This window comes from Mytilus galloprovincialis, chromosome 10 (genome assembly GCF_965363235.1).
Source record: "Mytilus galloprovincialis chromosome 10, xbMytGall1.hap1.1, whole genome shotgun sequence".
NCBI lineage: Eukaryota > Metazoa > Mollusca > Bivalvia > Mytilida > Mytilidae > Mytilus > Mytilus galloprovincialis.
The window spans coordinates 75,278,815-75,350,903 of NC_134847.1; the positions used below are offsets into that span (position 1 = coordinate 75,278,815).

Genomic DNA, 72,089 nt, shown 5'->3' on the forward strand with positions numbered 1-72,089 from the left:
TATGGTCTCTTGTATAGAGCTGTCACATTGACAATCACACCACATCTCCTTTATTATAATTCTACTTCAATTTTGCACATTGTATACATGTATCTTTCGATATGATTGATTTTGAAACATAAAATGTCACATATGTGGCCTGAATCAATATAACTTGTGTAAGATTGTGTTTGCTCTCAGCGGACCATAAAATACCTTTAGAGCATCATTCTGTACTGTCTATAGAATAACGGACTCAGGACTTTTGTGCGTTGTTACCTGAACACGAAAAGACATTAGCGCATTAAAAAACGCTATGGACATTTGCGCTTAAAATTTTGATAAACACTTGTATCAGTTTGACCGCTCCTAAGCCATGATAAAATAGGATAGGAGTCATTAGAAGCAAGCATTGTAAAGCGCAAATGACATTTGTTTTCAAAAGCGCAAATGTCAATAAAAAAAAGAGGAAATGTCTAATGGTAAAGCCCAAACACCCCGCGCCAAGATTAACATACCTTTTGTATGGAACGCCATTGCTGTCTTCCGTTGTTCATATTTAGTATATGCTGTGATCATTAAATTATTTTCAGCGTTTTTTTCTCGATTATGAGTGCCCTTTTCATTATGTTCAGTAGTATAACAATTATGTTGAGCAGTAACATCATAATGATCAGAATAATAATCATTATATTGTGCAGATCTGGTATTATATTCAGCACTTTAATCAATATACTTAGCAGTTTTGTCTTTATGTTCAGTAGGTTCTCATTATGTTGACTACAGAAACCGAAATATTCAGTGGTCAAACACACTTTATAATCAGTACTGTTATCACTATGTTGAGTGAAATAAATATTATGTTCTGTAGACTGATCATTATGTTCTGTAAAATGAATATTATGCTCAGTACAAACAACTTTATGATCAGTGGTCAAAATGTTTTATGTTTGGTTCAAAAAATATTATACTAGGTGGTTAATCAATTATATTCAGTGCTTTTTTCATTATGTGGTGTGGTAGACTTCCGAAAATAACCGAAAACATACGAAGCCGGACAATTTTTTCGGGTTTATTTTCATACTGTCAACATGTCGTCTGCTATACTTAGAACTTAATCTGCAAATCTTTCAAAAGTTTAAAGATGAGAGGATAGAGGATGACACTTTTCAGCACCTTACTGATCAAGACTTGATCAGACTAGTTGTTGAAACTATTGGTGATAGAATAAGATTGAGGGAAGCGACGAGGAAGACTCTGTGACTAAATGACGCAGAAATTAACAACTATAGGTCATCATAATGCCCCCAATAATTAGAAAAGCCCCGCATAGTCAGCCATAAAAGAGGGAGGAAAGATACAAGAGGGAGAGTCCCCGAAATGATGTGTGGCAGACAGTGTTATTAATTAATTATTAGCTCCCTTGGTAAAATTCCAAATTTCATATTTAATGTATTTCATTGTTAAATAATTTACATGAAGCTTAATAAGTATATAGCTTTTGCTATTTGAATTCATTGGTTAAAGATTTTTTTTTTATATTGTAAAGCATAATATTTGCATCGTCGCAAAATCTTTGGTTACCCTCTTTGGATACATTTAGTGAGAAACTTATATATTTTATAGATCCCATCTAAGATTAAAAAATTACCGGCCATGGAAGAGCTGATCAGCATAAGATACAAAAAAAAAGCTGATCAGCCAGAGAATAAAGATAAAGAAAATTAAAAACCAATTGTTCAGAGAACAATTGAAGGTCTTTCCACCAAAACAATGTATTTCAATATGAAAGGTGTAAAAATAGGTTTAAAATGTCATTTCAATCGTCAAATGATAGCTTATTGTACGCTGATTCCAAAAATACATGGTTTCTAAACAATATTTTTTTAGATAAGGGAGATAATATCTTACTTCCGGTTTGAAAAACGCTATTTCCAATAATATTTGACTATTTACTTGACACTGATTCCAAAAATATCTTGTTCTATATACTTTTATATTAATAATGTACAATAAATAGCTACTTCTGGTTTACACAAGGTCACTTCCGGTTGTTTTTTCAAGGTTAAATGGTTTGATACCGTTTGCCAAAAGTCTCATGGCTTTATCATGTATACACATTAGGTAAAAGCAAAGGTTAAAATCTAGAACGTCAAATTAAGCTATGACCTTGAGATCAATTTCAAGGTCAATAACCAAGAACCTCAAATCAAAAGACCATAGGTCTTAATTATGTTTAGTTAATGAGTTATATCACCATACGCGTATTTTTAAATATCAAAGGGGAGAAAAACCCCTTTTTACATTCAACGTACCCTTGCAATCAAAATTTACGTGTTACGACATGTCGCAACAAACAATTTAGAAAAATTAATTTGTCGATATCTTATACGGTTTCTGGAAATGAGTGGAAATGAGCCAAATTCAAAAATTAGAATATGACCTTGACCTTTGACCTTGACCTAATTTTCATTTTTTTTTAACCAAGGACCACAAATCAAAAGATCCTAGGTCTCTATCAATTATGGTTTACCATTTAGAAATGCAATTCACTTATATCAAATGCATAAGGGGAAATAACTCTCATATGGAGCGTTCATATCACTTCGGTCAAAATAGGACAAATCATGCGAAGGATATAACGAGCAATTTTGTAAAATAAATTTGTCATAATATTTTACGGTTGCGAAGGAGTTGCGCTCACAAGGAAAACAGTGTTTCGGGAGATAACTCCTACAAAGAAAAGTATTCGTTTACGCAGGGTAAATTTCAAAAGCGCATAAACTGTTCGATATCATATACCAAATATCTAAGCGACTAATTGCGAAACAAATGTTTATCGCAAGAACAAAATTAGGCAGAAGAAAAAAAAATAATCAGAAGAAAAACAATAGGTCTTTCAACAGAAAAGTGGAAAGACCTAATAAAGCTGTACAGCCGGACAAGGTCGATATAACATTTCTATTTGTTGGAAGAATAATACGTGGAATTATCGGGTGGGCACGATGTTCCTACAACCCCTAGGATTTAAAACAGAATCTTCGAAATTTCATCTGCAAAACAAAATAAAATTGTTAGAAAACACGAACCAATATTAAAACAAATTCAATATATGTTTTAAATTATGTTTTTACAGCTCTTGATCATAAACTAAGTAATATATCTGGTATATTTGAGGATTAAAATAAGAAAGCTATGTGAAAAAAAAACGGATGTCCAAACGTTACATTTATGAAAAACTGTTTTAACTCTTATGTATAGTGATCCTATTTCTTATGCTCTGATCTTCTTGATTCTTGGCAGGAACAACGACATGTGTTGGTTCTTTGTGGCGTTAAAGCCGTTATTTTGCCAAATTTCATTTGACTCGGTGGCTGCATATTAAGCTGGAATAAGAAAAATGTCCAACGACGTTTTTCGTTAACTCAACGACTGAAAGTGAGTTTTATAAGTAGATATAGCAGAAAATGAATAAAAAGAGTAAGACAATAATAATATCTAACAAAATTACAAATATTTGCCTCATGTGAGTTCAAATATTGCTGATTCAATAAAATCTACAGTCGTTTTTCAAAGGCAGTGTCTGCGCGTACCCGCATGCGGGTACGAATAGTCAAATTGCCGTTCTAGGCTGCGCGTACCCACATCCGGTTTTCTAATAAAATGCCATCGGATCGGGTATAAAACGTGAAATATCTACGGAAATTATCGATAATATGGGGATATCGTGTAGAACGAGTGAAGAGTACACAGTGGAAGAGTATGTAAAAAAAATTTTCAAGATGTATTTATTAAATAATGATACATAATAAACATTGCAAAATTAATGCACAATGATAGAAAATGAAACTGTACAGTCCCTGTAAAAGAAAAACATGATAGAAATTAATACTATTATAAAATTTTAATGCAAATTTAAAGAATAAAATTTTTATAAATTAAAAATATACCCATATGATGATATTTTAAAATAATCTTTTAGTAAAATGTAAAACAGAAACTAAAATTTTAAAATATATAAAACTACTAAAATTGAAGCTTGAGTTTATAAAAATATAAATTTAAAGTAGCAAGTAATAATGAACAATGAAACGTGAACGTAGGCTGGCAACATTTGAAATGTGCAGCCCGCCGGGTTGAAATCTGTGCAAATCTTAATAAGTTACATGAATCTTTTGTTATTGGTTTACATTGATATTATTACTTGCTTTTTTTAATTTTCAGAAACTCAAGCTTTAATTTTAGTAGTTTTCTTTTACTTTTTTTCTTTTCAGGGACTGTACAGTTTCATTTTCTATCATTGTGATTTAATTTTGCAAGGTTTATTATGTATCTTTATTTTTAAATTAATAAATACAATTTGAAAATATTATTTTTCATATTCTTCACTCGTTCTACCCGAAATCCCCATATTTAATTTTGCAAGGTTTATTATGTATCTTTATTTTTAAATTAATAAATACAATTTGAAAATATTATTTTTCATATTCTTCACTCGTTCTACCCGAAATCCCCATATTATCGATAATTTTCGTACATATTTCACGTTTCATTCCCAATTCGACGGTATTTTATTAGAAAACCGGATGTGGGTACGCGCAGCCTAGAACGGTAATTTGACTATTCGTACCCGCATGCGGGTACGCGCAGACACTGCCTTTTTCAAACGGTAGCCATTTTGTCCAAGTTGATATTTCATTTTTCAAAGCAGTTAAACGCGTATTTTTTTTATAATTGATCAAAACATAAGTTAAATACACGAAAAGTAAAAAATGCCAAGATGAGTTGTAATCAGAACAAAATGGCAGACCTTTAAAATTTCTCCAGCTGAAAAATGGGATAGTATGTGACGAAATGTATTCAAAACTTACATTTTCCATTGAAATGTAGATTTAATTATACAATTATTATGCTGAAGATTGAATTTTGGATTTTGTCAGCGCAAAAGTGAGTAACAGGTCAACTGGTCAAATATCGGAAGATCTCTTTGTTCTCGACAATCCTGTTGAAATAGTTGTAAATAGACTCTCACTGGAAAATATGATCACACAATCCCGATAATTTAATATTATTATTGAACAGTTAAAATATTCTTTGATCATCGTATCTACATCTAACATTCTCTATGGGACGTACTAGAGGAAGGGGGAGCTATCAACGGGGGTTTCAAAGTTCTCAGGGTCAAGATCAGGCTCAGGGTCGTGGTGGCTACCATTCCGCAAAACGATTTCGGACTGGTTATAGTGACATTGAAAACGATGACCCTGAAGTTCTGTTGGATGTATTCGTAGGCATCCTCAATGACCAAAAGATCATGGACAAGTTTGTTGCCTCATTGTGTGACATTCCCCATTTGAAATCAAAGCTCGTTGAACATCTACTACCATCCCTTGATGCTCAAATAGCAAACATCTTAACTCCTTTACGTAAAAATGTAGAAATAATGAGTGATAAATTAACAAAATCCGAAGCAAAATGTGAAGAATTGGAGTGGAAAAACGATGACCTCGAACAATACACTCGCAGACAGTCAATTCGTATAGCAGGTATCCCCGAATTTTTTTTCGAAAGTACTGATGATGAAGTACTAGTTCTCAAATTTTCTAATGATGTGCTTAATTCTCAGTTAGAACCTAGTGAAATAGACAGATCGCATAGAGTGGGTCCTCCGCGATCTAAGATAGTAACCAAAAGCCACGAGAAATTATTGTTAGGTTTGTGTCGTACAAAAGCAGACAAAAACTCTTAAAATGCAAAAAAACAATGCACGAATTTAACAAGAGTATTGGTACTAACTACCTAATGTATGAAGACCTTACATGCAAGCGATCTGAACTAGCCTATAATGCACGTTGGCTCAAAAATAACAACTTCATAAAAGAAACCTGGACTTTTGATGGGAAAGTTTTCATTAAAATGCCTGACGACCGCATTTTTTTATGCACTAGACCATCAGATTTTCCGACTGCATTTCACCAACATCTTCCTATCAACAACAAACCCTCAAAACCAGATGATAACAAAACAAGCAAACGACCACCCAGCTATGCTAAAGCGGTTAAAACGAATAAACAGTCATCAGAGTCAACTTCAGTACCAATACCATCACAAACGTCCCAGTCGACTATCCTAGAGGAAACATCTGTCAAATCATCATCTGCCTCTAAAGAACCAACCGAATCAGGGGATACTTAACAATTCGTAATTTAAAAATTAATAAACATGTGCTGGTTGATATCTTATTTGTAAACATTAACACGTGTTTAAAAGCACATGAATCTATTTATAGTCGAACTAAATATTGACAAGGTCACACTGGTCTATCTGATTTCCATATCTAGCAATATAGCTATAATTATAAGTTACTACTATTGCCTACAGCTGTGTCTTACTAAAACAGTAACACACCTTTTTATATTTATTTATCTTGTGTATTAATACTTGTATACATGTTACAGTTGACAAGAATGATATTATTTTGTATAATTTTGGTGCATTTCAACCTATGTTTTGGTACTTTAGTTGTTGGGTCTTATGCTTATATATTTGTTTACCTCCTGAAAATGAGGACACTACCAAATATTCTTTTGATTTTTGACACATACGATTAAATAATGATCACTATTAAGTGTATGAACGGTATTGGTAAGTGTCACTCATCATTTAACTGTATCAATCACTTTAAGTGTTATACAATGTATAAACTTATTTTCCTGTTTTTTGTCACCAGTGAATTCGAAGTTATTATCAACTTGCATTTTTCACATCTTTTGTTAATGCTCCTTGTACGGTATGGTATTGAGCGGAACCCAGGTCCACATCGCTCAACAGAGTTACGTAATATTAAAATAGTTCACAATAATGTATGTAGCTTACCACCTAAGGTAGATTTGATTGAATGTGAACTAGGCACATATGATATTATTGCTCTTTCCGAGTCCCATCTTGATGATAGCATATCTAATGAATCAATAGCCCTAGCTGGTTTTCAAAAGCCTATTAGATTAGATAGAACACGAGCAGGCGGGGGAGTCATAATTTACGTTAAAAATTATTTATACTATGAAGTACTACCTGAATTGGCAAAGCCAGGTTTGGAATTATTGTGGTTGAAAATCTCAACCCAACATTGTCATTTTTTACTTGGTGTTTTTTACAGACCCCCAAATTCTCGTGTGAAACTATGGGATTATTTTTATGATTCTGTGTCGAAAGCTTTAGAAAAAAATTTGCCTGTTTTTCTGACTGGTGATTTCAATGTAGATATGCTATCAGACAATAATATGCCATGTAGAAGTACCGTTAGTAACAATTTGAGAAACATTTTGCAACGCTTGAATATGTACAATCTTGTCTTTGAAAAGACAAACTTTACTACTGATGCAGGCACATGTATTGATTTATTCTTGACAAACAACAAAAGTTGTGTAAAGTCAGTTGATATATTGTCACCTTTTTGTAGTACTCATGCACCTGTGTGTGCTGAGGTTAATTTTAAAGTGAATAAAGAATATACATATAAACGTACAATTAGAAAATATGAAAATGCTAACTATAAAGATTTTGTGAGTGACTTAAACAATATTGATTGGAATGAACATTTTCATCCATGTGATAATATAAATGACATGTATTCTCAATTTTTAAATATTTATTCAACAAATGTGAATAAATATATACCAACTAAAGTTGTTACTATACGTCCAGCTGACAAACCGTTCATGAATTCCACTATCCGTAGGAAAATGAGACAAAGAAATAGAATTCATTACAAAGCTAAAAATACTAACAATTGTATTCATTGGCAAAAATTTAGAAAATTACGTAACGAGGTGATTGATTTGCTTAGACAATCAAAAGAGCAATATAAACAAAAACTTACAAAAGAAATTACTGACAAAAATATACCACCAGGAAAGTGGTGGAGGATTGTAAAATCTATTTCTAAATTATCAAAGTCTCGTGATCCTACACCTTTTTTGAAATCTGAAGGTCAAATATTTTTACATCCAGTAAATAAAGCTGAACTCTTAAACTCTCATTTTTCAAATATTTCTAAAATTGATGTTGAACCTGAACTTCCAAATAATGTACCAGACCCACCATTTAAAATGGAGGAAATAATTATTACAGAAGAAGAAGTTCTTGATCAATTAAAAAACTTAAATTGTAATAAACCTTCTGGTCCTGATGGTGTTTCACCTAGAATTTTGAAAGAAATTAAATCTGGTATTGTAAAACCACTTACTTTGTTATTCAATTTTTCACTAAAACTCAAAAGGGTTCCATGTGCATGGAAACTTTCCCATGTCACTCCTATTTTTAAGGGAAAGGGAAGTTGTCATGATCCAGTTAATTACAGACCTATTTCGCTTACAAGTATCATATCCAAAATTATGGAGAAAATTTTATTCAAGCATATGTTTAATTACATGAAAGATCACAATTTATTATGTAAATTTCAATCTGGTTTTCAGCCAGGTGATAGTACAGTTAATCAACTAGCAGAAATATATAATACTATTATTTCCAATCTTGATCAAGGAAAAGATATTCGCTTTATTTTTTGCGATATTTCCAAAGCTTTTGACAAAGTTTGGCATGATGGTTTGCTATATAAATTGAAAGTTTTTGGTATCCATAGTAATTTAATTGATTGGATTGGAGATTACCTAGGTGACAGATGCCAAAAAGTTGTTTTGGATGGGTTTTATTCATCTCAAAAAGGTACCAGTGCTGGGGTACCCCAAGGCTCGGTACTGGGTCCATTCCTTTTTTTAACTTATATTAATGATATTGTGGAAAATATGAGTAATCATATTAGATTATTTGCAGATGACACCTCTTTATATGCCATTATTGATGATGACTATGATACTGTTTCTATGTCTTTGACTGATGATCTTGGGAGAATTAAAACATGGGCTGAAAACTGGGCTGTAACCTTTAATCCCTCTAAAACAGAAACCCTATTATTTTCTAGAAAAGATATCAATCCTCCCCCTTTATACTTTGGCATTGGAGGGGACCAAATAAAAGAAGTTAAAAGTCACTGTCACCTAGGTCTCAACTTTGAGAGTAAGGCTAATTGGAAATTACATATAAATGCAATTTATAAAAAAGCATGTTCTAGATTACATTTATTAAGACAAGTAAAATATAGTTTGGATCGAAATGTACTTATTACAATTTATACAGCATTTATTCGACCTATTCTAGAATATGCAAACATTATATGGGATAATTGTACTTAACAAGAAGCTTACTTATTAGAAAGTGTTCAAATTGAAGCTGCTCGTATTATTACTGGTCTCCGACGTACAACTTCTCTTAAAAAATTATACACTGAAATAGGTCTTGAAAAATTATCAGACAGAAGGAAGAAGCATAAACTTACTACATTTTATAAAATAAAAAATGGATTTTCCCCAAGTTATATGATAGATTTATTAGAACCTTGTTTCCTCACACCGAATGATTATAATCTTAGGAGAGACTCTCTGAATTATACCATACCAAGGTGCAGAACAGTTTCATATTATAAAAGTTTCATACCTTCTGTTGTTAAACTCTGGAATGAATTAGACACTAATGCTAAAAATGCTTTGTCGATTAACCAGTTTAAATCTGTACTTGATAAAATATATAAACCAGAGATTCCTCCTAAATATTTTTGTTCAGGTATAAGAAAATTTAATATTATTCATTGTCAATTACGAAACGATGCAAGTAATTTAAATTCTCACTTGTTTCATGATTTTTTGACAGAAGAACCTTCCTGTCCTAAATGTTTATTTAAATGTGAAGACAACCAACATTATTTTTTTGATTGTCCATCATACACTATTAATAGGATCACACTCCTTGATAAACTGTCTGCTTATGGAGTTGATATTGATTTAAACTTGATACTATTTGGTGATCAATCTTTGAGTATTGAAGACAATGTGCAGATAGTTAAGGCTGTTCATGAATATATAAAAAATTCAGAGAGATTTGTATAATGAAATGTATTTTATAGTCCAAAACCAAATTAACTTTTACTTTGTATGTCTGTATTTTGTATTATATTAAGCTCTTAGACCCGAATCAGCTGAAAAATAATTAATATTGAAACAAAAGTTATAATGAAATAACAGTACATTGAAATTAATATTATTAAAGCTAAAAAGCTACTAAATGCACCTTTATTTCTATATCATTCATATATTCAATTTGTATATCTTTAATTTCTTAAATCTAAATTTTTTTTTCTTTCTTTTATTATTAACATTCTAAATTCTTTTTATATTATTATAATTCTTTAATGTATCAATATGGTTATTACTTGCTGTCGTTTTTCTTCAGGTGCAATAATTTAGTAAAAATAAGTACATGATATCAAACATGTTGTTTTAAAAATGAGTTATTAAATTTATTATTTCAGATAGCTGACTGGAGACCATTTAGTTTAATATGAGACCACTAAATCAATGTTGGAGTTTATAAAACTTAAACTTTTCTTCATAGTATATTTTTTATTAAATTTTCTGAGTTTACATTTGAAGTATTTTGAAAATAGTCATACTTTTGATCTGAGTTAACTATTTGAAACATCATTCCAGTCAGCTAAGAGGTATTTTTGAAAAAATAATTCTGTTTTGTCTTTATGTTTGTGCATGTGTTGCTTTGTTTGAATATAATATATTGTACCTTGTTTTGTGGAGAGGGCTTACATAGGCTATGCCTGTTGCCCAATCCAATTCAATTTATTTGAATAAAATATTGTTTAAACTAATTCTTTTCTTATTAACTTCATATTTGGGTCTTAAAGGAATAAAATGCTTCCACACATTACAAAACGGTAGCCAATTTGTCCAAACGTATGAAAACGTCTAAAATCCTAAAGACGCTAATTCCCGACGTTACATGTGCTAAAGTTTCAATCAAATGTTCATAATAATTAAAACAAATCGTGTTATTAAATTTGGAAAAAGAGGTTGATGATTGTTGCCGAATAAAAAAAATAGTAGAAGTTGCTATAGACTCCAAACGGGGACATAGGTTCGACACAGGTTAAATTTTGCAATTTTTATTAATCGTTTATAGCTTTTAACGATTTATTTGAAAGAATTGGGAAATGGGGAAAAAATCCCATTACATGAAGTCGTCCAACTTTTGCAAAGGCAAATTAGAGACACCAAGACAGTCCTCTAAATGTCAAATGCGAATTGAAATTTATGTAACAGAAGTACTCCGAAATAGATCATTTAAAGTCGTCACTTCAGTAAGGTGCAATCGCCAATATTAAAAGACTTAATACCAGTTCACGGAATCTTTTACTTCGCGATTTGTCCTGCTATTCATGTTATAACTATCGTGAGGAAAGTAATTCTTGTACTAGCGAAGCCGGAACTTTTCGTCAATATAAACTTGTGCATGAAATGGAGGTAATTGAAAGACGAATCCCAAACAGCGACGAAAACCATTTTATCGAATTAATAAAAACTCTGGATTATATTTGCCGTTTTCGCGGACGATCCAGGAGTAGATTACTATATTTCAAAATGTATATCAGAAGTTAAACACTATAGATGACTTGGGAAATATTTCTCAAGCCAAGGTTAGGGGTGTATTTCGACAACTTATGTGCCAGGGAAAATACAATTCTATTCAAATTTAACCAAGGGTAAAAATGTTCGATTTACTTGCAGAGTGTCAGATATATTTGTATTGGGGTTGAATTAAGATATAGAAATTTTACAATGACAGATGATATGCACCTTTAAAAGTAAACATCCTATGATAAAAAAAAAAGGAAAACCGTATACATGTACTTCCGTCCCATCTTTCCTTCCTACATTACTTGCGACAGTACTGCATTTTTAGTTGAAATAACTTAAAGGGTAAACATTATTAAATCGATTTCCACAACTGGACGAAATTTATGATAAATTGACATCACAAAACGAACAGAACCAGAATCAACCAACAATATAAAAAACCGAATAAAACTTGCAAAAAATAATCGAAGTCAAACACCCTCTTCGACGCCGCATTTTAAGTGTAACGTCGTGTTGTAGGAACATCATGGCCAATGTTTGAAAGTAGAAATAGAGCAATCAATACAATTTACCCTTATTACAAGAAGCCATGTAGTTTGCGCTTATTTAATGGGAGAGTGGGTAAGGTTGGAAAGGTTGGTTTGCCTGAATGTCAGTCCTCTGATAATTCCACGTATTATTCTTTCAACAAATAGAAATTTTTATCGACCTTGTCCGGCTGTACAGCTTTATTTTCTGTATCTTTATTCTCCGGCTGCTGAGCTCTTCCACGGCCTGTAACATATTAAATTTAGGTGGGATCTATAAAATATATAAGTTTCTCACTGAATGTATCCAAAGAGGGTAACCAAAGATTTTTGCGACGATGCAAATATTAAACTTTACAATATAAAGAAAAATCTTTAACCAATGAATTCAAATAGCAAAAGCAATGCAATTAACAAATATATACTTATTAAGCTTCATGTAAATTATTTAACAATGAAATACATTAAATATGAAATTTGGAGTTTTACCAAGGGAGCTAATAATTAATTAATAACACTGTCTGCCACACAGCATTTCGGGGACTCTCCCTCTGGTATCTTTCCTCCCTCTTTTATGGCTGACTATGCGGGGGTTTTTCTAATTATTGGGGCATTATGATGACCTATGGTTGTTAATTTCTGTGTCATTTAGTCACAGAGTCTTCCTCATCGCTTCCCTCAATCTTATTCGATCATCAATAGTTTCAACACCTAGTCTGATCAAGTATTGATCAGTAAGGTGCTGAAAAGTGTCATCCTCTATCCTCTCATCTTTAAACTTTTGAAAGATTTGTAGATTAAGTTCTGCAAGAGCACGTTGTATCGCAGACGACATGTTGACAGTATGAAAATAAACCCGAAAAAATTGTCCGGCTTCGTATGTTTTCGGTTATTTTAGGAAGTCTACCACCACCACATAATGAAAAAAGCACTGAATATAATTGATTAACCACCTAGTATAATATTTTTTGAACCAAACATAAAACATTTTGACCACTGATCATAAAGTTGTTTCTACTGAACACAATATTTATTTTACAGAACATAATGATCAGTCTACAGAACATAATATTTATTTCACTCAACATAATGATAACAGTACTGATTATAAAGTGTGTTTGACCACGGAATATTTCGGTTTCTGTAGTCAACATAATGAGAAATCTACATAATATAAAAATATGTTGACAGAAGATATTTTCAAAAGTACTGAATATAAAGACAAATCTACTCAATAGAATAATTTACCTACTGAACATAAAGCCAAAAACTGCTAATTATATTGATTAAAGTGCTGAATATAATACCAGATCTGGACAATATAATGATTATTCTACTGATCATTATGATGTTACTGCTCAACATAATTGTTATACTACTGAACATAATGAAAAGGGCACTCATAATCAAGAAAAAACCGCTGAAAATAATTAAATGATCACATCATATACTAAATATGAACAACGGAAGACAGCTATGGCGTTCCATACTTTTCAGCAATATTATGTACGGTCTATAGAATAACACATCCTTATAACAACAGTAAGTATGTACGGTCTATAGAATAACATATCCTGATAGTAACAGTATGTACGGTCTATAGAATAACATATCCTGATAGTAACAGTATGTACGGTTTATAGAATAACATATCCTTATAGCAACAGTATGTACGGTCTATAGAATAACATATCCTTATAGCAACAGTATGTACGGTCTATAGAATAACATATTCTAATAGCAACAGTATATACGGTCTATAGAATAACATATCCGTATTTGGCACAATTTTTTGGAATTTTGGGTCCTCAATGCTCTTCAACTTTGTATTTGTTTGGCTTTTTAATTGTTTTGATCTGAGCGTCACTGATGAGTCTTATGTAGACGAAACGCGCGTCTGGTGTATTAAATTATAATCCTGGTACCTTTGATAACTAATAGCAACAGTATGTTCGGTCTAAAGAATAACATAATTATCTTTAACAAATTATTCCATAATTGTCCTTAGAATAATAAGGAACTTTTTATATTAATATAGAAAGTCCCTGGAATAACATACATTTAGAGTAACATTCTATACGGTCTGCAAAACACACATTAAGGCTTTAAAGCAACATCTGTACGGTACATACATATAACAAACCTTTAGAGCAATATTATGTACTGTATTATGTACTGTCTGAAATAACACACCTTTGAAGCAACATTCTGTTCTTTCTATAAAATAACACACCTGAAAAGTATCATTCTATACTGTCTGTAAAATAACATACCTTTGCGACAACATTCTTTACTGTCTGTGGAAACTTGTCAATATTTATAATCATTCCACATAACGCTGATAAGTCACATGTTTCATCAAAAGCGGTGTACTGGGCCATACAAGTTTTCAAGAATAATTTCGAGAACTCTACATGATTGATTACTTTGTAGTCGTATTTACCAATATGGCCATGGGCACGTGATATTAAATGGTTGTTATTGATAGCTTCATAATTAAGCACCCTTGTTGAGTTTGGTTGTCGTTTTAGTTGGGAAGGATATGTTTGTGTTTGAATTCCGTGAGATTGCTGTATTGAGTTATACAAGTTGTATACAAATGAATCTGTATATTTTCGAAGCGTTGGAGATAAAACCAATTGAATACTAATACCAATAATCAGCCATCTTTTCTGATTGTCTTCGAGGTCAGCATTTATAATCACTACAAAATTAAAATTACATGGTTAACAAAAAAATGAATTTCATTATCAATCTATCCTTTTTTATTTATGAATTTTATAAAGGTACACTGTACTGCGAAGAAAAGAAAATATAACTCACCACCTGCTGATTAGAATAATCTTCTATTAGCAGTAGCTTTTTTGTGTAAGTATCAAATGTGTATGATAAATATCCATTTTTAAATTTACTTTTGATGACAGTGTCTTCTTGTATCTGAGAATAGGATTATATTTTATTTTATAAGATACGGAACATTAAAATTGACCAATGGACCATAAAGTTTTTAAAAATAAATTAAAATAAAATTGAGAATGGAAATTGGGAATGTGTCAAATGTGAACATACGTGTTTCTCGTTTCTCTATTTATCTAGATTAGACCGTTGGTTTTCCCGTTTAAATGGTTTAAAATAGTATGTTTTAGGGCCCTTTATAAGCTGCTGTTCGGTGTGAGCAAAGCGGCTTCGTGTCTCAACTAAAAAAATGGCTTACTTCAGTACAAATTGTTACTTGTATGGAGAGTTTTTTTCATATCTGACACATGTGGCATGGCAAATCTTATAAATTATAAACATTGTGATATTTCAAGACTGGTCACGAAATCAAATATGAATTTTGTTTTTTAGGCAAACATTCTGGGAACAAGGATTTGGTGTTTATAAAAACTTTAAAGCCCATAAACATTTATGAAGTACTAAAACAATTTCAATAGATTAAATTTGTTTATGCCTTTTTGGCGAACAATAGATTAAATTTGTTTATGCCTTTTTGGCGAACTATATCGCAAATCCAAGCGATAAAGAGTTAATTTATAAGCTTGCATGGTCATGATTGTGAATATTTAATGATACTATAATATTGTATATTTATAACCTTTACTAACCTGTTGAATTTGATCCAGATGTGAATATTTCTACTATCTCCGTTTTTAACTCCTCTTCTATGTCCCCAACATATCGAAAAATCTCCATATTCTTCTATCATATCTCAGAATATTAGCATTGCACTGAAATCTAAAACAGTTTTTTTTACACTTTCATGTAAGCATTCGATTACAAGATACTCAATGTTTACGCCTGGTTGTATACACATGTAGTATGACTAGTTTGCACAATTCAGCCTTGAAGTTGAAAAATAGATATTATGAAATTTGCCAGAATCCCCAACCTTCAGAATTGAAATTTTGATGGTCGTCGACCTACATGGATGTTTTGAATCTAGATATAACACAAGTAAAAAAAACTCTACATTTCAGTTTAAGGGAAAATTTAGAGAGCACTTAAATCAATACAAATCGCAAAGTTTATACAATTTCCAAACCTACAACTAGTACAATCAAACATGCATAAGGATCTATTCCACATCTTCCTATATTAGTACATGACATGAGAAATGCAGTCACGAAGTGTTCACTTTAACTTTAAATTTAATATATTAAAATAAGCAATTGTAATAATAATTGTGAATGTGACAACTCTCCACAATAGACCAAATGACACCGAAATTAACAACTAAACCGTATGGCCTTCAACAATGAACAAATATCATACCGTAAATGAAACTATATAAGGCCTTAAAATGACAGATATAAATCAAACGAGAAAACTAACGGCATAATTCATATACAAAGTAATGAACTAAAACACAGCAACCAACGGTCATCACTCAATTACATACTTCTTACTAGGGACAGGCACATACAGAATCCGGTCAGGTTGAATTCGTTTAAAGGCGACAAACCTCCCTGATCCTTGAACAGTGATGTAACAGTAAACCATGAGAACAAACTTTAAAAATCAGTTGAAAAAAGATAAACCAATCAGATGGATCCAAATGGAAATATCTGTTAAAATATTAGAATGAACGTGGCAGAGTATTTATACATCCAAACAAAAATAACAACAATTACAAATCCAAGAGAAGTCGCAATTACTGACAGCTAGTTCAAATCCAATAACCACTTATAAAAAATCATGCAAAATTAGTGTTTGTCAAACTGCTATATAACCAGTGTATTTTTTCTGATAAATTGGTTAGTTCAAATACTTTGAATTTTTTATATTCTTGTCAAAGGGTCAAAGTAAATACTTTGTCAAAATTTTATGAAATTAAACGAGGCAAATTTACTTTAGTGAAAGTGTTGGGTACCACCTTAAGATTTTAAAAAATCAGCACACATCCAGGATCTCACATTTACTGTTTTAGTGTAAGAACTCCAAAAACAGTCAGAGATAAAAAAAAACATGACCTAGTGCATTACCCATATACAGGTATCGATATACACATATCCTCAGTGATTGATATAATCTTGCATCCAGTTCATGTTAAGTTATGGGCATAGAAAACTCTAGAGGAAAGAACCGAATACAAGATAATATCTTAACGTTTCAGAAACCAAAATGTGGACTACCATGCACAATGCAATGCAGAAGAGCTCACTAGTGCACAGTTGTTTTTCAGTTATAAAACTACTCTGGAGCTCATAAAATGAAGCATTATAATCAACATTATTGACATCCGAGATATATAATATTATTTTTACCGTTGTAATGAAAAAGCAAACACAAACATGCCAATACACTTGCCCTAATTGACCTTTCCCTTGAAAATCGATAAAGCGAAGGTTTGTTTTGTCAACATGATCCCATGGTAATGCTCATGTTTTTCTAATGTTGTCTCGTGCTCATCAACCCAAAATGCATACATGTAAAACCAATATTGAAATATAAATATAAAAACATATCCACATTTTGGTACTTATGGGTGGGAGAGGGGGGAACTTATCAAGAACCTCATCAACCCAAACAGATGTATTGCCTGACCAAACATAGCCCTTAAACCAACCACCACTTGGATATTGAAAGAATGAGGATGTATCACATGTACTTCCGCCAAAGATATCAACCAATGAGGTTATACACATATCCTCAGTGATTGATATAATCTTGCATCCAGTTCATGTTAAGTTATGGGCATAGAACACTCTATAGTCCATACAGCATATTTGCAGGCCAATCTCAAAATATACCACTAGCAAGGCTTTCCCTTAAGGAATAGTATTCCCAATACTCAAAACAAATTCAACACTTTTATTAAATATTATTCCTTTTAAAATTACTTTAAAACACTTCTAAACATTTAAAGATGCATGTAAACAGTTCTTTATAAATCGTTCATTATTCAATAAATTCTCATGAATTTGACCACATACGGACTTTTAAAAGTTGAGTTAAGGCAATGAACTAATATCAAAATGAACATTGTCATTATTCTAATAACATCTTCAGCATGTGGAAAGCTTGTAAGCAAAGGGACTTAACCTCCAAGTGTAAACTATGTTGGCTTGTCTCTTTCTTTACTGTTGTTGAATCAAACACACTCTTTACTTCATAATCAGGAACATTGACAATTGTATTTCCACTCGATTCTTCACATGTCTACTGAAAATATATTAACCAATAACAAATTGTGTATTTGTACTAAAGACAGCATTAGTCACACTTTGAAAAGGAAAAATCCCTTTGCCTACAATCCACGTGGAAAACCACTAGGGAATCAGTGTCCCTCGAACTGTAGACAAAGAAATTTAAATTAAAAAATTTAACCATACATAAAATTTAAGTATACATTTGTACTAGTATACAAAATCATTCAACATTATATTTATTTATCAATTTAGATAAAACAAAACAAAACAAAAATATTGCAACCATTATTTAATCTCCCATGACAAAAAGATTTATGTGACATATTTCAACACATCAATGAAATTAATTACACATCCAATAGAAAACATCATGAAATTACGGAAAAATTATTAGCATTACTTTTAAATAGGTTCATTTGAACATAAAGCTGCTTCCATCATAGATTTTTTTTTTTTTTTTTTTTTTAGTACCGTGCCATATTGGCATCTTCTGCTTTTCTCAACACAGACATACATAATTTAGTGTAGTATCAATATTTTCCCCATGCATTATTTTCCTATTTTCAGAAATCAAAACATTACTTCAATTGCAATTTGTTCTCACCATATTCTGATTAGAAAGTATCCTTTCCTTTTAAAAAGGTTGTTCAAACTCATTGACATGAATCATCGTGCAATATCATATTACTTCTTCATTCGTCACCCTGTCAAAGCTGTAGGTAACACCATCTGAAAACAAAAACATTCTATTCAATTCTATGTACAATCAAACAGACCGCTGAACGCGGACCTCGACGAAGACACCTTATAATTCAATACACATCACTCCGATAAAAAACATGAATATCAAGTGACATGTCACACTAAATTATTCCACTTTCTCAGTAATTCTATTCTTTTCTAACGAAGTCCTTAAACAGCATTTCTATCAGTATGTACGATGTAAAAATAAATGAAAAGTCCACAACACAGTCAAAAGTAACAAAAGAAACTATTTACCCTATAAACAATTTATTATTCTCCTTTCAACTACAATTTTCCAAAATGGCCAGAGCCCCCACTTCCACATATATTTTATATAGCGATAGCACTTTGCCCTGCGTTTAACCGGCGCACGGCATAACAAATATCTGACCACCTGGGTTGATAATAACTACCTAAGGTCTAAATCCCATAACATTTTGCCACCAAGGTCAAACATTACCATCTAGTTCTATCAAGAAGCCGCCAAGGCGAATATAAATGACCACCAAGGTCTTGACGCCCCCAAGGCTAGTATTTTTAATTCATTGTTGCCATCAAGGCAAATGTAAAAAATCATAAAAATGACCACCTAGGTCTATTGTCACCAAGGCATATAAAAATGACCACCTAGGTCTATTGCCACCAAGGCATATATAAATGACCACCTAGGTCTTTTGCCACCAAGGCATATATAAATGACCACCAAGGTCTTAAAGCCACCAAGGCTATATTGCCACCAAGGCAAATGTAAGTAAAAGTTAAAGAATATAGTTACTTTTCCGACAACACGTGGAGCACGACCTTCCCACAGCTTGGATATTGAAAGAATGAGGATGTATCACATGTACTTCCGCCAAAGATATCAACCAATGAGGTTAGATTGAATGTTCATATTCATATTAAACTGATATTTGATATTTGATCTCTGATTTTCTGTCTCATTTTGATAAAAATCATTAGACGGTATGAAAATGGAATTCGTTATATGTCATAAACAACATAACCAAATTCTGAATAAACGATTCTTAGGTTCGAAAACTAAAAAAAATATTTGGTTAACGATAAAGAGAGCATTTTACAACACAATACTGTTTACTTTCTCTCAGTGTTGACGGAATGTTTCATACCTGGATACTATACATGACTTTGCAAAATAAAACTAAATATAAAAATAAATAAACAAACAAAAAGCCAGAACAAATACAAGAATATTTACCTGATGCTTTTATTCACAGAACCATATATATATACATTTATATATGTCCTCTTACTTTGCCATTTTTTTCACACAGGTATATTATATACAAACTTTCAATGTATGATGCATTCATGCATACGGTATCTATGCATAAGTAAACAAACACATTGATCTCCGATTCATTTGTAAAAATTAAAACGAAAATTGTATTGAAATGATGACAGGATATTTTTTACATATAATGTGCTATCGAAATTTTATCGGATTTGTTTCTTAACGATTCACGAACTGTTTATGATATCTTGGAGAAATGAAAATCAATGACACTAGTTTTATGTAATGACGTAAGTATATAGTAAACACACTCTTTTGTATAAAAGGGTAATATATTTTAATTTGAGTGTCACTATACTAAATAACAGGGACATTGGATCGATAAAAAGGAGCACGCTAAATGTTCAAGGAGACTTTTTCTTACACATATGCAACAATAACTTGGTACGTTATGTGTTACTGCTTTTCCGACAAAAAATATGGATAGGTAGGTCGACTTTCCATTTATCTAAAAACTGGGATTTTTTTCTCCTGTAAAATTTATCGACGATTTAGGTATTACCTATAGAGAGAAACAGTAGTAAAAATACGCTCGTGATATATTTACATGAAACTTTGATATTTTGATTTTTTTTTTATGTTACACGTGTTTAATACAGCAAATGATATGGTTGACAGAAAATCAAATGGAGTTAATACAACACTCGAATCCGACTCATGTAAAAGTGTTGATAAATGTCCGCAGATTCGAGCAATTAAAGAAGATCTTTTGGTTTCACCTTGGTTCAATTATATGGAAATGGAAAAAAATGAAATAGTTAAACGAGCTAGAGATTCTGTAAGGATGTTTAAACAAAAAGATATAAAGTGTTCAGAAAGTATGCTGCTACAATACCCGAACTCGCCAACAGCGATAAAGTTTTTGGAGAGCTATGTCTAATTTCACTTTAGCTTCGCAAATTTTAGGAGATTACACCAAGGATAAAGTTGAAAGTATGGAAGACTGTGAAACTCTTTCTCCAGCTTTTCAGAGTATCGTACATGGATATATCAATGAAAACAGTATATTCGACTCATTTAGACGACCTGAAAATACATCTCTTCTCATTGACCAGTATCTAAGATTAAGACCCAAGGATATTTGTGCCGAGTACGCCAAAATTATCATTTACCTAAGAGCGCCATTGAATCCGGAAAAAAGAGAAAATAATCTATTGTCTGATTTTGAATGTGCGAAACTACGTATAAAAACGTCAGAAATGTTTGCGCTAAAACTCAGGCGAAATTTAGGTACTAACGAATTCCAAAGAAAAGTTCTTGCCAACGTATATTATCTTCTTGGTGCAATCTACGTATCTACAAATCAGTATGAGAGAGCGCGAAATATTTACGAGAAATGCTACGATTTAGATAATACTCAATTTAGTGCTCTTTACGGAATCGCATATACTTATTTAAATAGTAATCAAGAAAAGGCGAAGGGCCTGTTTCAGAAATATCTTACTATGGCTTCGAAATGTGATAAGCAGTATCCGAATGCTTATTATATGATTGCGTCTGTTTATCAAACTCAAAATAATTTTGAAGAAGCATTTCGGTACTGTAGTATGGCAGAAGATGCAGAGAAATTGCGTTTGCCTTTCCTTCCTCCTGTTTCCATTCCAATGAAAAGCATAATGCTCAACTTTAAACGTATGTTTGAACAGACGAAATTATTGGAGAACAAAACATCGGTCTAATTAGAAAGAATCTGAAACACGTAATGAACATGTATCTATATATTCATGTATGTCTATTAAAAAAAGAATAAAATTGATAATATGGAGTGAAATGAGGGAAACAATTTTTTTTTATGTATTTCCATTTGTATCCATCTAATGAGTTAGTATAAAAAAGAAGATGTGATATGATTGCCAATGAGACAACTCTTCACAAGACACAGAAATTAACAACTATAGGTCACCGTACGGCCTTCAACAATGAACAAAGCCTATACCGCATATTCAGCTATAAATGGCTCCAAAATGACAAATGTAAAATAATTCAATCGAGAAAACTAACGGCCTTATTTATGCACAATAAATGAACGAATAACAAAATATGTGACACGTCATCAAACGGCAACCACTGAATTACAGGCTCCTTACTTGGAACAGGCACATACATACTGAATGTGGCGGTATTAAACATTATAAACATAAGAATGAACTATAAAAATCCGTTGAAAGAGGCTTACATTTATTGTAGCCGTGTCGTGTAATGTTATCATTTTAATGTTATAATTAACTTTGCCATTAAAGCGGGAGGTTTGGCATGCCACAAAACCAGGTTCAACCCACCATTTTTCATAAAATGCCCTGTACCATGTCAGGAAAATGGCCATTGTTACATTATAGTTCGTTTCTGTGTGTGTTATATTTTAGTGTTGTGTTTCTGCTGTGTCGTAGTTTTCTCTTATATTTGATACGTTTCCCTCAGTTTTAGTTTGTAACCCGGATTTTTTTTTCTCTCTATCGTTTTTTGAATTTCAATCAGCGGTATACTAATGTTGCCTTTATTTACATCCCGCTAACATAAGGTCAGTTATGGAGAGTTGTCTCATTGGCAATCATACCACATATTTGTTTTATTAATATGGAATCTCATGACCTTTTACCTGTATATGTTTAATTTTTCCACAACTTAAAATTTTGCTTTTAGAAAAAAAGTCTTGAGATACTAATGTAGTAATCACGCACCCCTGGTTTTGAACAGGTTCTATTTTTACATTATTTGCTTTTCTATGTTGTGTTTTGAATACCGTTGTTTGTCTTTTTTTTTGGCCATGGTGATTAAAAAAAATAAACTTTGTTATCTATCGCCAGTTTATACGTCTTGTTTATCACTACAGATATTTGACCTGGCTGTAATATCTTCAAGAGGTAAATTCAGCAGCATAAACACATAAGTTGTAACATAAGCCTTCAAGATAGATTCTTTATTATTTATCAAAGTATAACCATGGAAGTATTATATGACTTTTATTTTATACTTTTATGGTATAACCTATTACATTGTAACTCAAGATAACAATAGCGCATGCATTATTTAAAAGGACGATAAAAGAATCTGGTACGGTTAGTTTTAGGTGTATGTATGTATGTATGTACTGGTAGATGCCTCCGATATCCGAAGAACCCCTCGAAAGCTGCGAGGGTACAGTAGCATTCATGTACACTCCCTATCGGGATTAATGGAGATGTGTCACTAACGTATATTTATACGATAATTATTTTTAAAGGACAATTCAATCCCCACCCAACACAAAGGAGGTGCTAGGACACCGGGAAGTCTGTTATTATGGTGGAGGAAGCCGAAGTACTCGGAGAGAACCACCGGGTCACTCGGTGGAAACAGACAAACCAGAGAGATATCAGACGATTGATCTCCAGGTCAAAGTGGGGGATAACTTTGACCAACTGAGTCCTCCAAAGTACCCAGGCTAGTTTGAACTCCGGTCTGGGTACCAGATGTAATACCATCAAATAATAGTACGTAACATCCAGGTGCATACGAAAATAGGTCGAAAAAAATTATTCTCTTGGATTTGACAGTTGTAGGTAATTAATCCTACATTTCATTGCAGTAAAACTTTCTTGGTCATAAACATAAATCTTGGGTATTTCAAAGCACCATTATTTTTTTATTTGGGGTTTCTATAGAATATTTTGGAAACTTGAGGTTACATGGTTACTAAACTTGTACACAGGTTAGAAAAAGGGGAAAATGTAATTGGTTTACTTGCAGTGATGGTTATTTTTCATGGATTGAAATGCAATTTGATTTTTTTTTCTATATTACTGGACAGGATAAAACTTTACTCATGCCAATTATTTCTTTATTTGAAACAAAATTAAGCTCTCCGCATTTAAAAAAAAAGTACACTAATAAGAACAATCAATGGTGGTATAATTTTTTTTATATCTTGAAAGAACGATTAAATTCATTTTACATTAATGAAGATCAGTAGTATACAATATACGTTTAAAAAGCTTATCAAAATGCATATTTCAGATTGAATATTAAATGAAAGTCATAAACATTTAATATTCACAAAGCATAGAAATTATAATTTTAAAACTAGATAAAGAAGTTCAAATAACAATGGTTTGATTTTTATATTTTTTTTTAGAAATTAAATGATATAAAAGAAAATCACGAAATTATATTTTGAACATTGAATAAAGAAGTTTAAACCTCAATGATTTACTTTGAATGAATTAAAAATAAATGGGGAATAAGTCTGTGGGACACAGATGATGGTGCCGCTTCCTTGTCATTTAATGTTGTAAAGGGACACAACTTCAGAAAGGTTTAAGCATTTTTGTTAAGTGATGGCCACAGACCACAATTAATTCCTCTATTAGTTCTTTATAACTTTTTGTCTCATTAAACAAATTGCACCGATTCATTTTGTCCAATTTTTTGTGTGTGTAATGTATAGTACTAGTCCAAAAATATATCCAAAATTCAGAAAGATTGCTTTCACCCAACTTACAAATTTAGCCAATACACATCCATACCCCTATAGGCAAGTCAAGAGATGTTCCGAAAAGTGTAAATATAACCTTTTTGCACCTGGCCTAATCACTCTTTCCTTGATCAAATCAGTTAAAATAAAACATCCAAAAGTTTATTTCAGCTCTCTTCTTTCATTTCCACCCCAGAAAAGCTAAGAAATGAATGAGAAAGGGAAAGAAAAAAATAAAGAAAAAATACACTATAATTAAGGGGAAAAGCGGGATCATTAATTGTGGTCTTGGTCCTGATACCACCCAAATTCAATTTTCATCTGCTATTTGTGACTTTTTGTGGTAATAAGCATTGTTTATAAGTTCCATAAGTTATAATTTGTTTGAGGCAAACCAAAGTTAGAGGATCGTAAAAATAAATTCATCTATTTTTTCATTTATAAAGAGACATTTTGTTGATCGGTTAAAGAGACACAACCAAAATAAAACTGATTTGTGTTTTGTTGTATTAAGCATTGTGTATAAGTTTCATAATATTTGGTTGAGGCTAACTAAAGTAAGAAAATGGAAACCAACTTTTGGACATACATACGAACAGACGGACAAGGGAAAAACTTAATGCCCACTCCGCTACGGTGGGGTCGTAAAAAGAACTATACTATAGAAAATCGTTAATTACGTTTGCTTTTTTATACATCTACATCGCACAAGTGTTGATTTCGCTACATTTAATTGATATGACCTTGATTGGTTCAAACTGATAAACTAGCGTGTTTGTTGCATGACAATTTAGATCTTTTCGTCACGGAAGATAACCCGAATTTAGGCTTCACGCGTGTGGTGGAACATAAGATTTTACTGAAACCGGACGCGCTTGACAAACACCAAAAAGCCATATCGCCTACCCCCTTATAAGAGGGAAATTTTGAGAGAACATCTTGACAATTTATTAAAGCAAGGTATTATTGCTCCTGTGAGTGAAAACAGAAGATTTGTTAATTACTAGCACAATTGTACTTGTCACTAAGAGATCAAAGAACTCTGGTAAACCTTGCGCCCAAGACTTTCGATTTTGTTGCGATTTCCGTTTTTTAAATTCACAAACTAGGGAATTCAAATATTCAATACCAGACTTACAAGAATTGACCGAATCGTTCAGCGAAGTAATACCGAATTTTATATCGTCAATTGATCTTTCTTCAGGATTTTTCCAAATGGGACTTTCAAACGACTCTAGCCAGTATACAGCTTTCAGCACATGCTTTGGTACTTTTAAATTCAGTCGATTACCGATGGGTTTAAAAACTGCTCCAAATACATTTCAAATGCTTATGGATAAAGTCTTACACGGATGGTAAATCTTATGGTAAATCAATTGATAATATTTACATTTTAACGATTTCTTTTGAAGCCGAACTTTGCTTAACAAATAAACAAATAAACTGTACGATAAAAAAATGTAATTGATGGCAAACAGTGTTTTTATCTTTAAAAGAGAGGTTGACATCATTAGTTTGAAGTTCTGTTTTAAAAATTGTCGTTTTATGTAAATTTTGTCACAAAACTTGAATTTCGCCAAATGACGTCATAAAAGCAATATATTTTCTTTTTTTCAACGAATTTATATTTCCATGGTCATTAAATATTACTACCTTCAATATTGGTCCTATAAACGGAAAACTTCATCTTTAATTGAAAGAAAAGTCGTGTATCGTTTCTTTTGTTGACTAAAACGTATATAATCACAACAAATAATACATTTCTCGTTTTTATATAGATTAGACCGTTGGTTTTCCCGTTTGAATAGTTTTACACTAGTAATTTTTTGGGACCCTTTATTGCTTGCTGTTCGATGTGAGCCGTACTTTGACCTATTAAAGTTTACTTTTATAAATTGTAACTTTTACGGAGAGTTGTCTCATTGACACCCATACCACATCTTCCTATATCTATTAAAACACTAACGTTGCGCACGATGTTTCTACAACACGACGTTGTACACCACTACGACGTCCAAATGAGTTTTCTGAAACTTTTGACGTACATTTATTCAATTTGCATGTTCGTTTCATTTGCTTTTTTTATGTAGTTGGTTGATTCTAAAACTGTCTCTATTAATTTTGTGATGTCTATTTACCATGTATTTATTTACCTCAAGTTGTGGAAACTGATTAAATAATTTTTACCCTTAATTCACCTTAAAATGTTGTATTGTCGTAAGTAATGAACTTGAACGCAGGAAAAATGCGACAGAAGTATACGGTTTTCAAAAAATGAATTATAACAAAACTTTAATCGCAGACTGCTAAAATTGCCTGGTACATCATCTGTCATTGTAAATTTTTCATATCTTGATTCACTCCTAATACAAATATATCCGACACTCAGCAAGTAAATAAAAACATATTTACCCTTGATTAATTTGAATTGAGTTGCATTAGTAATTTGCTTGACACATAACTTGTCGAAATACAACCATTAAATAAAATTATCATAACCCGATCTTGAAAATTATTTTACCAGTAATTTGAAGTTGCTTGCTTTTAACAGCATTTTTTTTTTAAATTTCACCACGCGATTCGTTTTAAGTATCAGATATATACATTGGATCAAATTGTGCACATGTAACGTTGGAAAAAGAGCGTTAGTTTGGATTTTTCGACGTTTTTACAAAATGGCTACCGTTTTGTAATGTTTCGTAGCATTTTATTCCTGTAAGACCCAAACATGCAGTTAATAAAAAAAGAATCTAGACTTTATGTTCTTTTCGTGTATCTAACTTTTGTTTTGGTAAATTATAAATTACTTATTGAAATATCAGGGGAAAAAAAACCGCATTTATTGCTTTGACAAATGAAATATCAACTTGGACAAAATGGCTACCGTTTGAAAAACGACTAATGCGAATATAAGCTAAACTTTTGTTTTACTTAAAAACAAATAAAACAAGAATGTGTCCAAAGTACACGGATGCCCCACTCGCATAATCATTTTCCATGTTCAATGGACCGTGAAATTGGGTAAAAATCTAATTTGGTATTAAAAATAGAAAGATCATACAATAGGAAATATGTGTACTAAGTTTCAAGTTGATTGAACTTTAACTTCATCAAGTGGAATTGGGGTTAAGAGTCCAATTTAGCTTGAAATTTAGAAAGATCATATTATAAGAAACATGTGTACTACGTTTCAAGTTGATTGGACTTCAGTTTCATCAAAAACTACCTTGACCAAAAACTTTAACCTGAAACTTGTACTTTCATTTTCTATGTTCTGTGGACCGTGAAATTTGGGTCAAAAGTCTAATTTGGCTTTAAAATTAGAAAGATCATATCATGAGGAACATGTTTACCAAGTTTCTATTTGATTGGACTGCAGCTTCATCAAAAACTACAAAAACTTTAACCTGAAGCCGGACGAACAGAAAGACGAACGGACAGACGGACAAACAGACGTACGGACACACATACCAGAAAACATAATGCACCTCTACTGTCGTAAGTGGGACATAAACATGATATTATGGAGTAAAATGAAGGAAACAAAAAACCTTAAGTTATTTCTATTTGTATCCATCTAATTAGTTAATATGAAAAAAAACAAGATGTGATATGATTGCAAATGAGACAACCCTCCACAAGAGACAAAATGACACAGAAATTAACTACTGTTGGTCACCGTACGGCCTTCAACAGTGAACAAAGCTCATATCGCATAGTCAGCTATAAATGACTCCGAAATGACAAGTGTAAAATAATTTAAATGAGACAACTAACGGCCTTATTTATGTACAATAAATGAACGAAAAACAAAATATATAACACATCAACAAACGACAACCACTGAATTACAGGCTTCTGACTTTGGTCAGGCACATACATACAGAATGTGGCGGGATTAAACATGTTAAACATAAGAATGTACAATAAAAATCAGTTAAAAGAGGATTACATCCCGCTAAAACTCACTTAAAGGTCACTTGTGGAGAGTTGTCTCATTGGCAATCATACCACATCTTTTTTATTGTTATTAATATGGAATCTCATGACAATCTCTTTTACCTGTATATGTTTCTTTTATCCACAACTTAAAATATTTCTTTTAGAAAAGAGTAGAGATGCTCTTGAAGTACTCACGCACCCTTGGTTTTGTTCGGGTTCTGTTTTTACATTATTTGGTTTTCTATGTTGTGTTTTGAATACTGTTGTTTGTCTTTGTTTTGGCCATGGTGATTAAAATAAACATACTTTGTTATCTATCGCCAGTTTATACGTCTTGTTTATTACTACAGATATTTGACCTGGCTGTAATATCTTCAAGAGGTAAATTCAGCAACCTTTTCTGGAGATATTCTACGGAAGATCAATAAAATAAAAATAAAAATTGCCGTCGAATACAGCAGGTTCTTGTTATGTTGGATGAATTGAATTAAGTTTATGAATTTAAAAAAAAATAATAAGATACGTCCAGTATACATGAGCGTACAATTGTGCTCTGTTCGTTACAATTTTCTTTATGCTTTTCTTCAATTCAATGTTTCTAAACAAATCAGGCTTTACCCCCTCCCACTATTTAATTTTTAAGAATAATCTTATCCTGCACAAGAATTCGTTAATATTTGTCTGGAATATGACTCGGATCAATTTACAAAAAGGACATCTTAGTCTATCTATTTATTTTTGTAAAGTAACCGAACTGGATTGTTTTTGTATAAAGCAAAGCTATCAGAAAGTTCTCAAAATCATTTTTTCTAGCGGTCCTTCAAGAAAATCTTCTCAAGTCCTAACTATTATTTCTAATGCAAAATTTCTATGGTCAAAACCTTCGGACTATCACTTTTCAAATGCTTTCAATATATATCGATCCATATGTTAGTATGCAACGTAAACCAGACGTTTCCTATACTTTTCTTTTTAATAAATTTCATTAGTTGGTTGTGTACTGATTGATACTTCAGTCTGGGAGAACAAGATTTATTTCAAAACTAGTTGAAACTAGCTTTGAACAAACTTCCAGTAATTGCAAATACTCTTAGTTCGATGTTTTGAGTCTATGGTCTTAATGTTAGTTGGCCGGTTTCTTTTGAGTATCTCGTACCGACCTTTTCAGTAAATCAAAATTGCAACTGATTTGCACAGGTTGTTCTTATATTGTACTGAGCTATGCTACTGTTTCAGCTTCGAGGAGGATCGAGCGCTCACAAACTAGTTGTTGTTCTGTTAAATCACTGTCCCTGGTTAAGAAATGGTTGGGATCCCGCTTCTATGTTTAATCCCGCCACATTCTGTATGTATGTCCCAAGTCAGTAACCCTGTAAGTCAGTTGCCGTTTGTTGCTGTGTTACTTCTTTGTTTTTCGTTCACTTCATTTTATACATTAATTAAGCCGTTAGTTTTCTCCTTTGAACTGTTTTACATAAATGATTTCGGGGGCTTTTAAAGCTCACTATGTGGTATTGGCTTTGCTTATTGTTAAAAGCCGTATGGTCAGGTGACTTATGGTTGTTAATTTTTGTATCATTTGGTCTCTTGTGAAGAGTTGTCTCATTGGCAATCATACCACATCTTCGTTGTTATATGATCAACTTCTTCCATGTTCTTTATGAACCTGTCCCAAGTAAGGAGCATGTTGTTTAGCGTTTTCGTAGGTTCATGTCTCAACTCATATTTGGTATTTTTCAAATTGTTTTGTTTTGTATAATTAGGCCGTGTTAGTTTTCTCGTTTGAATTGTTTCACACTTTCATGGCGTTTTTAAACGGCTTTATAGTATCGTTTTTGTTTTTGAAGGCCTTACGGTTTCCTATTATTCCTTCAATCCACTACTTCATATTATGATAGTTGCGTTATCAGCAATCATATCACATCTCTCCGTTTTAAAATTATAAACCAAACTTTTTCTCTCGTGTTTTCCTGAACATGCATGACATACTTGTCACTGGGCGTTAAAAATTAGCATCAATTTAAACTTGTGTAAGATAAGAAAAAAACATCTGATATTTATTATATTTGTTGAGTTGGGGGACAGGAAATTTTCGTTTATGAATATGGTTGCCTGGTAAGAGCAAAACAAAAATAGGCATGATTAGCGACAAATTAAAATGAATAGTGATGTCCTCTTTCCTTCTTCATTCCTCATCTATTGATTAAAACTGACTACTATCCCAATCATGAGTATTGAAATTAGCGTTAATTAAGAATTGAATGCTTTTTTTTTGTAAATTTATTGGGGTGTAAAAACGTTGACCGAAGTACATTTTGTATGAAGCGCGGAATAAAGTTTCAAAAAGAAGCATTCAATACTTATAATTATATTTTTGAACTAGGATCACGATTTTTATCCAGTTTTATTTAATTCACCTGTGCACTTTATTGTGAGACCTCGTGTCATCGTGTATGATAAATTTTATTGTCTAATGCAATTGTTTACGGAATAACATGTGATGTGCAGGTAGCCAATCAGAATAACGTATTATAATGAAACCTACATCTAATGTTATTATTCACTAATCAAAATATAATAAAAAAAAATGTAAAAAATTAAAAGTTCAATAAAATTGTAAAGTTTTATAAATAAAAGAAAGATTGAAATGAACTAGCAACCTCAATCAGGCATGCGCCGGAAAGTAATCTTCAAAATGTTGATGGTTTTCTGTACCTAAAGAAGAATCAAAACCCCGTCTCTAGAATTTCAAACAGTTGTCCCTTAACTGTTACTGTCCGTGTAGTTTCATATTCATCCAGCTTATCGTCCTACAGATATGTCCTACTAAGGCTGTCATACCATAAAAACGTTTATAACAAAGCTCACATTCTAGTATATCTTCATTAATTAATTTATGAATGTCATTTAGACTAAACGACGTCATGTTTGTTTTGTGCCTCTGCTGTCTAAACCACCTGTTTAAAAAGAAGGGGCGGAAGAGAGCCAGAAGATCTTCCCAATGCAAAAAAATAGAAATGGACCTCTTCTGGCTCACAGCCGAAGAACAAAAAACACGCCCAGGTTAACGATGTTTTGGAAATTGTAATATGTATGCATAGTCATAAAAATAAATACAAATTTCCATGTTTGTCCATCGTGTCACTTCGCAGAAAGAATAGAGAATGGAATCGGGAATTATGTGTAAGAGACAACAACCTGAGCAATGGGCAGTATTGTTAACCAAAGTGAATTTCAGAAATGCACACACAAAAAAAGTATGAATAAACTCATCATAGATACCAGGACTAAATTTAGTATATATATACGCCAGACGCGCGTTTCGTCTACAAATGAGTCATCAGTGACGCTCGAATTCAAAAAAGTTAAAAAGGCCAAATAAAATACGAAGTTGAAGAGCATTGAGGTCCTCAAAATTTTGCAAAATACAGCTAAGGGAATATATGCCTGAGGTAGAAAAGCCTTAGTATTTAAAAATAAATCAAAAACTTGTAAACAAAAACATTATATATATAACCATATCAATGACAATTCATGTCAGCACTAAAGGTGAACATATCTCTATACAACGTGAATATCCTACAAAATTTCCAAATTTCGTCGACAATATTTACATTGGAATTTTTTGGATTCGAGCGTCAATGATGAGTCTTTTGATGAGGAAACGCGCGTCTGGCGAAATTACAAAATTTTATCCTGGTATCTATGGTGAGTTCATTTACAACCACTGGGTTGATGTCACTGCTGATTGAGTTTTTATTCCCCGAGGGTATCACTAGCCCAGTAGTTCTGTGCTGACATGAATTATCATTGATATGGTCATATCTATGAATTAACTATTTTCAAAACATTTGAATTTTTGAAATACTACGGGTTTTCTACCTCAGGAATAGATTACCTAAGCTGCTTTTGGCAAAACTTTGAGGACTTTTGGTCCTCAATGCTCTTCAACTTCGTATTCTATTTGGCCTGTTTAACTTTTTTAAATTCAAGCAACACTGATGAGTTTTTTGTAAACGAAACGCGCGTCTTTCGTAATTATAGAATTCAATCCTGGTATCTTTGATGAGTTTATTGTAATTTATGTTACCTCTAAAATGGCGCAAATCGTATTCATATTTGAATTGGCTCATAAAATATAACCTTGTGGGTGAAATAAGATATCTGCACGTTACAGTGCATATACAATTGAAACTTGTGCCACAAATACAATACTGCCTTTGATGATTTTGAACAGTTTAGTTTTATTAAAATTATAATTTATTTTACCAAGAATGCATTACAATTGCACTCATGTAGAAATTCGTAGTAAATCAATTTTTAATTTTCAATTTGATATTCCTCTTAATTTACGTTTGAATTAAAGGAAAGATGTATGGTCATTTTTGGTTTACCTCCGACTGGTATCGTCACCATAACACGAGTTTGTGCGTCGTTTTACTACGTAGAATGTCTAAAATTCAAACTCAACTTAAAATTAATTTTTTTTTTATTAACTTTCAACCTTAAAGCTCATCAGTGTAATGAAATACATGAACAGTTTATACATATGGCATACTACAAACAATATTAACAATATGCATAATTAACAATAGGTGACGTCAGAAGTTTCATCAATACAAAATACCTTTTACTACAATAAATTGTTTCTTAATTAAAAAGATAAATGTACATATTTTCCTAAGTTACAAAGCTGTTTTGTGTTTTTACCAAACAATAACTCTATTTACTTAAAGGAGGGACCAAAGATACCAAAGGGGCAGTTAAACTCATTGAAAATAAACCGACAACGCCATGGATAAAAAAATACAAACAGACAAATGATAGTACAGAAGACACAGCATAGCAAACTAAAGACTAAGCAACACAAATCCCTGCAAAAGCTGGGGTTGATTAAAAATTGATGACCTATACCAGTAATATATTTTTATCGCCAATCAGTATATCTGCTTAATTGTAGGATGAAATGAAATCCATCCTCTATTACTCCTAAATCACACAAAAAACAATGTCTTTCATTTCTATTATCCCTAACATAACGTCCAGTTAAAATACAAAGGTTGTGTGAAGACAAACGAATCCTTTTTGTACATTTACGAAAAAGGACCAGAACGAATTTCTGTAAATATAATTGCAAAATATATGTTACCAAATACGTGTTTAATCTACACTTTGCAGAAGAATCTTATAAAACATGAAACCCTTGATTAGCTTCAGCAAATACACACTGTCTTATCAAAGGTAAATATGAACTGTTTACATTCAACAACCACTGATTATTGCACAAATTATTCCTCACAATATCCTACTCACGAATGTGTTAAATCTGCATGGTTTCAAAAGTGTTTTTAAAAGTTTTGCATCATAAAATTAATCTCAAATAATGTCTTTTGTTTTTGTAGTGATAAATAAGGATTTAATTTACTTCTCATTTTATTTTTGTCGAAATTTTTTGTTTAAAATGTGTAATGATTTATATTTGAATCTAATAAATGAAGAAACATAAAACTAAGTAAGACATCAAGTGACTTTTGTGACGTATAGCGATTAAAACTCATATATCAACATATGCGGTTTGGGTTTTTCTCATTCTTGATGGCCGTGCGGTGAACACCAATTGCTTATATATTCTTATTTGAACTCAGACCGCATCTCCTTATTTATATTTCACAGCATTTATTGTCAATCAGCAATCAATACGAAAAAGCTAACAAATATATAACAGTTCTACTAAAATGTAAGGTAGAAAAATCAGCTGTCGAATAAAAACTTTCATGCAAGTAAAATATTTAAAAAACTAATGTTGAGGACAAAAAGCATGTATTGTTTGGGGGTATAAGGCCCATCTTCGTAGACACGCTAATGTTTATTTTGTTTGTGTAACCTCCAGCTAGAAAACCATTACCTTTAAAAGTGATATATATGTGGACGTTGTATAAACATATCAGACTATACAGTAACCCTTTTCATTTATTCGTCACCACGTTTGTAACGGAGGAAGGTTATCTGTATAAAAACAAAGGGTTTTCCCTTTGTTTTTGAAAGATGCCCAGCAAAATATTTTCTTCACTGAGAACTTCGCACCCGCAAGTACCCCACATTCCTGACAAATATGGTATAAAGTTGGGTTAGTAAACTGGATGTCAAGTGTAACAGTTTGGTCATATACCATTAGTTTTTGGTTCGGGTCATAAAATTCATATTCTTTTCCAGCTTGAATCTTCACTATAAAGCGTTTGTAACTTTTTCTGTCAGGGGGAATTCCTTCCCTTATTCCTATAAGTTTCGGATTGAATGTTCTGGTGTTGTTCATAATTTTATTAGGGGGTAGTTGTACTGGAGGTGCCCCAAGATGATTTGGTTCAGTTTCGGACATCTGTACTTCAACAACAAATGAACTGTTCAAAAGTTTACACATTATTTTGTGTCGTGACCAATGTTTAGTTTGACACTCCTTTGAACAGTATGTTGCTTTTTTGCATTTTGAACAGGCTTTCAAATTATGTGATACTCTACGACAATAACCGCAAGCTTCTACTAGTTGAACGACATCAGTTGGATGTTGTGTCCCTTTTTCGTTGTTTCTAAGAAAATTGGTACTTGTTATTATTGGCGGAAGCGAATATCCGTTTCGTACAAAAAAGAACTTTTTACTCGTCTGGAGTTTGTTATTTAATCCTTCTTCTGGGTTCACTGTATAAATACCTGGGCCAATGTGATCTCTTATGGTGTTCCCATCTATAATAACTCTCGCAGTATGGTTGTGGCCAATTCTGATTCCACCACATTTGTTATCAAAAATTTCATTATTAAGAATAAAGGCATTGGATTGCATTTTAACAAACATACCCCATAGGTGATTGGCAAAGATTCTATTTCCTTTGATTTCGAAAAAACCACCATCACATGATACGCCACAAAGACCATTTTGTCCTATATGGTTATTAATAAGTACGACCCTATTTTGACATCTTTCGTTCATTTGTAGCGATTCATTTGAGTCCAATACTCTTCCACTCAATATGCCTTCTGCCCCATTTCCCTGAATCATGTTTTCTTCAATATAAGCATAACTGTTAGGACCAATAGAGATACCGTGAGACTGATTTTCCGATATGTTATTTTTACATACTTTAACAGCCCCTTCATCTCTCACTTCGATTCCAACGTGTCTCATATTTTGCACTGTACAGTTTCTGATGTCTATCAAAGAACCTTTTCCATGTGACAACACGCCACCACCTCCACATCTGTTTAACATACACGAGTCTATATAAGCAGTTCCACCATCGTACACCCCTATTCCAGCAGAACCGGATTGACCCACAGGAACACTCCACAATACAGACAAGCTTTCCCGGTAATCTTGTTTGCATTTCTCTGGATTAACGCACCCTACATTGCCTGTACACTTTGGTGTAGCTTCACACCCTTTTCGTCCGTTGGTGAACTTACACTTATAAAATGTTGCTACAATATTCTTATTTACCGTGATCTGATTGCCTGAAACATAACTTATGTTTTCAAAATGGATGTTTATCGTTTGTTCAGGTTCAATATCGTCTGTGAACCATTTGGGTGTACAATTAATATCAAAATATTCACCAGTGTTAAATTCAACGCCGTCTTCAATACCAATGACTTGAATGCTTTTTGTTGTAATGAGTCGTTCGTTGAATACATATTGGCCTTTTCTCAAAAGTAATGTAGTATATGGTCTGTCAGACTTCATGTTCTGTAGTAAACACTCAGGTCTCTCGACAATTTTATAATATACAATGGGATAACATATTTTCATGTTATATTCAAGGAGAACCGGTGGATATTTATGGGATGCAATACAGGCAGAAGCCAGACCCATTGCTTGCATGGCAGGAGGAAATAATCCATTCTTTATCAATCCCGAAACGGCGTAGGCTTTCCGACTGTATCCTTTCCAATTATCAGGGGCAATTTCAATACATCTATTTGCATCCGAAAAGGCATGCTCAAAGTCTCTTATTTTAATGTAACCTAAGCTTCTATTCGAGAAAAATCTACTATCAATATTTTCAACAGGACATGAACGTATACCTTCAGTGTAATATCGTATGGCATCCTGATACCTTTTCTCTTTGAATGCTTCGTTTCCAATTATTCTTAATGTTTCAACCCTTGAAGCGACAGCAGATTTACAATTTGGAATTTCTTCATTTTCAACAGGTAAAACAGACACTAAGGAGTTTAAAAGCGTTTCCCTATCGCTTTGGAGCAGCGGTATTTTGATTCGTGTAAGATCATTGTAATATTTTGTATCAACCGGCAAAGTTGTCATTATTCGAACCATTTGCTCCTGGTCTGCAAGTGCTATTGCCTGTCGTTGATGAATACTGTGATATAAGGCTGTTGTCTGTAATACCTTTAACATTTCATTATCAAAAAAAAGTTGATCCTCTTGAGTATCTTCTTTCTTAACATTAAGGATATACACTTTAATTGCATTTGCATTTGCTGCAAACTTGCTCCATTTTACAAGTGATGTCCTTTCAGATTTTCTTAAGTGATCGTCAATGAGAACATCCGCTGGGGATTGACTAGAATCGAATGCTTTTTTTAACATACGTAAAGCATGGTGAAGAAGTAGACTACGATGTTCGACTTGCATATTTTCCCTAATAACCTCTTGAACTAACCTATGAACCGACAGAGACGAATCATTTATTCGCTGAAATAACGAAAATCTAGTCAAAATTTCAATTATCTGTCTGCAACCCATTTCATCCTCAAGTACTTCAACCAAATCTCTATCGTTTACATGTGGACTTCCAATATTTATAAGTTCTTTGGGAATGTCATCAGCAAACAAAAACGATGCAATTTCCATAATGGTTACAGCAGCACTGCCTAGGCCTTCATTTTCCGATTGCCTAGTTATATAATCAATGTTTAATTGCCAAGTTGTCGTTATTGCTAGTCTATCCTTGCTGATATTCCTTACAGAGGGTGCTGCCTTCAATAATTTTAATCGTTTCTTCTCGAATTTTAAGACATAGTCAGCGAAAGAACATTTTATGCTTTTTATATGGGCCCCTGCTTGTTCCAATGCTAATGGCAAGCCTCCAAGCTCTTTTACTAGTGAAATAACGATACCGTCTTCACTGTCGAAACATTTTCCTGTTCTGTTCTTAAGAAAATGTAATCCCTCTTGAGCTTCAAATACATTAAGAATAATGCAGTCTCCGAACTTTACAACTATAGACTCCTCAATTGCATTTGGTTCACGGCGGCTAGTTATAATAAGATGTCCGCGGGTATTACGTTTCCATGTTCCAACCAATAATTCTTTGGTATTATCAGAAAGATATTCCTCATCAACGTTATCAACAATTAAAAGCCATCTTTCATTCAAACATGACAACCATTTGAGGGTTCTTTTAAAAGTTTCTCTAAAGTCTTTTCCAGTTGTATCAACGTCAATTGCTAAAGTTGTAAGTGAATCTTCTAATGTATCTTGTGTCTCTGCTGACATCCAAAATACACCGGCTGGATAAAACTCATGTGATCGCCATGCAAATTCAATTGCAAGTGTTGTCTTTCCACAACCACCTAAACCGCAAATGACTAAAGTGTGATTTCTTTTACTATTGCATAAAAAAACCTCCTTAATCTTACAAAGTTCCGTTTCTCGCGCAACAAAATGTTCTGGTCGATTGGGTGGATAAAAAAAAGTTTTTCCGCAAGGTCTAGACAATGGCAAATAATTTCTGAAGTCGTTAATGTCATCTTTTATTTCAGTGATGTCAATTTTAATGTGTGATATAACTTCGTTTATTTTTTTATTTTCGTTTTCGAGTTCATTCACTTTTTTTGCCGTTGATTCATTTCCAGTTTTTAATATATCTACATTGTTATTAATTATGGAAATATCTGCATTTTGTTCTTTGATATTCGTTCCATGGTGTCTTTGGACCATTTCAATAGCCAATGTTCTGTCATATAAAACGCTAATGCCTTCATTCAAGTTATCAATAACTGTTTCTTGTCGATTTTGTTTCGATTCAATAATACTAAATCGGTTACAAGCAAATTCGATTTCTTCATTTATTTTGTGCAGAGATTCATGGACCTCTATAAATGTCGAGTCCAAACCTGATTTCATTTTCAATGAATAATCAGCTAAAGCACGTGTTTGTTGCCTAATATCCGTTACAACTTGCAGGTCGACCGCATAGCCTTGTAGGAACATAAATCCTGCGAAATGAAAAGAAAACCATCAATATAAAGTTAAAACCGTGAACAATCTTATGGTAACAATACAACTAAAGTTCATCAAATCAAAAATCATGTACAGGTGTTGACTACATTAATAAATATACGACTGAAAAGAATACGGTAGTAATCCTTACGCAACTTTACTAGACGATCTAACGCATTGAGACTTGCAAAACAAATGATTCAAGTGGTCTCAGTATAAACCTCTAAATATATGTTTGTTTTCATGATATTGGGTTGCTGTCTAAAAGACGTAAATCCAATGTATGCTTTATTCATGTACAACATTTTGTCCTACCCCCGATTCTGACAATTTGACTGAGTGTGAATTTGCTTGGCGGGTGAAGCAAACAGTGACGAGACGCTTTATCATGTCCACTTCATCAAGGTCTCTTTCCTTTTTAAGTTGATGCAATTCTGGCTGGTATTGTATGTAACCTTTATTTTTCTCTTCTTTTTTGATTTAAGATTTTAACACATTTGAACATCGGTAAACTACTGTGGTTATTGTTTTCTGGTTTTAATTTGGAAGAATTTCATTTTAATTTTGTTTAAATTTTTATTTCTATTGAACACAGGCATTTTTTTAAAAATGTGCTTAAAAAAACCCGAAACATAAAACAAAGGAGCTTGTTATAAAAAGCTGTTTGTCATTTAAGCTCAAATGATTTTGACAATAAAACAATGATTTGTACAATAATCAATATGTTTTATTACCTCACATGCAATGATGAAAGTTTTACAAATTACCGTTTTTCTCCCATTTGGTTAACTCTGCAGCGATGTTTACTTCATCTGCTGTGTTTAACTGAAGACATACAACTAGTTGATGCATCAACTGGAACACAGTTTGATATTTAATAGTGTCCCATTCATCAAAATTACAGTGTGCCCATGGGTTCCTCACATCAGAACGTACCTTAAATACATGTAATAAAAAAAGACATATTATTATCATCTAAGTAATGGGAAATTCATGAAACTCTTACAACCATTTTTAAGTCATGAGAGCCGTAGTGTAGTGGTTAGTGCATCGGACTACTAACACAAAGGTTCCTGGTTGGTTCGATTCCCTGTCCGGGATGAAAATTTCAGGGACTAAATTTTTTCGGTTCTCAATTGACACAAAAATACTGAACTTCGAGGAAAATTCGAAACGGAAAGTCCCTAATCAAATGGCAAAATTAAATGATAAAACACATCAAACGAATGGGCACCAAATGTTATATTCATGATTTGGAACAGGCATTTTCAAATGTAGAAAATGGTGAATTAAACCTAGTTTTATAGCGCTAAACCTCTCACTGGTATGACAGTCGCATCAAATTCCATTATATTTACAACGCTGAGTGAACAAAACAGACATAATAGGTAAAATAGCTAAAATAGTTGCACAGCAGTCATCACTGTGTCCCAATCTTAAAACAAAAAAATATACCGCTGTTCAATAGTCATAAATAGATTAATTGAAAACAAATCCGGGTCAAAAATCAAAACAGAGAGTGACACATCAACCATAAGAGTAAAACTTTGGAAAAACAGAAACATTGAACTGCTACAAACAAAAAGCCATTATACACAGAAAAAGTTGAAAACAACTGCCATATTCCTGACTTTAAGAAAAAATGATGGTTTGAACCTGGTTTCATAGCTAGCCAAACATCCTGCTTATATGACAATGTTCAAAATACCGTGAAAATGACAATATTACGTTACAGGTACAAATAAACGACATTATGACATAATATGATAATATGAATGAAACCTCCCTACTCCGTGTTGTAAATCTTGAACACAATATGCTGGTGTTGATTGGATTCTCCTCTTAGAATTGCAATGTAAATTGTAATTCTCATTAGTTTCTATTTACTAAGCGTATTGCTGTGTGCTTTTTATTCCACAATGGCTAGAGGGTTTAGATTTTACAAAACATTTTTAACACCTCCACAGTTTTATATATGTCCGAACAATTTGGCCTTTGTTTTTCTTGTTTAAATTTATGTTGGTTCATTTACATATTTCGGAGTTCAGTACGTAGTCCATATTCAATGAAATTTTTACAGATATTATCGGATATGTTCCTTATAATGTCGTAACTACAATCCCGTTTCCTTTTCTGCAATGTGCCCTATTACCTATTATAATTATCTTTTCGTACCAATCTTCTTTATATTTAAAAAACGAAAAATTATATCTCATGAACTTCAGCTTGATTCCTGACGAGTAACTTCTGTAATATTGAGAGAGCACTTTCTCCAAGTAATTGCCGCTTCAAACTGACCAACGATCACCTGCTGAATATATAAAGAGCTCTTTCTTTACAGGAACTTACCTTTAAAGCAACATTCTGTACTATTGGGGGAAACTTGTCAATGCTGATGATAATCCCAAGAATTGCAGACAAGTCACATGTTTCATCAAAAGCCGTGTAATGTGCCATGAAAGATTTCAAGAATAATTTTGAGAAGTCTACATGATTTAACACTTTGAAATCGTATTTGCTAACATCTGGTTTTCTTCGAACTCGAGGTATTAAACGGTTGTTATTGATAGCTTCATAATTTAAAAATGTTTTTGCTGATTTGGGGTATTTTTTAAGTTGCATTGGATATGCTTGTGTTTGAATTCCATTAGTCTTTTGTAATGAATTATACAAATTGTGTACAACTGGTTCCATATAATTTCGAAGCGTTGGAGATAAAACTGTCTGAATACAAATACCAATAATTAGCCATCTTTTCTGATTGTCATCTAGGTCAGCATTGATCACTACAAAACAAAATAAATTCAAATCGAAAATTCAAAATAATAGTAACATTTCGTCATTCTTTGCAATGTCTATTTGTATTCACAATGATTTGCACAATAAATCAATACCAACCAAGCAGCCAGGATTTTATCAAGGTGGAAAAGGGTGTGTGCATGTGTTACCTTGACTCAAAACAAATAAAAATTATCTTTGATAGTCAAAGTTAAGACACAACTCGCCTTTAATATACAGGGCTTATTTGTTTCCAAAGGGGGAAAAGGGTGTGTGTGTTAAAATCCTTAAATATCAACGTAAATATAGAACATTCCCTATATTTTTATATTTTAACAGTAGGACATAGCATGTCTTTAAAATACATTAGTTGATATATGAAGACAAAGTAAATTGCTTGTAGAGATAACAATCCATAATCGAACTTAATCTAGAATATTAAGACTTTTCTTTTACAGAAATTGGAGAGACGATGTTAAAAATCACGAATAGCAAAGTTAGGATTTTGTGATTAAATTTGTAACTTATAGAAATATTTAAGGGGGTTCGGGGGTATGCATCCATTGTTTTTCTAAATATAGGATTTCGCTTTTTTTCCTATAAAGGAACTTTATCATATAATTAATAGAAAAATAAAATAAAAATTGGGGTAACCTTTCATTTAGGCTCGTTATCTTTCTTCGAAAGAAGCATGCGTTTTTATTAAGGTACTTTTTTTTCTGTTGAGCTAATAGGGGGAATAGCGGTAATATCGAAATAAAAACAGAACAAAATAACAGAAATCGCTTTGATTTACAATTGCTTATTTTAAGTACAGCTTACACAATTATAAAATAAAAAGTCACCGATGAGTTAAAACAGATATTTTAATTTTAATGCTAAACAATGTTATTTTTACACCAAAGGGAGATAATTTCGAGCTTTTTCATTATTTTAAATATATTTTAACATATTTAAAGTCATTCGGGGACAAAACAAATTGATATTTTCTGTTGATGTTTGTACCATATCATAAATTAAGAACTACTAGACATAAGTGTAATAAATTCAATTTAGGATGACAAAAAAATGTTTAAAACTTTTGCCTCCTGTAGATCCTTTTTCAATGCTTAGGAATTGTTAAACAAAATTAATCAAATATAAGTACGCTTATTATATATATAATTAAAATAACAACAAACTAATTTATACAACCAATTTAGTTACCAAAACAGACGTATAAGATATGATCAAAGAGACAATTGGTTTTTGGATGACACATAGGGAAATCAATCAATTCACACACTTCCTGCTTTTAGTAGCGGTGAATACTGATTAGGGCACTTGACGTCAATATGCACTGTAAATTTAACTGGGAAAAAATATTTTAATCATCAATGTATTAAAAGAATCAAAGCCAGTTTAATACACACCGTCAGCAAATATAAAAAGAGTTCAAATGAGTATTCAAAAAATTATTTTATGTTTTCTCATATATTTGATGTTTAGTACTGTTCATTTTAGTGTTACTATAATATTAACTAAATGTAGCCATAATAAATAAAACAATGGAATCTGAAGCGAGACGATCATATATTTTTGTTTTAAACGAAAACAGGCAAACGACTACCTTGAAAATATTTCTTTGAATTTTTATTTTCATTGGAATTTATGCTTGTGTTTGTTCAAGATCCAAAACTATCAGAACCTATTAAAATCGTCATTTTGTAATATGTCAGAAACTTAAAGATTGTATATGTTACTAAGCTGTATAATATAAATATCTAATTTCGTAACAATCATACCAGGTACATAATGTCTTGAATTATACACAAATTTAAACTTCAAGCCATACATGTAGGTGTAGGAAATCCAATTATACCAACATAGCAATTTTGCTTTTTTAATAAAGAATTTTCATTATTTTGTTTTACTTGTTTTCCTATAAATTTTACTTTTAATTTAGTACTTGAATTTTAATTACCTGTGTAATGCGCTGATATTTCATCATAAATGTATGTTTATCTTTCACATTAACCGTTGCACTGTTTCTGAATTCATATATACCATTTAAGTTAAATTAAACCTACCTGACTTATTTGGTCCAGCTGTATATATTTCAACTATCTCTGTTTCTAACTCCTCATCCTGGTCCCCACCGGATACATAAATTGTGTTTGTCGCCATAACTATAGATCATTGGTCAGAACAACATTGCACTAAAATCAAAACACAGTTTTTTATTTTAACTTTTAAGTATTTACCACTGCTGCAATATATGTACAATTGTTTCTATCCGTTTTATAAAGACTTGTGATATCCTGATCATTGTGTGTGTATTAACCGCTATACGCCTCGATTTATATTTATGTTTCATGTTGAGCAACATATTTTAACATGTTAAACAAGGAAATAATTTGCAAGTAACATTCACGATATACATAACTGTAAAATATAGAGACGAATAAAGAGACTCTTTATTCTAAAAACAAGTTTTGATATTATAATTCATAATGATGTCACTAACAGTTCAATCGAGAATTTAATTGTTAGTGTTTCTTAAGTCCTTGTTAAAAATCCTCATCGATTTTATTTAGTTTTTATTAAGTAAAGAGGACTTTTCGTTTCGGTAATGTTAATAGGCTCGAAACTAAATAATATGAAATTATATCCAGTGGATCAGATGAGGCAGTTGATTACTTATCACTGATGGAACCATCACAAATACGATGTTAAAACCACATTGAAGAATCTTGTCTAACCAAACGTTTGTGAATGTCTATGTTGGTTGCTTACTTTAATTTTCTGTTCTGGTATGTTTGTCAAACTAAATGTAGGAGACATTGAAACTAAGTTTGACATAGGTTTCTTCCAAGTTAAACGATGTGTTGATTTCATTAGATACATCCTATCTAAACGAAACTAAAACAATTGTGTTAGGTCAGTATGTGGCAATAAGCTAAAGCTTCGAGGAATCTGTGTTTCGGTCAAAATAAGTTGCAATCTGAAGCTGTAATAAAAAGTGACTGATCTGCAAGTTGATGGTATACTTGGTTTGGACTTCATTAAACAACATAATTGTGTAATTGATGTTGAAATGGGCTCTTTAGTATTGGGAATTGTGAGGAAGATTTGTGTTTTCAGGGATTAATAGGCTGTAAGCTATCGGTTTCTTCAGAAGCGGTTATCGTACAGGCAAGGTCAGAAATTTGTCATCCGGTTTTCTAAGCAGAAGGTGAAAAATTACCTGCTGACAATGCTTTGTTAGAACCAAATAATAATAGAGGAAAAGACTACATTTTGAATGATAGAACTTGGGTAAGGTCAGGCGAAAATGTCCCTGTTAGATTTATAAGATCAGAGATAGATCCTTAGGCAATCTATCTTGGAACTACTAAAGCCTAAATGTCTGAGGTTGACCTAGTACTAGACGGAAATGTTTGTTCAAATGGACAGAAACGTGACGGACTTAGATCAGATCTTCAAGATCTTTTGGACAGGGCATCAGACGAACTGACATCGAAAGACAAACACAAATTCAGATCTTTGCTGATAGAAAAAAAGACTTGTTTGCTTCTTCTGATGTTGACTTGGGAAGGGCCAATCTTGTTAAACACGAAATTAAAACGGGAAACATTAGGCCATGTGAAGAACCACCTCGTTGAACACCCAATCATTAAATCAGTTAAAAATATGTAACTATAAACAAACACCTTAAATATTTAACTAAAAACAAGCATTGCAGGACCTTGACTTAGAGCAATACCTAAAAGAACCTCCGACATGTGACTGTTCCCACTCGCCTTACAATTACAGCCCCTCTGGTCATGTTATAATGCGGATCTAAACATAATTCAACATTAAAATCTCCGAAAGGTAATTTCTCATGGTCTTAAGTTTAGAGAACCCAAACACATCAATTGGAACCATAATTTCAAAATAATTATTGATTCCATTGAGGACTACGCCAGAGCATGGGCTAAGCGAGAAGACGTTGAACTGGACACTTTGTCAGAATGGGTTAAAACTATCAGGTCTCTGATAAAACGTCGCATTCACAAGTTGAAAACCTGTGTGAACGATCGACCAAAGTCCGTTTTCAGAGACAAAGAGGCCATGAAATGTCTATCATCTCTTCATGATAAGTATGTTGTTGTTCATGCGGACAAAGATTCAAATAATATTGTCTTTGTATGTAAATCGTATTACTACGAATGTCTTGTAAAAGAATTAGGTAGAAATGAGCACTCGGGTAATTCCACATACAAAGACATAGCATTTGATAAGGATGAGATTTTAGCAAATCATAAGTCCTTCATGGCTTCAATAAACATAACATTGAACACCAAATTGGAAAACTAACCTTGTTTGTATTGGATACCAAAGCTCCATAAAATTCCGTACAAAACGGTATATTGCTGGCTCATCTTCATGTTCCACTAAAGAATTGTCCATTAGATTGACTAAAATTCTGTCTGCAGTGAAAGAGTGTCTTCAGAAATAATGTGAAACTGGTTACTCGCGTAGTGGTATAAACCATATGTAGATTCTTAAAAATTCTAAAGAACTTCTAGACAATTTTAAATCTCGGTCTTTTTCTGAAATTAGTTATATCAAAACTTTTGATTTTTCAACCCTGTATACCACCATTTCCCATGTTAAATTAAAACATCGCTTAAAAGATATAATCCACAATGCCTTTCAACATAACAATGGTAGCATACGCTATAAATTTATTACTTTGAGATATGATCAGACATGTTTCGTTAAAAGTGATAAACAAAAAGGTAAAACATGCTACACAGAAGAACAAGTGGTCAGTATGCTGTGCGCTTCTTTTTGCCGACCTCTTCTTATTTTCATATGAATCAGTGTTCCTTCAGACACTTGTCAAAAACAAGAGGATCATAGAAGCCAGATTATTTAATTTCCCTTTCAGAAATATTGATGATGTTCTTTCCATAAACAATCCGAACTTTTCTAATATATCCCCAGAACTAGAAATTAAAGAAACAACAGACACGGCTTCCTCCGCCTCATTTTTAGACTTATATCTCGAATTTGACTTACACAGTCATCTCAGTACCAGAATATATGACAAACGAGACGATTTTAATTTTGAAATTATAAATTTCACCCACCTAAGTAGCATAATACCAACTTCACCTGCATATGGGATATATATTTCCCAACTTATTCGATATTCAAGAGCTTGCAGCTCCTACTCCGATTTTGTAAAACGTCATCAGTGTCTGAGTAGAAAGTTGATGAACTTGATTCTGCGTACTGATCTTGTTTATCATCTTAACAACGTGTTATGTTGTTCTTTCATTTGTCATTGTTTTATTATTAATATCACTTTTACTGTTGGATTGTTTTATGTGATATAAAAAAGAAGATGTGGTGTGATTGCCAATGAGACAACTATCCACAAAAGACCAAAATGACACAGACATTAACAACTATAGGTCACCGTACGGCCTTCAACAATGAGCATGTGATATCCATTTGACGTGGATCGGTACTCAAACACCCTGTCAATGTGTTTGTATTATCTTGTATGAATAGGAAAATACGTTGAACCACAAACGTCATAATTATTCAATCGCGTAGTGGAATAAACTATTTGTGGATTCTTATAAATTCTATATAACTTTTGAACTATTTAAATCTCGGTCTATTTCTGAAATTAATTCTTACATACCTTAATTTTTTTAATCCGGTATGCTAACATTGCCCATGTGAAATTTTTTAATTGTTTGTATATACATTAAACGACAAATTTATGTGACGTATTACATTTTTTAACGTCAGTCACGCGAATCAATGAATGTGTTTGTAGATAGATGTGTTTTGTGTTCTGTTAAATTTTTCCTTTTAAAATTGTAACACGATGATGACTGCAGTACCGATATTTTGACTATTTTATTTATTATGTCTGCTTAGTTCACGCATCAGTGTAAATATAACAGAATTTGATGAGACTGTCATCAAAGTGAGAGGTTTAGCACTTTAAAACCAGGTTTAATCCACCATTTTCTACATTTGAAAATGCCTGTACCAAGTTAGGAATATGACAGTTCTTGTCCATTCATTTTTTATGTGTTTTGTCATTTGGTTTTGCCATGTGATTATGGACTTTCCGATTGGATTCTCCTCTGAGTTCAGTATTTTAGTGATTTTACTTTTTACTAAATGACAATTTTGACAGAATGTTACAAAAATGGATTATTGAAACCTCCCAAAAACCCTGGGCGGCAAGGATAGTCTTAGAAAAGAAAAAGGACTACAGCTACAGCTTTTCGGTAGATTATAGATGTTTAAACAGTGTGACACTTACTAGGTCATGTCCTTCGGGGTGTGTTGCGTTACACAAACATTTGAACGATTGATGGAAACCATACTCACTGGTTTACAGTGGGAGACATGTCTGGTTAACATTGACGATATAATCGTGTTTTGAAAAACACTAAATAGGATGTTTGACAACCTACGACAAGGTTTCGATAGGCTTAAATGGGTTAAAGCTGAAGGCGAAGCAGTGCCCCTTGTGTACCATCAAGGTTAGTTTTTTAGGACCTATTGTCTCCGAGGAAGGAATATCAACCTTCCCTGACATAATTGAGGTTGTGAAAGAGTGACCCGACACTACAATTGTAACTGAAGTTTATTCCTTTTTTGTGTCTTTGCGGGTACTATAGAAAATTTATTAAAAAAATTAGTACTTCAATCTGTTTACCAATTCAAATGTAAATTAATCAACGCATCCGTTCTCAGATATCCAGATCTTAACAAAGAATTTATTTTTGATACTGATACAAACAATTTGGCAATCTGAGCTGTCCTGACTCAGAAATTGATGAAGGGCTATAAAATGTTGTCGCTTACGCTAGTCATACTCTTTCAAAATGAGACCAAACGACACTGATACTAACAGCCATGGGTAACCGTACTCGTTTGCATTAGTCTACAAATGAGGACACCATATTTGATTAGTTTCTATTTTTTTATATCAGATTTTATGGCTATAAATATCTTATAATGTCTATATGAAACATTGTATCAATATTTTATACAATACTATGGTAATACGACATATCCAGTTTAAATCAATGACGTTGTGTTTGTTTAGCTCATAATGTTGAAGGTTAGCAACGTACAGATAACGTGCTTAAAATATTCTGTTTAAGTTATAGTATTTATCAAATTGCAACTTACGTGTTTAAAACATATATACCTATAAGTCATATATAATCAGAAATATATGTATTGCATATTGTTAGATACAAAAATTTATTGATTTTAATGAATCTCTGAAGATAAGTTTTAAATTTATGGTCACCAGTGAATTCAATTTCATAGAGGTAAATACGTCTTTTAAGAATTGATTAATAGTCAAAGTTATCTCACAATGCTACATTTTTGAACATGATGGATATTGTCACCACTCGTTGGTCGTCGTCAACCATCAGACCTACATTTTGAGAACCATTAAAAAAAATTAAAAAAAAAACAACACCACTTTCAAACATACATGAAAGAAAATTGATATCCTTCGGACCCCTTATATAAAGTAAAATCACAAAAAAAACTGAACTCCGAGGAAAATTTAAAACGGCAAGTCAATAATCCAATGACAAAATCAAAAGCTCAAACACATCAAACAAATAGACAACAACTGTCATATTCCTGACTTTGTACAGGCAATGTCTTATGTATAAAATAGTGGATTAAACCTGCAATTATAGCTAACCAAACCTCTCACTTGTATGATTTTATTTTCTGTATTTTTGTCATAAACAATGGACCATGGCTTAAATTGGAACATAATGAACAATGCAATACTTTTCGTTATTTTCTGACACCCATTTTCGTCTCTGTTAAATAACCAAACCTGCTTATCCCAGTAAAGGGTTGAATTGACGTTTGCATGAATAAGGAGTTGAACTATTTACCTGCAAGAGAATACCATATCATCGATGTTGGCAGCTTTTTTTTTACACAATAGTACCACAATTGTCCGATAATAGAGAAATATTATTTTACAGTTCCTTATTTAGTGAAATTTGAAACAAAACAAAACATATTCAGACTTTTTTCAAGTTCGTAGCTACTGTTCATTTGAGAGTTTAAACGTCTTACCTTTTGTTTTTTTGAACCATGCTGTTAGATACCAAAGTCTAAATGCGAATGCAAAACAATAATACCTTAAACATTGAGGCTCATAACTTATATAATTTTTTGAATAATTACTAGTACTTTAAACGGGCCAGTGACCTAGCCAATCATCTTTTCTGGATTCCACTTATACTTGTAATTTAATTAGCTGAGTTAACGATTATAGTTGTAAAAGGTATCAGGGGTATAATTTTAAACATCAGAAGCGTGTTTCGTTTAAAAACCAAACAAATATAAAGTTGAAGAGCATTGAGGACCCAAAATTCTAAAACGTTGTGCCATTCACAGCTAAGGTAATCTAAGCCTTGGATAAAAAAATCTTAGTAAACCAGACGACACCCTTGCGTAGTGTTACATACTACATCTTACTGAGCGATGGAACAATGAAACGTTGTTATTTGGTCTTGTACCTGTCAAAATTTTGACTGTCCCCCCTAGTATCTTTCATCCCTCTGTTTTTATTGATCATTTCTGGTACTTTTAGGGACACTCTTTACTAAAATTGATTGTAAGAACAGAGGAGTGGATTTTTCGTTCTCTAGAGTTCAAATCCTCCAATTTGAACAATAAAATATCTGTGGTCTTTTCTTATGGTGTGCATAACTCCTGACCAATTTTCTATGCCCGTGTTTGTAGTGGCATCTTCGATACGATTAAAAAATAAACCTGTATGATTTCTACAGATTTTAGTCCTTCGTGAAAATATCAAACTGGACTACAGCACTTATTTCAAAAGCAATCAAAACTCTATTACTTTTTTTTTAAATATAAGCTATTCTTTCAATTCATTCGACTGTTTTAATAAACTATTGATTTTTTTCAAACTTAATACAAGAAGAGATTACGCTATCACACATTTCTTTGAACCTGTATGACATTTACAGATATAAAGATTTGGTTATTAAGTTTGGCTGTATCGTAGATATTTTTTAGCAAACGGGATATCTGATACTAATGTTGACGATGCTGTTGTGTTCTTCGAAACTAACATTGATTTAGCCCCAGTGTGCACGTGTCCTATATGATTGAAAGCTCTCATCATTTAATTAAATAAAAAGAGGGTAGTTATATCAAATCGACAGTATTTTTTACGAGTCACAGGGAGAGGTGTGTGAGAATTTCTTAAATTGTTCTTTACTAGAATGTATTAAACATAGATCCTAACGCATAAGCATTGATATAGTTAAATTTCTACAAATTTTTAAAAATCTATCCTTACTACGGATCTTTTGATCAAAGATTCAATATATGTTTAAAATCAATGTTACGAAATTAATGATAATAACAACACATTATTGTTTACCTTGTTCACTTCATTGAGAACATGCATTTCCTCTTTCTACGCATTTGATAATTTCAAACACTACTATTGCGCAGTCGTTCAATTGCTGTTTCTACAGCTATAGACTTGAGAGAGGACATTTTACCTATAAGACGTCGGTATATTTTAAGAATTGATTTCTAGTTGTCAAAACTTGAGCCATTGTTTCGGAGAAAGGAAAACGAAAGTAGTTGGATTTAAACGATAAGATATAAGATGAGTTTAATGAAGTGAGTATAACATATTATATATCTAAAAAATGCAAGCAATTTACAGGTGTAAACAATGGATATCTTTCTTACACCCGTCTTCCGTGCAAAATTTGAACCTGATATGCATAAAAACTCAAGGGGAATATTTATACTTTTACAATGTCATCTATATGCATTCGTGTCTTGTTGGGAAGTAACTACATGTTGAGAAGCAGTCAAGGAAAAGATGTTGAGTTACAACAGAAAAGTTTAGACTACATGATATTATCTTTTTGATACAGTTGTAACTAATCTGGCAATCCCCCGTTGTCCGGTATCTGTCGTAGATCTTTATGTTTTGCCATGATCTTCAACAACTCATATATATATTTGATTTATTCGCACCTGAACCTAATTTACCTCGGAGGATGAATCTAAATAATTGTAAACAGCAAACATTATAATCAAAATACTATATTCAAATAAGTAACATGACATAAAAGAACTGATTGTAATAGGATGCAGACACGAATCAAACAAAGATTTACCTCAGACACCGGCATCAAAAATGTATCTTCCTCTGTGAACTCATATTATATACCAGTTGCATTATATGTATCGATATTCCAGTTCTGGGTGGGGATCGTGTTTAGTTTTCTAGGTTGTGTTTTGTAAATTTATGTTATGTTTTGGTTCTTTTTTTTTTTTTGTCATGGCGTCAGAACATTTTCAACTTTTGAGTTTGAATACCCCTTTGGTATCTTTTTCCTATCCTTTTTATTTGCTAAAAAAGTATGGTTTGTGGGTAAGGATCTCTGCCATTCCACAGACATTTGTACATTTAGAATTGATGGAGATGTGGATAACACTTGAAGACTCATCCCATATATATAACATTCGTGCATTTTCGAGAAACAAATAAACGGTTAAGGGTAGGGGAGTTAACCTTATTTCTACATAATGGAAGATCCCTTGTGCACTATATATACCATCAAATGCATTTTGGCATGTTAAAGCAAAACATGTATGGTATAAGGGGTCTCAAATATTTTCAAGATATAAAAACAATGACAAGGCAATGACCTCTAGGGTTTCGCTCTATGTTGCATTTGATTTGCTTTGTCATGTAGCACATTATTCATGATTGGATCATTCTGATCTTTAGCAGTTTGTTGTGCAATGTAAAATGAATATGTTCAATTCCAATGGTCAATGCCATTGACTTTTCAACCTTAAGATTGTCACATGCCCTAATGGTCCTTACTGTAGACCCGTGTCCTTATCACTTACTGTTATCAAATTAAATCCATTAAAACATGAACATACTATGGACATGGTACAATATTGTACTAATAGGGGCCTGAAATTCAATGTAAAATTCATCACATTAAATATGAAAATGATTAGTATTTGGTTTTTAAAATCAACCTACTTAATACTGCGTTTAACTTTAACAAATCTCTTTATAGGGGTATATCAAGGTCAGCACATTTAGGATATATTGTCAAAACACAATGATTGTGTGCATATATTAGACAACCTAGGAACCAAAATGTTCTGAAGGCAAAAGTTATAAAGGAAAATATTGAATCCCTAGGCACACACCTTCTGAATAAGGAGTGGCATCCGTAGTAGATTAAGTTAAAACTGTTTGGAATTATTGAAAATGTTAACCAAAACTAATATTACAACACAAATAATACATACTTGCACCTGTTGTTGACCTTCTACTGTTGTTTTTTCTATGGTCGTGTTGTTGTCTATTTGACACATTCCCCATTTCCATTCTCAATTTTATTAAAGGGTAATTTCATCGTAACTCCATTGCGATGTGTGAAAGATGTTATTTTGTATCATTCATGTTAATATTTCCATAACTGTTTCGCCTAACTTAAAAATTATCAAATCATTAGGGCAATTTTTAAACCCTCCGTGACGTTACCTCTTCGTATTTAGCACAACTTTTTTGGAATTTTAGATCCTCAATGTTCTTCAACTTTTTACTTGTTTGGCTTTATACATTTTTTGATATGAGCGTCACTATTTACACCACTGGGTCGATGCCACTGCTGGTGGACGTTTTGTCCCTGAGGGTAGCACCAGCCCAGAAGTCAACACTTCGGTGTTAACATGAATATCAATAATGTGATCATTTTTATAAATTTCCTGTTTAAAAAATGTTTTTGATTTTTTCGAAAAACTAAGGATTTTCTTATCCCATGCATAGATTACCTTAGCCTTATTTGGCACAACTTTTTTGGAATTTTGAATCCTCAATGCTCTTCAACTTTGTACTTGTTTGGCTTTATAAGTATTTTGATATGAGCGTCACTGATGAGTCTTATGTAAACAAAACGCGCGTCTGTCATACTAAACTATAATCCTGGTGGTACCTTTGATAACTATTATCACAGTTTCATAAAGATTACCCATCATTCTGTTAAATACCCATAAAGAGAATTCCGTAAGCATGCATGCATTAGCAAAATCCTATGCACAAATAATCGGAAGCTCATACGGAATTTTATGGAATTGTGAATGCAACTACTGTATGTCGAACTGCCGAACATTTTGGAAATAAAATGTATTCAACTTTTGAATTTATACTTGCATGACATGAATAATCATTGATATGGTCATACTTATAAATCAATTGTTTACAAAACACAGAAATTTTGAAATAGTGAGGCTTTTAAACCTCAGCCTCAGGAATAGATTACCTAAGGTGTATTCGGCAAAACCTTTAGGAATGTTTGGCCCCCAATGCTCTTCAACTTCGTACTTTATTTGGCCTTTTAAATCTTTTTTATTCGAGTGTCACTGGTGAGTCTTTTGGACGAAACGTGCGTTTGGCGCAAATATAGAATTTCAATCCTGGTATTTATGATGAGTTTATATACACGTAAATATATCGGCACAGTTTACTTTAAAATATATTTTCCCGACATTTCGGATAATTAATGTTGATTTAAATTATGTAAATGCTAATATCCCTTCCAATCTATTTACATAGAGTTTAAGGGTGTCACCGAATGTATTGTATGATAATTAATAGTTGAATATTTTGCACAGCCCACAAGGTAAGTGGGAAAACGTGACTGCTTTATGCAACGAAATCTTATGTTTCACTTTCGTATTTATATATTACATATTAACTTTTTTTGTACTGCAATCTTGGGTGACACATATAAATCATACAGAATAACATGAAAACTTACCGAACAGCAAACTATAAAGGACCCCTAAAATGACTAGTTTAAAACAATTCAAAAGGAAAAACTTACGTTGTAATTCTAGAAATTCTGATGAACCAAATAAACAACGACAACTACTGAACATCAGGTTCCTGACTAAGATCAGATGCAAACAAATGCAGCGGGTTTGCACGCTTTAATAGGTACCAAAATTCATCTTTACCCGAAACAATGGTGCAAAATCACAAGATAGAACGACCACCTTACAATATCAAAAATAAAACATCTCCACAGCAATAAGACACTATTATGATTACTTGAAAATGTAATGTTTAATTTCTTTGCTGTAACAGTTTATCAAAAAAAAAATAACTAGTTTAAAACTTATAATTACTTACTAATGATATCTTTTCCTGGATATTATAGGATTTTATCTATTTGATACATTCAATAGTATGGCTAACAGAAAATTAGACACAGATAACACATCATCCGAATTCGAAGCAAGTCGAGACAATGATAAAATTTCCGATATACAAGCATTGAAGGCAAATTCTTTGTTTTCAACTTAGTTCAATTATTTGGAAATGAAAGAGCAAGAAACACTTAAACAAGCTAAAGATTCCACAAGAGTATTTCATAATGATAGTACTAAGTCTACACTTAATTTGAATATGTTGAGACAATACCCAAACTCGCCAACTGCGGTTAATTACACCAAATTGTTGTTTCATTTTAAGCGAGCTTTACACATATTAAAAGACTACAAAGAGGATACAGTTGAAGATATTGAAGACTGTGAAACAATTTCCCAAGCTTTTGAGAATATCGTAAATGGATACCTTTATGAAAACAGTATGTTCGAACCATTCCGACCACCTGATACTACTTCTGTATTAGCTGACCAGTATTTTAGTTTAAGACCTAAGAATATATGTGCTGAATACGTCAAAGTTATCATTCACATTAGAGCGTCGTTCAAGTCGGAGAAAGGAAAACGTAATCTTTTGTCACAATTGGAATCGGCCAAACTACACATAACAACCTTAGAAATATTTGCATCGAAACTCAGAAAGAACAAACGATTAGAATGTCTTTCATACAACGAGTTCTTATCGATGTATATTATCATCTTGGTGCAATGTACGTATCTACAAATAAAACAGCCAGCGCTAGCTCTTGATTCTTTCCAGAAATGCTACGATTTAGACGATACATATTTTAGTGCTCTCTTTGGTATAGCATATCATCTAAGAATAAGTGATCAAGCAATGGCTATCAAATTATTTCAGAAATATATTAGTATGGCTCCAAAATGTGATAAACATTATCCAAATGCTTATTATTTGATTGCGTCTGTATATTGCATTCAGGGACGTTTTGAAGAGGAAACTCGTTACGTTATTTTAGCAGAAGATGCGGAGAAAAATCGTCTACCTTTCCTGCCGCCTGTTTCAATACCACAGAAAAGAATAATGCAGCACTTAAAACAAATTTCAGCACAGAAAACAATATTGAAAAAAAAAATTTAATCGAATGAAAATATATCTGAACAAGTTTCTACTTATACATGTATGCTAGATTACTATAGGGGGACATATTTCATAGTTAAGAGAAAGATCTTAAAGACAAGAATTAAACATGAAATCTGTTTGCCTATATAGTATCATATTGCCAGCACTCCACCTACATTCAAGAGTTTTGTTTTTGTTTAAAAAACGCTGCAATATCTCATACACACATGAGATTAATTAGCATCATTTAGAAATTAGAAAATGTGATATAGATACAAATGAGACAGCTCTACATTAGGGACAAGACGATACACTTAAATGGTGACCTATAGTTGTTAATTTCGGTTTCATTTGGTCTTTTGAGAAGAGTTGTCTCATTGGCAATCATACTACATCTTTTACGGGTAGTTTAGCAATGACTATTATGTTTCTGTGTCAATTATGTATCCTATTTATTTATATTGTAGTCCTGTAATGTTGTGTTGTCATTTTAATGTTATATTTCACATGGCCACAAAACCAGGTTCAACCCACCATTTTTCCTTTCAAAATGTCCTGTACCAAGTCAGGAATATGGCCATTGTTATATTATAGTTCGTTTATGTGTGTGTTACATTTTAACGCTGTGTTTCCGTTGTGTCATTTGTTTTCTCTTATTTTTGAGTGTGAATTCACATTACTATAAGACGTGTCACAGTACTTATCTTTCCCAAATTCATGTATTTGGTTTTGGTGTTATATTTGTTATTCTCATAGGATTTTGTCTAATGCTTAGTTCGTTTCTGTGTGTGTTACATTTTAATGTTGTGCCGTTTTTCTCCTCTTATATTTAATGCGTTTCCCTCAGTTTTAGTTTTTTACCCCGATTTTGTTTTTTGTCCATGGATTTATGAGTTTTAAACAGCGGTATACTACTGTTGTCTTTATTGTTGCACAATATTTATTCTCCTTAGACAAAATGTAAAAAAAGATACGTTTAAACCAATATTTTTCCCAATTTCTTTACATGGTTTGAAAGTTACCGATTTCCATCAACAGAGTAATATTTTGTTATAAATTAATTGGACACTTCTGACGAAAATTTCAATTTAATTCATTACTGAGAAAATCGTTTTTTTCTAATGCGTTAAAATATAACTTAAATTACGTCATCAACACGGATTTTATGATCTTCTTCTTATGAAATAATTTTATTATTTTTTAGCTGTCTATTCATAATGATCTTAACAATATGGTATACAATTAAATAGTTCAGTGTTATTCAGTGTGCCAAATTTTATTTATGTTATTTCTTCGTAAATAGAAAAAAATGTCACAGTCATTCCCCAAATGTATCTTAAAGATAATTGTATGTATAATATGTCAGAAATCGTAAGTTTAGAAGTAGGTCGATAATTGTTTGTTTTTGTCATAATGTTTGACAGTTTTATAAGCGTTGAAACTGAACAATAAAGGAATGTGTTTTGAAATTCCTCCCCAACAAGAAAAATATACGAAACTTGTCTATGTTGTCAATTAACACATCGATGTATTTCACCGGTATGAAATAAATAAATGAAATATATTAATGGTTTGATTTGTATTTTGTGTCTTAGTTAAATTACTCTATAAAAAATCACAAAATACAAACGCCTCATTACATACATATATCTAACAGATTAGAATTTTAAATGGTGTAAAGCTTTCTTTTCAGTATCATTAAACATGTAGTCTTCAACATGTTATGTTCCGTTTTCACGTGGTTATACAAAATTAGTTGGCAATAAATACATTCGTATATGACTAATAAAGAAATTAAATTAACTCGTCATAGATACATAAATACACAAAATTACATTTGTATTCAATTGTCACAGATGGAAACAAAAATAGTGTATTCAATTCAAAACTTAGTATACGTACAACGGCGCATTAAAACCCAAAACAAAGGCTAAAATAGAAAAGGTTCTTCAACATATGTTATATCAAGGTAAAAAAAGGTTAGTTTATAAACAAATAAGAAAGCATAAGAACAAAGTATCTATTTGTCTTTATTCAACAATTTTGATGTAAAAGATGTGTTTTAAAACATGCATGATTTAAATCAGCAATTAAACCGACCAAAAATTTATATTCTTGACAAAAAAAAGGAAGATGTGATTTGATTACCAGTGAGACATCTCTTCACAAATGGTACAACAATTAATTTCTATAGGTCACCATACGGCCTACAACAAACTCTTAACCTTTTATAGTTCATTTATAAATTGAAATATGCTGATTTGATGTTATAAATTTCACAACAATTTACCAGTCTTATTTTTAATTTATACAGGTCACATTCACTCTTTCATATTAGATAAAAAGGAGTAAAAGCTCATTGCAAACACGCATGAACAAAATTGAACAGACAGGTCAAGAAGTTTTTAATGTCATGTGTTGTCAGCCTTTTTGAAGGTCTACCAAAAACACACTATCCCTTTTAAACACCTTTATCAAGGTATTCATAATTGCTGGGAATAGCTGTTTTTATGTCAATTTATATACTTTATACGTTTTGTGTTTGTGTTTGCGTTTTATATGTGTGTTACAAGATATTTACCACTTGTTTACATTTTAAGACAGTGTGTGCTCCTTATGTAAATGTTGGTATCATTGTTTGTCCTGATATTTAGCTGAACGTAATAAATCATCATTAGCAATAATTTTAACGATCTTTGTGATTTGTTCATTTTTACAGAAGATTGTGTTTCTTTTTTTGACTATTATAGTGTTATGATACCTTGTTGTTTTTTCCCCTTGATGCTATCCTTTTCAATTTTACAATGCTGAAACATGGTAATTTGTCATAGTATAACAGTTCTGTTTGGTGTTTTCTATATTGGTAGTATATATGAAGCTTTGTCCAGTATTGGCTTATGATAGCAAAATACATATGAACAGTTGTGAACGCCAATGTCTGAAGGTTTTTTTCATAATGAATCATTCTTTTTTTAACATATGACGTGGCGCTGTACTTATAAATCCCGTCATTGTGTTATTGTGCCATGCTTAATGTTCTTTTAAATCCTGATATCTATGATTAGCTTATTTACATATTTGTTGGTTTTCATGGTGATAAAGATAATAACACAGTGTTTTCTGCTGTACCCCTGTTTTTTTGTAGCTTTTTTAATTATTGTGTTTGTTTTGTTTGTTCACACAACGTTGTTAATATTTTGGAATTGTATACGACTGTCATACAAGTGAGAGATTTAGTTAGCTATAAAACCAGGTATAATCCACCAATTTCTACTTAAGAAAATGCATGTACCAAGTGTCAGGAATATAACAGTTGTTGTCCATTCGTTCGATATGTTTGAGCTTTTGATTTTGTCAGTTGTTAGGGATCCTCCCTCCGCCTGAATCCCGATTCCCTCCGCCTGCGTCCCGGTTCCCCCACTCCGGAATGGTCCGGACCACTCCGGAATATTCCGGACCCAGGTGAATCCCGATTCCCTCACTCCGGATTTGTCCGGACCACTCCGGAATATTCCGGACCTGGGCCTGAATCCCGATTCCCTCACTCCGGAATAGTCCGGACTGGTCCGGAATATTCCGGAGTCACCTCGGCTCCGGACTCCGACCACTCCGGAATATTCCGGACTCATTCACCATGCCCAATTTTGAAATTGCCGTCCAGTCCGGAATATTCCGGAGCACATTTTTATTGCCTTTTTGTGTTTCAGGAGAACGTTTAAATCAAATTCAAGGAAACATTCGTAAAAATAACAGATTGAAATCCCTTTTCGGTGCTTGAAATTAAAATTCAGTCTAATAATGAGTTCGTGCAGTGACAAATGTGTGTAGTATTTTCATGATGAGAGTTATACATTAAATAGGATTCCAATAGCTTGTTCCTGTGATGATATATATAAAAAGTGACAAGAATAAGAAAGAAATATTCAAGTTAAAATTTGTTTAACAATTAAAAAAGAGAGATATATGAACATTTGGTATTCAAATAAAATATATCTTTCTTGTATTTGTATACTTCAAATGCCCTTTAATGGGTCGATACATTTATCACGAAGCACTTTCTTCACTTCTTTCACATTCAATATAAATTTATTGTGGAATATAGAGGTCGTGATGACTATAGAAAATAAACTTTGAACATCAGGTTGGTCAAAGATTAAAATTTACTTTTTGTGGTTGTTGTTCCTTTTGTTTCTGGTAAAAAAATGATATCTGATTTTTTTTAACTTTAAATCGCAAAATAATTCTGGGATCTGTTTTACTTCTGAAATGTCTCTCTTTCAAATAATGGTGTCGTATATGTCCACTATGAAAAGTTAAACAAAACATAAATCTGACTCGTTGTTGAGGGCCTTACGACAACATACAGAGGATAACATTTAGTCATTGACAATCTTACATCTTACATAATATATAACAAAGTTTAAACTATTGTCATGAAGAAATAATTACATTAGATGTATGTTTCATTATACATTATTCTATTTGGCTACATTGCAATCTCGCGTTATTCCTTAGTCAACTTCATAACACAATAACATTTATCATTCATGATGACACGAGGTTCCACAAGAAAGTGCACATGTAAGTTAAATAAAAACTTGATGAAAACCGTGTTTTCATGATCCTAACTGAAAGAAATGTAATAATAAGTATTGAATGCTTCTTTTTGTAACTTCATAGGGTTGTAAAAGCGTTGACCGTGTGCACATTTTTAGACTTGTTTAGAAATTTACAATTTTCGCACAAAATGTACTTCGGACTACGCTTTTACATCCCAATGAAGTTACAAAAAGAAGCAGTCAATTCTTAAATAATGGTTTTTAAAAGCCGATTAGAAAAACAAATTTGACAAAAGCAACCGACCAAGGTTTCACATAAGCACTACATGTGTCTCTGGAGTCTCTGCGTTATGATTTCACATTGATGTTGATTACAGAAACTCAATGATTATCATTATATAAACAAATGTAAATAATTTTTTTTCATTATTTTGTTTGAAATCTGTGATAAAAGAAATACGTTTTATGATTGTTAAGTGACTTATAGACCCAATGGGTCGGGTGTATTTTATTGTGTATGTAAAATTCTATCAGATAACCTTTGGAGCAGTTATCAGTCTTTGAAGCATGCTCACTAAGGTTCTTTTGGTGATATCATTTTCCTATTGGTCAAAACTTTTTTTTTTGCTTTGACCAACTTTGGAGGAGTTATTTTCAAAGAATTGATAAAAAAAAAAGAAAACAACACATAAGTTTCCTTTCTAGCTTATCTAGAGCAAAGCATCATGTCAGGCATTGTCATTACTAAAAAACAATAAATTTCTTCTAATCTGAGAAACAATTCGACATTTTAGCAAAATGTTTTACTAATGATACTGATGATCCACCAGAATGTTATATAATAGAACCATACAAATACATGTACATGTAATAAGCAAAAACATGTACATGTAAAAAATACGTGGTATGATTGCCAATGAGACAATTCCCCACAAGAGACCAAAATGACACAAACATTACTTCAGGTCACCGAATGGCTTTGACAATGATCGAAGCTCACATCGCATTGTCAGCTATAAAAGGCCCGAAATGACAATGTAAAACAATTCAAACGAGAAAACGGCCTTATTAATATACAACAAAAAAAATACATGAAAAAATATTTTTTTTATGTGTTGCTCTCCTAGCTCCAAAATGTATCCAAAATCAAAGATCTGGAACATATTCTATCGTAACCATTTGGTAATTAATGCAATTAGTGTCTCAGTTAACACAATTAATATTATAACACCATATAGGAACAACACAGAACTCCTTTTGTCATATTAAACACTGTCAAACATCCAAACATACTATCCACACTCATCTGTGTCCACACTTGTTGTGTATGTAATATATATTTTGAACTTTACTGAACTGATATATTACACATGTCACTATAATAAAAATTACTTACTTACTTACTGTAAACTGTTTTACCAATCTATATGAAGACATGGAAATGTATCAAAACAACCAATTATCTAATTGGTTACAATTTTACCTAAAAATTTGTGATTTCAACCTATATGTCTATGTAAGGAAAATTCGGAAACGCATGCTCATTCCGCCACAATGGCGATTATATATCACCTAACTTCATTCCATTTCATATTTATATATATTTCTTTTTGTTTGAAATTGGATTTTCGCCGTTTGCTATTTATAAGAATTATGTATAGATTGGAACTAGTATAACAGTGGTTAATGTATCATACATATATATTTTTAGGCCTACGCATGAGACATAAGAAATCTGTACAAATTATTAATATAAAACATAGTTACGCAAGGAAAATGATATGTTATAAGAAGCTACTTATCCTATTTCTGTGTTTGTTTCGTTTGTAGCAAAATGATTTTAGAGTAAAGATTCCTATGAGCAAAATTTAAAGACGTTTGATGATCAGCTATTAAAAGGACAATAAGAAGTTCCCCTTTCCAAATTGTTTTTGTTCTTGTATTTTTTTCCACACACAGACACATATAAAAAAGACGATGAGGTATGATTGCCAATGAGATAACTGTCCACAAGAGACCAAAATGACACAGAAATTAACAACTATAGGTCACCGTACGGCCTTCAGCAATGAGCAAAGCCCATACCGCATAGTCAGCTATAAACGGTTTTAAACTCAAGCAAATTATCTATTTTATTTATATTTTGATTAAAAACATTTTGGAATTACAAAACAATATTATGTCCATGGCAGTTGAGTAATTGATTATTGTTTGCTTTTTGTATCATGGCATATAATTCAAAAACATCCTTTGTTCGACCTGTTAGTCAAATGAATTTGTCGAAATATACTTGTTCACTGTTCGGTCTTTTAAAAAATGTTGTTTGTGCTGTATTTAGACCCCTCTACCAAGAAATTTGTTTTGCATGCACATGTGTAAAAAAAATCCAAAGCAATCATAGGTTTAACTTTCTTTAGACTTGTATATATATTATATCTGTACAACCTTCAAACCTATGAAACATCAATTATTGATAGAAAAAATACCGTTAGACTAAGTGCAATTTGAATAATTATGTAACATAAACGATACAAATGTGTTGCAAACAGAACCTTTTGCCGATTGCACTTCAATTTATTTATTATGACAGAATACGGTATTTTTTTCAGTTTTAATTCGCGCATAATTTTAAAATACTTATAGTAAATATAGGTTTAAGATAGAAATAATATAATAAGAAATGCTATCTAGAATTCGAAACCATGCAGTAAATGCAATAGGCTGGTCCTCTATCTCTGATATACGGGTATCTCAGATATCCTTTAAAAGACAGGGAACAAGTCTTTCAATGTAGGTATTTTGATTGGTTTAATCAAAATGCTTTGGTTAAAGAAGTACTGTCATGTGTAGTTTTACACTTGAACTTCAACCGTGAGTGCGACAGTATTTCATCCAGCAAAAAGAAGATTAGTAATGGAATATCGTCAAAGAGAGAACAAAGATAGAATACGGTGCGAATATTTTGGTTCTTCAAGTTGTTTTGGTTTTAACAGTTATAATTGATCAAATTAAATAATTATATTTTAATTTAAGATAATTTTCGTTAAGAAATTTAAAACAATTAATAGTTCGATTTCGGGACAGATTTAGGAATAGCATTGTATGAAGTATATAGAGTTCCCATTTTTAGGAAGGAGTCTCACCCTTGAATAAAACCCTTATTAACTGTTATTTTATGTTATAGAATAGAACGATTAAGTTTTCAACATTGTTAAATTGAAATTACATCTAAGAGTCCATGTGATTAATGAGACGATTCCTATGACTTTTCCGAAGATACATGTTTGATAAACGCACATGTTCTAAGTAAAAAAGTCATGTCCTCTAGTCCTAAAAGCGCTTTGAAAAAAGTCATAGGGGGCTATGTTCCTGCCTTATGTTTATTTTAGCTATCATCTACTTGAATTGATTCTACCCTATGGAGCCGTTTGTGACAGTTCTAATCTATAATAGATCACAATACCAAGAACAGATCAGAGAGCCCTATCTATTTTTTTGGTAAACGGACCGAAAGTCACAGGACAAAAAGTCACAGGACATAAAGTCACCTAACAGTCACAGGACAAAAGTCACAAATAATCTGTTGACAATTGTTTGAATATATAAGAGAAATATCTTGAAATATTTACTTTTTAATACATATATTCATATTAAAGTTTAAGAAATGTGTCATCATGGTCATTATACTTGAAAAATTAAGATTTATTTAAATTTTATAATGCAAAAGAAAGATTTCTTTGCACCATGAAGCCATTTAAGTGCCAACTGAAGCCACTTTGACATTTTGTTTTTTTAATAATTATTTGATCATCTTTGATATGTTTTTGATAAATTTTGTTTACAAGGTTGGTTTATTTACAATAGTTCAAGAAAAATACAAAAATATTTTTGTAGAAATAAGCGTTTTTTATTCAAAGAAAATATCAAAAAAAATGAATTGTGACTTTTTGTCCTGTGACTTTCTGTCTTACATTCTAGTTTTTTGGGTCCTCATTTAAATTATTAGTGAACTTTTTTTTAATTTTCGATTACGTTAAATATTTTATTCATTCTAATGATTTGATTAATTATGTTATGTTACAATCATTTCATTAACTTTTTAACAAAATAAGTTTTGATATGGTTGTTATTTATTATACTGTATATTGCAAGTGACAAATATCCTCATTAATACTAAACCACATAGGTATTATTATGTAAGATTGTATAATGTCAGGTAAAGTCTGGTAACAACAAAAAAATACATGGACACTGTGTAATCCAATTTAACATTTACCTGTAATCTTTCGAAAGAAATAGTATTATGGTACGATCTTTTTACCTTTTTAAGAGAGGTTTGGAGTATGAAAGCGGACACGTTTTTTCTTCTTCTCAAATACGTTCTTTGTCTCTAAATTTATTTTAAAACGCCCCTCATAGTAAGGGCCGCATAGAATGCCAGGTCTTTAAAGCTTACTATATGGTATTGGTTTTGTACATCGTTAAAGGCCATACTGTGACATATAATATATAAATCGTCTTTTGGTCGTATTTTTTGTGTCTTTTGCAAGTTTTAGATACGTAATGTATTTATATGCATGTTTCTTTTTCAGTTCAACATCCAATCCAAGAAAGGAAGTCTTTCTTTTTTATAAAATAGAGTCACCACTTAGTAACTTTTATGCCGCCCGATTCGAGGTGTCTGGAAAGTGGTACACTATAGTACAGAGCAATTCTACTTATACAAAAAAGCCGGTAAGTGTTTTAGTGGTAATCTTATAACATGAAAATGAGAAAGTATACCGATTAACACGTTTAAAAAATATACCCAACAAATAACAGCGTATCCAGAACCTTGAAGTCGGTGTGTGTGTGTGGTAAACGGACAGAAAGTCACAGGACAAAAAGTCACAGGACATAAAGTCACAAATTTGGTAGGACAAAAAGTCACAAATATTTTGTTGACAATTGTTTGAATATATAAGAGAAATGTCTTGAAATATTTACTTTTAAATACATATATTCATACTAAAGTTTAGGAAATGTGTCATTATACCTGAAAAATCAAGGTTTATTTAATTTTAATCATGCAAAAGATATATTTCTTGGCACTATGAAGCCATTTAAGTGACAACCCACTTTGACATTTTGTTTTTTTAACAATTATTTGATCATCTTTGAATTTTTTTTGATAAATATTGTTTACAAAGTTAGTTTTTATACAATAGTTCCAGAAAAATACAAAAATATTTTTGTAGAAATAAGCGATTTTTATTCAAAGAAAATAATCAGAAAAAATGAATTGTGACTTTTTGTCCTGTGACTTTTTGTCCGTGACTTTTTGTCTGTGACTTTTTGTCCTGTGACTTTCTGTCCTACATTCGTAAGGGGGAGGGGGGGGGGGGTATTGCGATTGCGATCTAAATTATATATTTAATAAACATTTATGTGAGTGTGCGTGGTAATGGTAATATTTTAGTCATTATAATGATTTAATTACGTTATATAACAATAATTTCATTAACTTTTTAGTTTAGTTTAGTTTATTAGAGAAAACTCAGCCGCAGAAGACTGCGTAACAGGAGCATATTTATATACACAATATTAATTACAACATAGTTCATAATACAAACAGAATACATTTTTAAATTATACATCTTCAGAAATAAGTTTGTGTTTATTACAGTTTTAAATTAGACAAGCATCTTTTCTACCTTTTGAATAAAAATTGACAGCTTAGACAGCACATTACTATTACTATATTTAAGCATGCCAAGTACTTTTTTTTCATTTGGATATTTTAAATAATATGGAGGTATGAACTTCCCCCTTAAATCCTTAACTTCACAGTTGGTACATTTACATATATAGTGGTATACATCTCCAAGACCAGCTTTAAAGAGTGGACAAATCCTATCATTTCGTGGTACATTTCTCCATCTTCCTGTTTCGATGGGAAACTTTGTATTACATACCCTTAATTTACATATGTTTACTCTATGCCCCCGTCTTAATTTTAACAGATATGTTTCCAAGCAAAACTCTTCTTTAAAGTGTAGATAAAACTCCCCCCTTGATGAATTGTTTATATCTGAGAACCATTTTTGAATAAACTGGTCCTGGAGACGCTGCCTTACATTAATTTTAATATAATTATAATCAACTTGCTCCGGAAAATTATATAGTTCACAAAAGCCACAATCATTGAACACAGATTTTACATAGTTAAACCACTTAAAATTAAGTCTTTTAAATGGCCTTGTTTCTTTGAAATTGGTCTACTTAATATTTTAAATTAAAGATGTCAGATCAACATTTCTATAGTTCTTTATCGTTATTTTTTTTTTTAACATTTCACTTTTTTCTTTAGTCAATTGATCTCTATTATAATTGTCCTAAGCATGTATGTAATATTTGCCACTTGACGTTGAGTAACCAACAATCACCTCTTTAATCTGTTATTATCAGAGATAATAGAGATCAATTGCGGCTCTTGGGCTGATATTGAACCTAGGGCTGATAATACATGCGATATGAAAAATGCCATGTAATAATCTATCTTTTTATCATATTTACGGAAAGGCATGTGATAACAATCGAAGCTTGTGATAAACTTTTCATATCAGCCCGCTAAGCACCAATTCGGAAAATATGGAAAATACTTTAATTTAATGCTATTATCATACGGTAAAAATCATATGTTATTTAGTCTAAGTATATGATAATTACATTTATCGGTACCATGCATTATTCTCTTTTCTTCAAACTACATCAGAGAAAAATAATATATGTCTCTAATATCATTCATATCCTCATAAATGATGACCCATGCCTAGCCTCATACATGTATGTACATGGTAATTGAAACAGGAAAAATATACTGTCATATATTACCGTATGCTTGGACTAATAGATAAACGTATTTATATATAAGTAGTTCCAGATTATGTTTTATAATATGCAATTGCGGTTTATTTATGATTATATATAAAACAATGACAATCAAATTCTTTTTTTGTGGAAAGAGGTTTGGGGCAGTATTTTTTAAAATAAATTGTTGGTTTCCTTTGAAAATAGGAATGAAAAGAAAATACGACATTCAATTAGAAAATCTTGTTTGAAAAGAAAGTTTGATGTTGAATAAAATCACAAAAAGACAGTTTTGAAGAAAAAAAGTCACAAAAATTGGTAATGTGAGAATTTTGTCATGGAGACATATATTCCATATATCGATACTAACATTCTTGGCACTAAACATTTACTGATATGAACATATTTTGTGAAAAGACAGAATTTGATTAGGTATTTCTTTCATGGTCAGATGATTTCACCTGTTAATCGATCTCAATCTGGGATATTGTGTATTAAAAATAGAAATTAAAAAAATTTAAAAATCGTACTTTTTCCAATCAACAAGTACATGTATATACATTTGTAGTTTTAAACATCAAATCTTTTAAAAATAGACATTAGTTTACACACAGGTGTCAATATTTACACACTCAACAATAAATTGTCATAAATCACGCATGTTGAAGCTGGGATTAATTAACGGATAAAGTTAAAAAGTCAAATCAAGCTGCGATTTATTTCCGCTCTAGATTTATTAATAATTAAAATTTTTTATTCGTAAGCAATACAGCTTACAGAATTATAAATATTACAAATATTCAATTACATCAGTGAAATATATTTACATTTAAACAATTAGTCAAAAATCATATAAGTAAGTATACCCATATATAACAGAACAACAGAGTATGGTAAAACATAACACATATTAAGCATTCCTAATGAAAAAATTAATTACGTGCATTTTTGGCCAGAAATAAAAGCTTCCCTAAATTGTTAAGTTCCTTTACGTTATGAACAGATAGCAGTTGTATGAGTTTAAAATTCGATGGTTTTCTCCAATAATATGGTTTGATAAATTTCTTTCGAAGTTCATTATACCTTTCACATACTAAAATAAAATGATATTCATCTTCAATTACTTGTTTATCACACATATTACAAAGTCTCAGATGTCTCTTAATATTATAAAATCGGCCAGTTTCTATATTCAAACAGTGAGCAGATATGCGATATTTACAAATAAATGGTTTATAAATATAATTTACAGCATGATCTAAATAAAATTGTAACAGACCCACCAAAGATTAAACATCTGAATGGGAGCGCGTTTCCTATAACATTATGCAGAGAGGAATTTTGGGAAAGGTGATAAATTACAAAATATATTTTTATTTATCAAGAAGTAAAAAAATCTACATACAAAAAACGTTATATGGTTATGTCATAAAACTGATGTTACGTTGCATTTCTTCTCGAACCATCGTCCTACTATCTCAGCAGTCAGCACAAACACAAAATAGCAAAAACGCACTTAACAAAAACAATTTGATAATAGCGACCTATGACAGATACTTGTTACAGTTTAAGAAGACAGAAATATAAAAAATATTATTTTGATGCCAATACAATCTGCAATTCATTGTCGTGTTAACAAGAACGAATTCACAGACCTTTGTTTCATATTGAAAAAAAGTATCCAGAATAAATATTGACTGATTTTCATATATCTGTAAAACTGAACATAATACTGGTACAATAGAAAAGTAGTTCCAAAACCGATAGTCACTGAAATTCTTCTGACGATCTTGCGTATCTTCTCAGAAAAAAATGGTAGGTAAAATACTTATGTCACATATTAAAATGCATGTCGTAATGCTAAACCTTCATATCACATTTTATTTGTTTGTTTAAAATAGGTGTTTGAGAAAAAGGAATTGCATGCATTGATTCATTCTTATTTATTGAGTGTACATTTATATATTTCTAGTTCAGCAGTGACAAAACCTTTAAAAGGAATCTAAAGGCGACGTACCAAAAAATCCTGGCAGAATCCAGCCTATGGACCTGAAATTAGGGACTGGGTACGGACAAACAGACCCTCATGCACATGATGCGGTGAGGACGGAACCGTCTTGGGAAAGCATGGCCCATGTTTAATTTAATTTCATTCGTTTGTCCTTTGATTAAATCACGTTAATGATACGTACTCTTCTTGTTTTTTTTTCTTCAAATTTCCAATTGTTACGTCATAAAAAGGCTTTATATATGATGGGGTAAGATTGCCAATGAGAAAACTCTTCACAAGACGCCAAAATTAAGAACAAAAGTTCACCTTACGGCTTTCAGCAATGATCAAAGCGTATATTGCATAATCAGCTACAAAAGGTCCAGAAATGACAAATGTTAAACAATTTAATCGAGAAAAACTAACCAATGCAGCCTAAGCTATACACAAAACAATAAACTAAAAAGCAAATATGTGACTTAGCAAGCTAGCAACAAACGACACTGAACAACAGGTTCCTAACTTAGTTCATATCAATACATACAGAATGTGACGGTGTTAAACATGTTAGCGGGCGCCAAACTCTCCCCTTACCATGCTCATTATGTTGTGTCCACTAAACTAGATGAAATCATATTTAATTACTTCCTTTTAACCTACAGTATCCTACGATAATTGGATGTTCAATATGTCCTACAAAGTTATCAATTATTAATGAAAATCTACGGAAGCGTATTAGCGCCACACATTTTTTTTATTTTTTCTTCCTATGTTTGCGTTAAACGCAAACCTTTGCGTTATAATGCAAACATTTACGATATAACGCAAACATTTGCGAAATAACGCAAACCTTTGCGGTATAACGCAAACATTTGTGTAACGCAAACATTTGTTTTATCTTATTTCTTATTTAAGATTCAAAGGAAACAGTAGCTATTAATGGAGGAGGCTGTATATATTAAAATTTATCACCTTTGTAGTCATTGCAAAATAAAATGCTTGAATAATTAGATCATTCACCAATAATGAGCAAAATAACATAAGAAGATGTGGTATGAGTACCAATAAGAAAACTCTCCATCTAAGTCACTATTCGTAAAAGTAAACCATCATAGGCCGAAGTATGGCCTTCAACACGGAGCATTGGCTCACACTGAACAACAAACTATAAAGGTCCCCCAAAACGATATCCATATTGAAAATCGAGTAAATTGAGGTTATACCGAAGAAAAAAATCAACCCTGCTAATATAGCTATAACCGAATATAAATATATACTTCCAAAGTAAGCTCTCGTTTGAGAACTGTGTAAAGTAGGTTAGATTTAAACAAGCTACCCGTTGGCAATAAATGTATAGAATGAAGAGGTTTTATTCATAAAATTATGTTCTCTCTATTCAAATTGCTACCCAAGCATCTGAAAAATACTTCATTATATTGAAATGAAAATTCAATGACTTTCTATCAAAGAATCCTGATCATATTCTGAGATTTAAAAAAAATGTTTCCTTATTAATAATTCATTTTAAAGCAGAAAGATCATTTTGTCTATTTGACTTGGAGGTTTCGCAATTGTATGACATTATTTTTGATCTTTCACTTTGAATATGACTATTTACTAAACTATATCTATTTTCTTGTTAAATTATATACCTTTCTGACACACAAATCAGTCATAATTTATGTATAATTGAACTTCAAGTATTCCATTATTCCTATGCATATTCATTATAATGATTTGGCCTTGTATGTATGTTTCTTTTATTATCTACTAGTAAATCACATCCGAAATGAATGACAGACGGACATATATACAAAACTTAATGAATAATTGAAAGGTTTGCGTTAAACGCAAATGTTTGCGTTAGAACGTTATACGCAAAGATAGGGGAAAAAATGTGTGGCGCTAATACGCTTCCGTAAAAATCATTAACAAAAAAGTATTAAATTTGTTCCAGACCATATGAGTAATTGGACATGTAATACGCGCACGGTCCGGACCGTATGCGTACAAATGTATACTCGTAACCATATTGAGTATTTGGACAATACGCGTACGGTCCGGACCGTATGTGCCACGTATGCGAATACTCGTACAGTCTATAACGAGCTGGAACATATCTTTTATTGGTTTTTTTTAAAATCAATATTATAACAATTAGATGAATAAAGTGAATAAGTGAACATTTGATTTTAATCAATTGAAATTAAGTATTTATTTAATTGTCTAAATGAATCCTTATTTTTTTTATTACTTAATTTATATCCATAGATTTTTTTTATTAATTTTATTAATTTCTGTCCAGTGTTTTTGTCGGTTTTTGTGGTAAAGTTCGTAAATATTCTCAAAAGAAGATCTTCAAACATTATGATTACTTCCAATAACTTCAATTTCAATGATTGAAAGTTCAATCCATGTAATTTGCTAAACACAGGAGATTAACCGATTGAAATAATCTGTCTTTTTTTTAAATAGTCAAAATATTTAGTTTTTATTCAGTTTACAATTTGACTTTTAAAATTGATTCGAGATTTCTGTTATCTTGATCTGTAATATATATTTTAGTCTAATCAGTGAACTTGACCAACTTCTTAAAATTAGTCAGACCGTACGGTCCAAATACTCATATGGTTCGGAACATATTAACATAAATTAG

General features: G+C 31.9%; 3 long non-coding RNA genes across 6 annotated transcripts; 1 reads left to right on the forward strand and 2 right to left on the reverse strand.

Annotated features, from left to right (window-relative positions):
• Positions 1 to 17,845: 17,845 nt before the first annotated feature.
• Positions 17,846 to 19,795, reverse strand: LOC143048392 (uncharacterized). Its single transcript, XR_012969810.1, has 2 exons — positions 18,803 to 19,795; positions 17,846 to 18,211 (listed from the first exon to the last, which is right to left on the reverse strand). It is a non-coding gene; the product is annotated as an uncharacterized LOC143048392 (long non-coding RNA).
• Positions 19,796 to 32,865: 13,070 nt separating this feature from the next.
• Positions 32,866 to 51,199, reverse strand: LOC143048393 (uncharacterized). The gene is made up of 5 exons (XR_012969811.1): positions 51,119 to 51,199; positions 43,728 to 43,856; positions 41,230 to 41,666; positions 39,648 to 39,816; positions 32,866 to 38,876 (listed from the first exon to the last, which is right to left on the reverse strand). It is a non-coding gene; the product is annotated as an uncharacterized LOC143048393 (long non-coding RNA).
• A 12,236-nt stretch (positions 51,200 to 63,435) lies between these two features.
• On the forward strand, positions 63,436 to 69,630 carry LOC143049344 (uncharacterized). Of its 4 annotated transcripts, none has more exons than XR_012970183.1 (4): positions 63,436 to 63,545; positions 65,187 to 65,328; positions 68,696 to 68,793; positions 69,416 to 69,630. It is a non-coding gene; the product is annotated as an uncharacterized LOC143049344 (long non-coding RNA). The 4 variants fall into 4 exon arrangements; XR_012970184.1 differs by having other exon boundaries at positions 69,421 to 69,630; XR_012970185.1 differs by lacking the exon at positions 68,696 to 68,793.
• The last annotated feature ends 2,459 nt before the right edge of the window (positions 69,631 to 72,089 follow it).